General features: G+C 42.4%; 4 protein-coding genes across 8 annotated transcripts; 1 reads left to right on the plus strand and 3 right to left on the minus strand.

Moving 5' to 3' along the window:
• The first annotated feature begins 6,018 nt into the window (after nucleotides 1-6,018).
• On the plus strand, nucleotides 6,019-10,240 carry LOC119317234. Of its 3 annotated transcripts, XM_037591663.1 has the most exons (13): nucleotides 6,019-6,228; nucleotides 6,535-6,633; nucleotides 6,884-7,150; nucleotides 7,248-7,322; nucleotides 7,406-7,464; nucleotides 7,553-7,688; nucleotides 7,804-7,900; nucleotides 7,988-8,054; nucleotides 8,253-8,351; nucleotides 8,507-8,596; nucleotides 9,001-9,155; nucleotides 9,601-9,702; nucleotides 9,786-10,240. In XM_037591663.1, the coding sequence occupies exons 3-13, from the start codon at nucleotides 6,898-6,900 to the stop codon at nucleotides 9,916-9,918; spliced, it is 1,266 nt and encodes a 421-aa protein (XP_037447560.1). In that variant the 5' UTR covers nucleotides 6,019-6,228; nucleotides 6,535-6,633; nucleotides 6,884-6,897; the 3' UTR covers nucleotides 9,919-10,240. The 3 variants fall into 3 exon arrangements, with proteins under 3 accessions (XP_037447560.1, XP_037447559.1, XP_037447562.1); XM_037591662.1 differs by lacking the exon at nucleotides 6,019-6,228 and having other exon boundaries at nucleotides 6,316-6,633; XM_037591665.1 differs by lacking the exons at nucleotides 6,019-6,228; nucleotides 6,535-6,633 and adding an exon at nucleotides 6,644-6,795.
• Nucleotides 10,241-10,706: 466 nt separating this feature from the next.
• On the minus strand, nucleotides 10,707-13,872 carry LOC119317235 (alcohol dehydrogenase-like 6). 3 transcript variants are annotated; one of them, XM_037591667.1, is made up of 10 exons: nucleotides 13,601-13,839; nucleotides 13,381-13,517; nucleotides 13,247-13,293; nucleotides 12,840-13,162; nucleotides 12,624-12,706; nucleotides 12,459-12,534; nucleotides 12,313-12,374; nucleotides 11,732-11,827; nucleotides 11,469-11,630; nucleotides 10,707-11,148 (listed from the first exon to the last, which is right to left on the minus strand). In XM_037591667.1, exons 1-10 carry the CDS (start codon nucleotides 13,650-13,652, stop codon nucleotides 11,032-11,034), a joined length of 1,155 nt encoding a protein of 384 aa, XP_037447564.1. In that variant the 5' UTR covers nucleotides 13,653-13,839; the 3' UTR covers nucleotides 10,707-11,031. The 3 variants fall into 3 exon arrangements, with proteins under 3 accessions (XP_037447564.1, XP_037447563.1, XP_037447565.1); XM_037591666.1 differs by having other exon boundaries at nucleotides 12,840-13,293; nucleotides 13,601-13,872; XM_037591668.1 differs by lacking the exon at nucleotides 13,601-13,839 and having other exon boundaries at nucleotides 12,840-13,169; nucleotides 13,381-13,396.
• A 176-nt stretch (nucleotides 13,873-14,048) lies between these two features.
• On the minus strand, nucleotides 14,049-19,622 carry LOC119317233. The gene is made up of 10 exons (XM_037591661.1): nucleotides 19,314-19,622; nucleotides 17,501-17,735; nucleotides 17,235-17,321; nucleotides 16,974-17,143; nucleotides 16,479-16,621; nucleotides 16,215-16,392; nucleotides 15,508-16,105; nucleotides 15,281-15,393; nucleotides 14,954-15,197; nucleotides 14,049-14,644 (listed from the first exon to the last, which is right to left on the minus strand). Exons 1-10 carry the CDS (start codon nucleotides 19,517-19,519, stop codon nucleotides 14,417-14,419), a joined length of 2,202 nt encoding a protein of 733 aa, XP_037447558.1. The 5' UTR covers nucleotides 19,520-19,622; the 3' UTR covers nucleotides 14,049-14,416.
• A 42,796-nt stretch (nucleotides 19,623-62,418) lies between these two features.
• Nucleotides 62,419-65,963, minus strand: LOC119317236. The gene is made up of 7 exons (XM_037591669.1): nucleotides 65,757-65,963; nucleotides 65,484-65,646; nucleotides 64,908-65,211; nucleotides 64,396-64,590; nucleotides 64,108-64,245; nucleotides 63,834-64,012; nucleotides 62,419-62,922 (listed from the first exon to the last, which is right to left on the minus strand). The coding sequence occupies exons 1-7, from the start codon at nucleotides 65,800-65,802 to the stop codon at nucleotides 62,817-62,819; spliced, it is 1,131 nt and encodes a 376-aa protein (XP_037447566.1). The 5' UTR covers nucleotides 65,803-65,963; the 3' UTR covers nucleotides 62,419-62,816.
• Between the last annotated feature and the right edge of the window lie 831 nt (nucleotides 65,964-66,794).

Here is a 66,794-nt window from a genome sequence, read left to right on the forward strand (position 1 = left end):
TACATGAGCTTTAGTGGAAGAGAGAGGAGGCGGCCAAGAGGTGCCTCCCCCCCTCCCAAGCCCAATCCGAATTGGGAGGGGGCCGCCCCCCTTTCCTTCTTCTCCTCTTCCCTTCCTTCCCCCTCCTATTAGGACTAGGAAAGGGGGGAAACCTACTCCTAGTACGAGTAGGAATCCTCCATTGGGGGTGCCCCATGAGGCCGGCCGGCCCCCTCCTCCCCTCCTTTATATACGAGGGAAGGGGCACCCCATAGACATACAAGTTGACAATTGTTTTAGCCGTGTGCGGTGCCTCCCTTCACGGAAATACCCCTCGATCATATTGTCGTAGTGCTTAGGCGAAGCCCTGCGTCGGTAACTTCATCATCACCGTCAACACACCGTCGTGCTGATGAAACTCTCCCTCGGCCTCAGTTGGATCTAGAGTTCGAGGGACGTCACCGAGCTGAACGTGTGCAGATCGTGGAGGTGTCGTGCGTTCGGTACTTGATCGGTTGGATCGCGAAGACGTTCGACTACATCAACTGCGTTGCTCAACGCTTCCGCTTTCGGTCTACGAGGGTATGCAGATCTTGCGTGATCGTAGGAAATTTTTGAAATATTGCGTTCCCCAACAGTCCACCCACATATCAAATTATCAAAGTAGCGAACGCGAGTCAAACAAACATGATGAAAGCGACTAGATAAAATTCCCGTGTGTCCTTAAGAATGATTTGCTTATTATAAGAGATCGTTCCGGCCTATCCTTTGCTACAAAAAGGATTGTGCTACCTTGCTGAACCTTTGTTACAATTATTACTTGTTGCTTGCTACAAATTACCTTGCTAGCAAACTATCTGGTACCGATAATTTTAGTGCTTGCAGACATTACCTTGCTGAAAACCGCTTGTCATTTTCTTCCGCTTCTCATTGGGTTCGACAATCTTACTTATTGAAAGGACTACGATTAATCCCCTATACTTGTGGGTTATTAGTCACGTGCCGCAACCTTCCCGTACCACATCGTCCGCCGTCGCAGGCCCAACACCTCCTCCACCCCCTTTGATGGCATGGAGCAACGACCACTCGTCGCACTCAACTGAGGTTTTTTCCGTCATCCACGGTACACCGTCGATGCAACAGGTGTAAAACAAGGAGACGAGGGTTCGTCCGGTTTTAAGTTGTTTTCGTTTTCAAATTATATTTTGGTTTGTATTTTGTTTTTTTCTTATGAATGTTTTATCTTGGTCTAGATGGTTCATTCTTCTTTTCAGTTTTTGTTGATTGAGTTGTTTTATATTTTTATTCTTTTCTTCTTTTGGGGTTGCCTATTGCTCATATGATTTTTTTTCCGGTTTTTGCATTTTTTATTTTTTATTTGTAATTTTTTTGTTGAATAAACATTTTTTAAAATACATTTACATCTTTTAAATTGATATTGAAAAAAATATTACATATGTTGAACATGTGTTAATATACGCTGAACATTCTTTTAATGCATGGTGAATATTTCTGTGATATTTATTGAACATTTTAAATACACACTGAACATTTTATTATTATATGCTAAATATTTTTTAATGCATGGTGAACCTTTTTGTAATCAGTAGTCAACATTTTAAATACACACTGACGATTTCCCGTATCATACGGAGAATTTTTAGTATAAGGTGAACTTTTTTGTGATATACAGTGAACATTTTTTAATACACTAAACATTTTTTAAACATGTGATAATTGTTTTAACACATGTATTTTTAGTAAGTTCTTAAATGTTTTAGATCCTAAGGAAAAGCTAACAACCATTTTTCCAGAAGTAAACCAGGAGAAAAAAACGAAAAAAGAATCAAATAAAGGAAAACTGCTGAACGAGCGCTCCAGGCAGCTAGCCACACATCGTTAGAGCTGGCCCATTTCCTCTTGAACCTATGCCACCTCAACTATTTGACGCCTGCACACGTCCAATAGGAAGGGGTGAACAGTGGCAGAAGGCACCACCATTGAGATTCGCTAAAATTCATGTGGACGCTGGTTATCGGTGCCATCCAGAGACAGCACAGTAGCGGCCGTCTGCCGAGACGATCAAGGAAATTATATAGGGAGTTCAGTCATGGTTATCCATGGTGTACACGACCCAACAACATTAGACACAATTGCGTGCAGGAAGGCACCGTCGCTGGTGGAAGACCTACTTTTACATAATTTTATGGTGGCTTCAGACCCCAAGTAACTCGCTGGAGACATCCACAATGGCTATCAAGGGCAACATAGCACTCATATGTGAGATTCATCAGAGATGTTCAGTTGTGTTTTTTCATTCGAAGGTTGAGTCTGATAGAGAAGCTCATTTTTTAGCCAAGCTAGCTTTCGTATTCTTTAGGTTAGAGACGTCATGTGTGGCTAGGCCAACCCCATGATTCAAGATGTATTTTAATATCTATGGCTTTTGATCAATAAAACTTGGTTTACCCCTACAAACACGTCCAATAGGAGGCGCTAGAGCTACATATCAGTTGTACCAATTACGCGAAACAACCAGACTTCGGTTTCCTTATTTTTTCCAAATATATGTTTTAATGTCTTTTTTCCTTTGTCCAAAAAATAAACATTTTTCTTATCCATGTTTAATGTTTTTCAAATACATGACTAACATTATTTTCCAAATATATATTTTAATTTCTATAATTTTTATATGTATTATACATTTTCACGTACACGTGAAACATTTTCTAAATTCTAATACATGGTTAACATTTTCTCATGTGTGTTAATATACTTTTTTCATACACATTTTAAGTGTTTCGTATACATCTGAAACATTTGTTTATGCAGTTAATACATTTTCGAAATACATGATTAACATTTTTTCAGACACATGTTTTTGTATATGCGTTCAAAAAACTACAAATAAAAGTTGAAATATTGGTTTTGAATGGTATGCTCATTTTTTAGACTACGCTAATGATTTTTTACAGTATGTTTAGATTTTCTGAATAAATGATTAACATTTTTTCAATGTTTTGATGTCTTCTTTTTTCATACACACTGTATATTTTTTGTGTACATCAAAACCTTTTTTCATACAAGTTTAGCAAATTTTAAATACATGATTAACATTTTTTTCAAATAGAATGATTAACTTTATATCCAATGCATGTTTTGATGTCTACTTTTTCATAGAGTGGTTTTTGGAACCCAGGTGTGTTGGAGGACTCTATTTTAAATACTTTAAAAATCACATTCAAAGTTCCAAAGAAAATGAAAAGAATTCTACGTGATCATATGGGTGTATATTACATACATGTAAAGTTTGGTGATGATATAAGTAAACATATAAGCTATACAAAAATGACAAAATGCTGATTTCCAAATAGTGAGTAATACATGCACTATTCATCTTTCCAAAATCACAATTTTTTCATTTTTGTGTAACTCACATGGTTACTTATTTTAACATCAAAATTTGCACATGTGTAATATACATCCATGTAAATATGTTGATTTATTTTCAGAATTTTTTAAAACTTCAAAATAGCATTTTGGCACTATTTTAAATATAGGGCTCCAAGGCACCCGTCCTCTGAAGTGACTTTTTGCTAGTAACATGTGCTAGTTAAATTCAAGTTTGAAGTATTATAATTTGAATACTTTGTTGAAATATAATACTTAAATTAGAACTACAGCTGCATTTGAACATTTGATAGGTAAATTGGAACTAGATATGCGGTTATTTTGAGTGTGTGGATTGAACAAAAAATTAAGAGCAGATGTACGTTGTTAGCTTTGATTGGTCGGCTTCCGCATCAATGTTCACAGACTGGTCCCGGTTCGTGGACGGATACGGTGTCCGATTTACAGGCAGACGATAGGAGATGCCCTTACTCTCTTCATTGTTTTTTTTTTCAAGAAACGGAAAAGAACTCAAAGAAGCTCCCTTAACACGTACATTTCGATCTGTTTTTGTCCTCGGACGCAAGAAACATAAAAGATTTGCCATGACCGCACGAGTTGCCATCAGCCCGCGGGTGCCCGTGCCCGGTCGACGACGCACGCTCATTGGCTCATCGCTGGGTGCCACCGGGCACCGGCCGGGAGCTTCCCTGCGGCCGAGGACAAAGGCAGCCAGCACGAGCGCTGCGAGGTGACGTCCCGGAGCCGACAGCCTTTTCCCGGTTGCCTCCAACGACGGGGCGGGCGGCGGCTCGGTCCGACGGGAAGCCGGATTTGGACAGGCGTGAAGGACGACGGGGCCGCCACGTGGGCCGACGGGGCCGCTCCGGCGGTGCCTCTATATTGCGCGCGTCGACCTCCCCACCCCACCCTTCGCGTGCACGTAACTGGAATTTTCTGAACATTTCCGTCGTCGTGCCACGCCCGCTGTCACGAGACGAGACACACGAGCCTATCGAAGCCGTAGCCCGTAGGCATTGGTACGAATGCGATCTTCTAGATCACGGGAAGCAGCCGTGTGCGCGGACCTCTTCTTCAGTAGGTAGATAAACTGGGTGCTACGTGGTATTGCCATGCCGTGCCATGCCAATGGCTGCGAGATGTGGGTTAGGCGGGGACACATGATCGACCGTCTGCGTTTCTCTCCTTGGGTCCTCTTAAAAAAAAGGCGCACCCGGGTTTCTTTTACCGCGACACTGAGCACCTCACACAAGCAGACGTCACGGAAGAAATAAACAGAGAAGAGAATTTGCTGCCTACGGAAGTGCGGTAGAAAAACAGAGGGGGTAAGGAGCCAGGGTCAACGCAGAAGTCACCAGAGGTTCCTGACGCTAAAGTATCCAAATTCCAACGACTAACCATATTAGCCAACGGAGCCCATCAAAATCTACAATGCTGTTACCAGAGAACTGAAAAATAGAAAACGCAGGGAGAATTGAGCAACTCCGGCAGCCATCGGCCCATCACCTATCACCGCCCAAATCGCTTCAGTTCACAAGGGCAACAAGGGTACAGGTACTGGAAGTCTACAGGTCAGATCCTCATGACATGATTTCATCAATCGCCGCCAGAACCCAGCAACAATAAACCAGCTAATATATACCTCAGCAAGACAAAACAAAACCTAGGTGTAACCCACCGTCTGAAGCTTGACTCAGAAGCAGCACCGTAGAAGAAACGAGGAGACACCAGCCACATATCTTCGCGCCATGATTCAGTTACCTCCCACACCCTCCAGCCGTGCACTGCTATGAAAACATCATTTGCTATCAGTTCCAACATTATTATGCCCCACCTTAGCGTTTCTTGACTTTCAAGATTTGTCTGCAAATAGTTCTAGACATTAAGCCACCTAATAATGATCATATTAACTGGTTAAAGAAACTTGTTTTTCTCTCTTTTTTTTTTTTCATCTAATAACAATCCAACCGGTAGATTTTCTTGAGAGTGCAGATACGATGAAAGCGAGAGAAAGAAAGAGAAAATCCAACCGGATCACCTGCTTCCATCGTGCATGATGGTTTACGACCCCCGGGAAGCTCGGCTTCCTTTCTTTCTTGTTCCTCCGAGTCAAATAAAGATCGCTTTGGCGAGAGAACGTGATCTGTGCCTGCTCCGCCCTCACCCTTGTACTATTATCTGTTGGTTACCATGGCACTAATGCTTAATCTAGCTAGCCCACTCAGCCCGCAATAATACTCCTCAACAGAAAATAGCTAGCCACTAGGAGAAGAAGCAGATAGACAGAGACACGCCAACAAATATGATGTAAACATGGAAAATAAATGGGAGAAATCATAAAGTAACCACTGCTTCACCTTTTTTTTGTTCTCTTTTCAAAAAGAGGTCTCTTTCAGAAAAACTGCCAACATTTCCTTAACATCGACAAAAAAAACTGAATATTAGTGGGCTGCCACTTCCTAAACACTGGACGACATGTATCAGCGACTCCTGCCTAGTAGGCAAGAGGTGGCGGCCAACTCATTCTGGCGTGCCAGTGCCTAGCCAGTTGCCCCCACACATCACCAAGCGCGTAGCACGTTGCCTTTAAGTATACACGTCACCATTCTAGATTTTACAACTCGTTTCCCTCCTCCCCTCCCCAGACTTTAGACTTGTTCCTTCAGCCCATCACCTCCAACTCCAAGACCAGGAGGACCTCCGTTCGTTCTCCTCCAGTTCTACTTCCCCAAATCAAATCAAATCAAATCCCAATACACGAGAGCTAGCTCTTTCTAGAAGCGTAGCTCTACGTATCTTTGCTGCAAGACAAGAAGCAGCACATGCGACAAGATTAAGGTACTCAATTTTCAGCTCCATGGCTTTTTATTTCCATCCCAAGTTCAGTAAACCCTTCCATTGCTTCAAGACGAAACTAGCGGGGCACAAACATCAAGTGGTCAGCTCCGTGCACCATGAGACCTACTAGCACTGCTTTTCGAGTACTAGGCACATGCCACTTCTTAATTTCCAGCTCAGCTAACCCCAACTTGACACCATTTCTGTCATATGCTTTGTCTCTCTTTCCCACAAAGGAACTGCCAACTCCCCTCCTTCCATTCGCTCAAGTTGCACTCTCATTTCTGATTCAAATTATTAGTGCAGGAACAAGCGAGGCTAATTAAAGGTGCACGTTCTGGTTCAGATTATCAGTGCGGCCGCTGAGCGAAGCCCAAAAGGCTCACCGTAAAGCAAGGAGCAAAGGTGAGGATCTTTCCGTCGCTTTTGCACTTCTTGTGCTATCAATCAGAATCAGGGTGCGTGTTTCCCTTCGATCTCCATGCTTGCTTCCTGGCCACTTCGTGTCCTGGTCGTCAGTGTCTTACAACAGTTGATTGATTGCTGAGCTTTGGTTTCACTCCACAGGTTCCTTGGGATAAACTTCTTTCCTTGATCTTTAGTCTCCAGTCTCCACAACCAGCTGACCGGCTCTCCTCCAAATTCGTTATCGCAGATAGGGTAGCGTCCATGGGCTGTGGGGCGTCGAAATGGAAGGACCCCGGTGTTGTGCGCCGGGGGAGGCCAAGAAGCGTCGGTGAGGTGGTCGTCTTCCTCCCAGGGCTGAGGGTACCAAGAACCGTAGACTTCTCGCAGTCTCTCGCGGATCACCTGGACAAGAGCACGGTGGAGAGGCTGTCGGCTCTAAGAGCAACGGTCGTGGCAATGGCAATGCAGGAATCGGCCATGGCCCTCAAGCCGAGGCGAAGGACGACGCGGCACGGTGTGTAGAGGGGATCCTGCTTTGCTGCTAGCCTGCTACATATGTGAAATATATATGAGGGGTTTTGTTTTGATTTGTAGCCTTTGTTTGGTTTCAGGAGGGTCTGGCACTGCTAATCTTCTCCGGGCTTTGGAAGAGTACCTACCAGTTCTGCTAGGACTGGTGAAAGAAAGTGAGTGTATCCTGTCATACAGTATTTTTGCTTTGTTTTTATGATGGTGTTTTCTGACTGATTCATCATGAGTGATGTTGCAGGCAGTGGTCTGAGAAACAAAGTGCAGTTTGTTTGGGCTAACCAAGAGGACGATGCTGAGGTAAATAAAATAAGGATGGGGTCCATCCATGTTCAGAGATGATCCCTTGGTAAAAGATGCTCAAAGTTACTTCATGGTTTGGTTGCAGGAGACATCCATGGCGGATGCTTGGTATGAGGTGCTGTCTGTGCTGCACCTTATGGCCATGGTGTGCTTCCTGCAGGCCAACTCTCTGCTTCTTCCGAGGTCATACGGCGACGGCCATGGGCCGAGGGTGTCTGAAGGTTAGTCATTCGGTACTAACATCTTGGATTCTTATTGGATTAAGAACATTGTTAGTTTTCATGATTTAGTACACTGCTAAGTGCTAACAACACAAAAAAAACACGTGTCCGGCAGAGAGCAGGCGAGCCACTGTTGATGTTTTCTTGAAAGCCGGTGGGTACTTGGATTGTGCAATTAATCAAGTACTTCCGCAGATACCGCCCGAAAAAAGGTTTAATTCTTGGTTATATCAGTTTATGAAGCTCAAAGAGCCCAAGTTTAGGATGACGTCTACTGAATTCTTTGGTCCTAATTTCAGAAGGGCACTCCCGGTAGATCTAGTTGAAGGAAATCTAAAAGCTCTTAGCTTGCAAGGACTTGGCCAGGTACTCTTCAGTAATTTGATGATTTTTGTTTTGCAAAGTGTAAGGACAAATCAAAAAGTAAATGATTCTTAATCTCATCCAAAACTGAACTACTCAACTCTGTCACATTGGTTGCAAGTAGATCTGATATATAGGGGTTTATTATTGTACTCTTGTTCTTGGGATGTTTGAGTGACTTACCATCTTCAAATGCTACAGGGAGTTGATATGCAACTTGGATTGGCAATTGATAATCCAAAGGCCACTTTAGCAGTCAAACGACGTTTAGCTTGCGAGATGGTCAAATATTGGCAGCAGGTGTTTCTTCTTTCTCTCAGACCTATTTTAAAGGGCTTATGAAGTTATGAGCATATGGGTCTGTTCTTTCCCATCATACTTCATCATTTTGTTTTTGCATTCAACAGCTATTGTGTAATCCTTTTGTACTTGAATCTATAATTATTGTTCTACAGATTAAGGATAGCATACCGGAGCTTCCTTTGTCAGATGGATGGGCAAAAAAGCACACACTATTTGTAAAGTGGAAGTATGCTGAAGCAAAGGTGTGCATACCAGCTTACCACTATTTTCTCATAATTCCAGAACATGTTAATTATTTTGATTTCCAAATTGCAAATGTGTTCCATGTCTTGAACTGAAAAAAAAATATTGCTTGTGACCAATGGTGGAGCTACGTGAGGGCAAAACTCGGCCGTGGACCGCCCAGCTCATGTGCAGAACTGGGGCGTGAGGGAACAATTTTGTGCTCACCTTAGCCTGGCCCACCCAGCTATTTCTTTGTGCCTCTGCCACTAGACGCAACCTTACATATCCCATTTAAATTGAAGTCTTCACCAGATCACACACAGACTCTTCGACATGGCGAAGATATATAATATGTAGGTCTCTTTACCTTGCTAACTAGAGACATTTAAATCGGTACTGTTGCTCTTTATATTTTTGTCAGGCTGCTGCATACTACTTCCATGGGTTGATTCTTGATGAGGGAAACACCGAGAAATCACAGGAGATGGCAACATCATCCCTACAAGCGTCAGAGGAGTTTCTGAAAGAGAGCAAAAGAGCCTCTGAGGTCTTCCATTCGACTCCTCCGACATCAAGGTCAGTTGACAATTTTTAGTCTTCTTTAGGATTTGATTAACCTGTCCCAAATCTACTACTGTGCCATTTGGCGATTTCTAGGCCTAGTATGAACAAGTTGGCGCAAGGAGGAAATAATTCCGAGGAGCCTGCTATTTGAAAGCTATTGTTGCATAGTAGCCTCTGTGTCACAAGATGCACACAGCCATTATTGCTGCATTGTATAATACTCCCTCCGTTCCTAAATATAAGCCTTTTTATAGATTCCAATACGGACTACATACGGAGCAAAATGAGTGAATCTACACTCTAAAATACATCTATAGACATCTGTATGTAGTCCGTATTGAAATCTCTAAAAAGGCTTATATTTAGAAACGGAGGGAGTAGTTGAATATTTGAACTTGCAGAGTTTTGCTTGAAGCAATCAAAATGGAGACTGAATTTTGAACATGTAATGTTGCAGGATCTCAACTCCTTTCGGAACAACCAAACATCTCTTGGACATGATCCCACAAGAGACATTAAGCAAGCTCCAGAATAACCAGGACCTTAACACCCAAGAAAGGTAATACTAATATTTTCTAGAAGGGGTGACAATTATTTACCTTTAATGAACAGATGTTAATCATAAATATTTTCTAAATTCAGAACATCAAATACCGGAGTCAGCCGGATCATCACACCGCCGCCTCCATTGCCAGATTTCCCTTTGGCCCTAAATCCTGAGGAATATGAGCTTCCCCAATTAGACCCACTGTTGAAGAAGGAAGCTAACCACTAATGAAGTTTCGTTACCAAGCTCAGGCAAGAAAGAAGGCCTTCTTCTAAAAGGGATCACTCCTCCGCAGCTGAAAAAGAACATAAATTCTGCAACACTTTAGAGGACAATAGTGAGAAACGAAGTCTATTACGCCGAATGTTAGAAAGAAAAACAATTTTATTAATGTCGACCAGTTAAAATGAATTACCCAACAAGGTCCAAGGATCTGAAGAGCATTGTACAGACGGATCTTTTCTTGTGAATTAATGCTTTTGTTGACAGATTTCTAGCCACCAACTTTGCTAGAAAAGTATAAAGTAAGCATCCAGTATATCCTCTCATCCGGTGCTGCTCACTAAAATCACAGGACGGATTTCAGTCCATTCTGTGAACTTTTGTGATCCTTTTTTTTGTGCCAAAAAGTGCCAAAAGGGGACCCACAACTTGTTTAACTTCAAGAGATTTTTTTTGCAGAGAACTTCAAGAGAAACATTATGTAGTACATAATGTACATATTACATGACGCATAGTTGGATAAAAACAACATTATGGGAATACATATTTTGAAACATGGTGCTTCCACAATTGAACTTTAACAGATACCAAGAGTGGTTACTAGCCGAGGATACACCTTGAAGCGCACGCAAATAACATGTTTCGTTATTTCCAAAATAGAATTCTTCACGAAGGACATACAATGGGTCCTCAATCTATATGATGTATAACCCATCCATTAAGAAGAAATAATTTTGTTTACATTTTTAGAACATTCAATTTTACATAATTCATCCCAATCAAGAAGCTCAATATTAGAACAATATTGCACAATGCACCGAACATGCATACACCATTATAATCACTAACAGATCAATTTTTAACAAGTTAGATTACACGAATAATTCTTGAGGTCGGACATATGAGGAATTCCAAGGGAATATCAGTATGATTTGTAATCTCCTCAACAACTATAACACCATAACTCTAAGGTGAGACACCAATAGAGAATCACACTGGAGCTTCAATATGTTGGTGTCATGAAAACTCGAGCCAGGAGCAGATCAAGTGAAAAATTACTGATGAGAAAACCACTAAAATTGTACAGGTATGATGGCACTGATGTATAAATCAATCCTGTCACTTTGGCATGTGAATCACGCATCGCAAACACCTGTTTTGTAGCATCAGTTCAAGCGCTTTGTTGATGTCACTGAATGGCATATCATGTGTGACAAGGCCATCAACTTGGATTTCCTGAGAAGTTACATGACAGAATGGTCAATGCATATTTGAGGTCTACGCGTTCCAAATAATTTGTCTCGGCTGAAAACTATATTACACATGCCACATTTATTGAATCTATTGTTGTGTGGCAATCGTTGATTCTGCAATGTCTGGTCCATTATACTAGTGTCATTTCTACTTGCCTCCACAATCTCACACCACACTAAAGAGGGACAAACTAATTACACCAAGACGAATAATAAAGTTCAGTTGCTTAATTTAGCATTGTTAACTGAAAGTTGGGAAAAGCATTACAAAACATTTGGTTCTGCAACAATTTTCCAAATTACCTTGTTTGCGTACTTCTCCACTAACAAAGGTATATCAGTTTTGGGTCTCCATCCTCCAAACAAAGACCCCTTCAGTGTTCTTCCAGAGAGAAGCAATCCATAATGAGCAGAAACTTCTGGTTTTGCTTTTGGTACACCAAGAGTTACAGTCAGTCCCCATCCCTGACAAGACCAAACATGAGAGGAGAAAATGCATCTGAACATAATAGTAAACTTTTGTGGCACACGGTTACTAGAAATGAAAAAGACGAACAGAAAATTACATCAGAACATGATTGCAATGCAGTCGAGACTACTCCGGTATCACCCACACATTCAAAAGAGTAATCAGCCCCTCCATCAGTAAGCCGTTTTACTACCTGAAAGGATGAACAAAATGTCATTCCTATGTTGTTTATCAGGTTGGGATCAATCGGTTAAAACATATGAAGTGAAAACCAGCACCACATCAGTTTTTGACATCTCTCTCTTATGAATGGAGTTGTTATAAGAGCACATTGGCAAAGCGTGTAACCCAAAGCTTGCTTACTGTGCATAATCTTGTTGGACAAGTACTGCCTAGGCAAATAACTTTTGTGTTCTTGCTTTATCTTATGATTTTGTCAAAATTTAATGGTTAGTCCAGTCCATGATTGAGCGCATCAGTTTCTTTGTGTAAACAGAATGCCATTTGTACACCAAAGATGCAGTTAAGATAATCATATAAACTGTAATAGATCAGTGGTTCAAGTTTATCAGCCAATTTGATCTAATTTAATTTTTTCCATATTCCTCCCCTAACCGAGGGAGCCGGGTTCCACAATCATCAGATAACGAAGCAAACCAAAAGCTTCAGGAAAAGTACCTGCTGAACAGGTTCATTCAATTCGGCAGGATTAATAAAATCTGTAACACCAAAAGCCTTCCCTGTGACACAGACACACCAAGTAAGTTTGCAGAAAAAATATTGCCATAGAAGTATACAGTTATTATTTTGCACTGCAAAAATACCCTTTTCTTGCTTAGCAGGATTGGTATCTACTCCAATAATCTTGGAAGCTCCCCGTAGCTTAGCACCTTGAGCTACCTAAATCAGCAGATATGGGCCTCAGAACTGCATTTCTTGATATGTGTTTTCTTAACTTACATACAATAGCAGCTTATGTAGATACTCACCGAAAGTCCTACAGTTCCCAGACCAAATATAACTACACTTGACCCCTTGGATACATCAGCAACATTCCAAGCCGCACCAAGGCCTAAAGAAGAGATTAACAGGGCAATGAACAGTGGATGATCAGACACCTTCAAAACAAGATGAATGAATAATTTGGACACCAAAACAATTCTTTGCAAGCTTCAGAGGAGCATGGGGCAAAGTGAAGGGTGTACCTGCGGACGCGCCGCAGCTGAGCAGGCATATCCTGTCCATGGGCATGGTGGGGCTGACCTTGACCGCGCAGCCCGAGTGGACAACCGCGTACTCGCTGAAGCTCGACACGGCGCAGTAATGGTACACGGGCTTCCCGCCGATGGAGAAGCGGGTGGTCTGGTCGCTGTGCATGACGCCCTTCCTCTCCAGACCGAGCGTCTGGCACATGTTGCTTTTCCCCGACACGCAGTGCTTGCAGCTCATGCACTCCCCGATGAAGACGGTGAGCGCGTGGTCTCCCACTTGGAACTCGGTCACTCCTTCCCCGACGCTCTCGACCACCCTGCGGACTTCAGGTGTTAGGCTGTCAGCATTGTGAATTGTGTGAGCGGTGAAAGCAAAAGGAGAGAGAGATTGTGATACGGACCCGGATGCTTCGTGCCCGAAAATTCTGGGGAACAGATCGGGCTGCGCCTGCGATTCGGATCAAAGTTGAGAGTAGACTCGGAATGGGATGCAAATGCTCGGGGGGAAGAAGCTGTTGGTGGTGCCGGTGCGTACCGTGGACTGCCACTGGGTGACGTCGCTGCGGCAGATGGAGGTGGAGACGACCTTGACGCGGATCTCCAGTGGCCCCGGCGGGGCGACCTCCACGTCCTCCATCACCAGCGCCTGCCCCGGCCCCCATGCCACCGCCGCTGCACGCAATCAAACACTCACCGGGTCAGGAGCACGCATTCACGCGACGAAACCAGAAGCTCGGGCGGGACGGAGTGGTCACCTCGGCAGGTGATGACCGCCGGAGGGGAGGGCGACGATGCAGCGGCAGCCATTGCTGGAGAGTTGCCTACTGGTTTGCTGCCTGTGCAGATTCTGGTGGGGAGAAGTCAAACAATCGTCGCTCCTTGGTTCCGCTTTAGAAGGGGGGAGGGTTAGGTAGGAGTGCCGCTGCCGCCTACCTACCACCGTTGCTCAATGCTGCTACCGCAACACTGTAACAAGAAACTTGAACATCATATTGCTGTCAGGAAAGAGCGCGCACCAGCAACGGCTCAGAACTTGTCCAGTCCACTTGAACAGTGCCTGCACCTGAAGATTGCCAATTCGATGGCAGCAATTCTCCCTTTCTATGTGACCAATCTTGCATAGCCGCAAAAGAACATGATCTATGCAGCCTTCATAGACACGTCAGGAACAACAAAAGAGGGAAGAAACAAACAACGCGACTGTCCAATAATTCAACGCAACTGTTGTATAGACATATTTGTAGCTTTTTATGCATCCATAACAATGACAGATGTACAATGATTACATTGTTAATCAGGAGACATCATTAGCATTTAGCACTACAAATGTACTCCCTCCGTTTCAAAATAAGTGTCTCAACTTTATACTAACTTTAGTATAAAATTATACTAAGCTTGAGACATTTATTTTGGGACGGAGGGAGTATAATGTAAGATGTTTTTTGACACTAGGACGGAGGGAGTAGAAACGATTCTCAGGGTAATCAAGGGTGATAATCTGTACATGTTAGCTGGCTAGGAGATTGGGGAAAATTGTGAGCTCCTAGTTGCAATGGACACAGAGCTCATAGTCACATCTTCTTCTTGTCTTCGTTAGGTCTGATCATCTGTACAGGAGCAGCTGGAATACGGGCCCACCACTCTTTAATTCGTCTTCGGAACTTCTCTGTGTGTTGCTTCCTTAGTGGCATCTCCCTCGTGTAAACCTCCAGGACTGCCATCAGGAGCAGATGCTTAGGAGGCATCAACACAACAACCGCAGCTGCAACAAGAAGTGCCACTGCGACTATTTCAGTTGCCTGCATAGGGAAAATATGGAGATTAGCATTTTGGCAGATCGACCTCTTTGTATAGGTACAAAGATAACTTATTTTGGAATGACGTGCAATGCTGGATGTAAACTATCACACATGTATAGACAAATATTGGGCTAGAAATGGCTCATATCTGATGAGTCAAATAAATGTTATCACTAAGTTGTGTCAAATTGTAAAACAAAATACATCAAAGCGGTAAGCACATCAAGAGATTATCGATGCACTGCGAGTTTTCTAGACATATCCCTCAATAAACAAGACTTATATTCAAAAGCAACAGCAAGGACAAACCTTTGGAACAGCTGCAAACAAGAGAGCTCTGAACTTGAGAAGAAGAATATTTACAGCCTGTAGGGTATCTTCCAACTTGGATATAGCTTCCTGCAAGATCAAGATTTGCTCGACAGGATTTTTAGTTGGAGGAGGTCTTACTTCAAGCACTTCCAACAGTTTTCCTTCTTCACTGTACTTATGCCAAAGCATAACGACAGCAAAGACTATGAAAACAGAGGGCACAGTGTAACTGACAAGCCCGCTACATAACAAAGAAAAGACATATTAAGCAAAGCGATATACGTAAGCATACTTGATAAGATCCAGCAACCACAACGAAATTACCTTTGGATAACATAGAGGATAAAAGCTAAGAACAAAAATGATTTTAGAGGATCTTCCCACTTGGTTAAAGAGTAAATAAGTTTGCCTGCATGAATGAACGAAAAAAGTATCTCCTGCAAAATAAGGGCCAACCATCAGAAATCAAATGGCAATAATGTACTTGTACAATACACCACTTGGGTGTGACCATTGGAAAAGAACAATTTAAGTTGATCTTATCAGCACACCTGCATGAGGGCTACATTTGCATCAAGACCTTCCACCTTCACTTGATCAACCGTAGCACGTGCTGCCTCTATTCTTTCAGAATAAAGAAATGACTCTTGCAAAGCAGCCTCCAGAGATTTTGTCACACCAACACAAACAGCACAAAAGCTTATCTCCTTTTCAGTTTCATTTTTTCTCTTCAGCAAGTTAAATCCCATTCTAGAGAGAGCATATAATGAAAATGGTACAGAATGAGTCTGCGGTGCTTTGTCAACTGATGGCTCAGTTGCCAAATGGCTCAACGAAGTGTCCAACAGTTGGAAGTAGTTGTTGTATAGGGCCTCTAATACCATATCTCCTTTTGGGAGCTTTTCAGCTAAGCTAAAAGTGAGTGTTGTCTTAAAGTGAGATGGAGCAATATGAAAAGCTTCTTTCACAGCAGAGTATCTCAAGATGCCCAGGATAGCCTTTGAGAGTGCTTCTGCTCTCTGAATATCTTCAAGGTTGAATTTTCTGATAAATCTATTCACCTGCATTACTTCATGAGTGATTGCTAACCAATAGTTTCTTCGTGAGGGGCTCCCTAACTCAGGAAAGTCGAAATAAATTGGTTCTGTTCTGCAAATATGGTGCTGTTAGTTTTGAAGGAAACCTATGAAAGTACACCTACAGGCTACAGTGCTCAGTAACATAAGTACTAGAGAACTCTTCCCATTTCAATACTTACAAAGTGCTTGATTTGTACATCACAGCTTTATCAAACAGACGAACACCCAATGGTCCAGTAAAATCTCGCTTGATCACTTGATTTGAATCTGTTGCTAAATCATATTTAACAATCTTATCACCATAACCAACTCTGATACTTTGAAAATAAAGAGCATGTGTTGTAAGGATCAATGTTCCTGCCAAAAATAAAGAGATGATTAGTGGATTCCCTAAATGAAGCATGCCTGCAAAATGAAAATCAAATGCCAGTCAGTCAGTTCACCTGGCCAAGCTGATATCCCAATATGCTGCAATACAGGATGAATAGGCTTGTCACCATCAATAGCTAAGATACATTCCCCAGCATCAAGATTAAAACTTGAAGCAAGTGATGACTGCATAACTCCTTTGATAGATCTGAATACCCTACACAATAACATGGATATTTCTCTTAATGTTCTTTACTGAATCAACCATAGATTCATAGCATAACCTTTTCCTGGTCAAAAGGTTTGTTTGGGAAAGTTTCTAAATCTAGGGTTCAATATCCCTGAAAAAAGACCTGGGGCAATAGAAAGCACTACCAATACAGTATCAATTCCACAATAAAAACACCTAATGATGCAACTACAGTTGTAGAGAATACGAACTTGGTCTATTTTAATTTGAAGCACTAACAGTGATCAAAGGATATTCATACATTGATTCCTTAGACATTAACAAAGGGTGGGGAAAATAAATAATGAGAGCTTGATCATCCATCAACTGTATTTCTTACCGGTCTAAACTTTTGAGATACTTGTCATATACGAAATAATGTAAACGGCCACCAGATGAACACGTAAGTGCATCAAATAGATTGTGGACAGTAACCAAGTCAGCTATTATTGGGCATGAAGGCGCTATTCGTGTAAAAGCACTTAAGCCAACTGTCTTCATGTCGTTAACCTACAAATGAACAGCACAAAATCATCATGTGCAGACACATGAAGAAATGTGGTCGTAACAAAAAAATCGATGTTTTGTAAACAGAACTAACTTGAACAGCTAAACTTGTGGAATTCGTATAGAAAATTGATCCCTCATCTTCATCTTCAATCTCCACGGGATTACACAAGGTAGAATTCTGACAATCACAATAAATAGAAAGAATGATGGATATCATAAAGTTAGAATTGTAAATTTCTCTTCAGAAAATACAGGTGTCATTTATTTATTTATGCTTCAAACACGACTATTTGATAAAGGAAAAAAGGGAAGACGAATGGTATATGGTGACCAACTGCAGCAATGAAGATTTCTCACATTTTTTAGCAATCCTTCCTCAGAACCTGGGTTTTCCCAAGCAAGCATCATATCAAACATTAAACGACGAAGATTCATATCAGCCAAATAGTCTGGACGTGTAGTTACTTCATGGAGAGCTTTGTGGCAGCAGTACTCTAATAGTTCTCTGGCATATGTATTGGGTTCCTTACAATTATCTGGGAAATCAGCCTCATAACTTTGCTGCAAGTTCTCAGTTGCAACAGCAAGAATCCTGAAATTGTAAAACTGAGGAAACTAAGCACTTGACTTTAGAACTAATCATTTTGAGAGGAACTTTAGTAGAAGCTTGTCAGACATCACAGCACCGATATGAATGGAAGGGTATGATAGTGGAAATTTTAGGAGCGAATAGGGTGATATCATGTTTTTAAGGCTAATTACGAAGTTCTTCAAAGTATAGAACTTGACTTGATCAAAATGGTGTGTCGGATTTAGCTGATTCGACTGTGGCTAACTTATACTGCTTTACTTTCTCTCTCACAACAAGACCAGATACAGTAAGAACCACTGGATATCTAGCAATTACTAGCAAGAAACCTGGTGCGTTGCTATGGGCCACAACTTTTTACTACATGTTAGACTAATTACTTTATGGGATTGAGGTGTTGCTAGGCATATCCACAAATTCGTGATAGATCAGGGTGTCTTTGCAAAACATATTTAAGTTGGGTGATGAGCAATCTGGCAATCCCATCTGTCTCAAACATTGGTAGCAAAGCGTATGGCACAATCAATTATTACCTTTAATGTAAGAATTCATTCAGAGAAAACCAGCAGCCCCATAATTCAATTTTCATGGTTAGTACAGGTAGAAGCAAACGGGCCATTACCACCAATTGCTCTTTTTTTATATGAGTAATGACATGTGGGCATTAGCGAAATATTGAAGTGTGTCATACAAATGTCCAAAAATAACTAGCTATTACCAACGTTCAGGAAAACGTTAACTAGTAATTGCTCGGCCAGCTGGCGAGTAGGGCATTAATTGGCCAGTTAACTGATTTATTGGACGATATTTTGAACACAGGCTATTACTATAGTCTCTACTTCCAGAATGTAACAGTTTATGCAGAGAAAATTAGCAGTCGCATTTCCTCTCTATATGAGCTAATTTCAGATGGAAGTTAAATTACGATTAACCTGGTGGTGGTGTAACTATGCTGATTGGTCCGTTCTTTTTAGTCAGTGAATCTTGCAGATGCAGAATATATCAATTGAATGTGCAGTCTAGCAAAATGCTGAAGTCGACATTACAGATATTATGCCCTATGCATGAAGAAAGTCAATGTCAACAGTCATACACGAAAACCATGTGAATCCCTGAAACTCACAGGGAGATCCATTGAAGCACTATAAATTCATGCCCAACTAAAAGAGAGTATTCTATATACATCAACTCCTGTACTCTATCCACCCTGAGGACAATAACTACTGTCTACTGCCGACGGTGAGAATGAAAGGGCGCTGCTGTTTTTTGTTTAACAAAAGTGGAGAAAATAAGTAATACAGAAAAGCACGCATGCGCTTCCTATCGAATTAAGCAAATTAAATTAACAGTCAGCGAGCAATCATATCATAGGTACTGAACAGTCTAAGATGATTTCAGATGAGCATTTAAGCACACGCCTCAGATGAACCGATCGAACGAATTTGGGGCAAGCAATCAGCATCAGTTGGGTGAGTGAGAAGAGGAGCAAAGAGTACACGGCTTGAATCGAACTTCAACCCTCGACCCCTACTACTAGTCTACTACCAAAGCGAGCTTGAGGTTGGGAAGGCCCCTGCGTACCGTGAGCAGCGGGAGACAACCGAGTTGGCGACGGACGAGAGCTGCGGGATGCCTCCGTCGGCGCCGCCGCCCTCGCCCTCGCCATCGGCCGCCGCGGGGGAGCGGGAGGTGGTGGAGGCGACGAAGGCGGCGGCCGACTGGCGGGAGAGGCGGGCGAGGAAGGTGCGGATGGGCTTCTCGCGCACCCACGTCTCCACGATCCCCATGTCGACCTCGCTCTCCTCCGAGGCCTCGACTCCTTGTATCCTTGACCCTTCGGGGGCTTGATTGGACTGGAAGCCTTCTTCCCCTTGCTTTGGGGCTCTGCTGCCGGTTGCTGTTCCTTCCGTCTTCGTTTCCTCGCCTCCGTGTCGTCACGTCTCGTGCGTTTCCACCGCGGTGTATCTTACCGGCCAACTGTGGCGCCAGCTGTGTGAGCGCGCGCGGAATGCGGCCAGGTAGGATGACGGCGCTGACGGGGCCGGCTGAGTTGGCAAGGTAGTCCACGGTCGCGCCAGCCGCCAGCACAGTGGAAGGCTGTGTTTTCTTTTTTCTTTTTTTACATGAGTGGAAGACCTTGCTGACTGGGTGATAAATGGCTAGACACTTCATTTTTATTCTCTGGGACACATACATTGTTTCTACTATGTACATATATATTCTTTTTAGTTACCGAATTTCATATGACAGCCCAATGGTTTGTCTACTACTTCCTCCATCCTATAATGTAAGACGATAACGAGATAAAACCTTCAAGGCTAAGAAATATTGAACAAAAGCTGAAAGCTTTATTGCATTGTACATTCAACGTTATCTCAGTAGAAAATTATGTGAACTTATTATATAGCTTGAAAAACTTGATAAAATTTAATACTATATGCATCACTTTTTTCCATTAGTCAATACGTGCATTTACAGTTTTACACGTACACGATTACTAGTCAACAGTAGAAGGAGCAAATGTATCTCAATCTAGACATTCTTATATGTTGTTGTCATTCATTCCTAAATTGATTAGTTGAAATTTCGTTTTCTTACATGAATTGAAATTTCGTTGGCAGGGAGAACCGTTTTGTTAACTTGGGACGTCGTTCATTCCAAGCCTGAACTTTTTTTTTAATCTTGCCAGTGTTGTTTGGTGGATCTGGAACGAAGGATAGTACGGTAGAGATGGGTAGGTTGCAATACTGAATCGTGCTCCCATCCATAGCCACGACCCCACCGCCAGCCTTTGCCTCCCTCCGCTCGCTGTCCGATCTCGTCTACACCCTATTACCCTCTTCCTCCCTCGCCAAGCCCCACCCCTACCTCCCGCCCCTAGCCTCCTTCTCCCTTGGCCCAGGACCGGCCCAACCATTATGAAGGCCCTAGTGCGAATGAGGTACACCGGACCTAACAAATATAATAGAGTGGAAAAATACTTTCACAGTTATATGTCGCGGATCATGAAAATTATTATATTATAGAGTCATAAACATCAAAATTGTAATTAAATTAGAAAATTAAGTCTTAATACATCATTTATATGTGATTATATGATGCAAAAAATAATTATAAAATACATCTACTCAACCATAAATAACTATTGAATAAATGCAACATGGTGAAGTGCACCGAGGGGAGGCAAATGCTTAAATTCTTTATAATGTATTTAGGTATGTAGATTATTGGGCCCTGTTTGACATGGGCCCTAGGCTGCCGCACCTTTTGCCACGCCATGAGGTCGTTTCTTGCACCGCTATTTGAAGAGGGTCGTTCTAAGATGTTATCAAACTCCTTAAAGCGACCAGATGCATATGCAAACTTTATGAAGGATTTGCAGAGTGGAAACTATACAATCTCCATGCTTGTAAAGAAAGATGAGAAGTATGAAGCACAACAGCGAGTGTTGGGTAACGTAGTAATTTCAAAAAAAATTCTACACACACGCAAGATCATGGTGATGCATAGCAACGAGAGGGGAGAGTGTTGTCTACGTACCCTCGTAGACCAAAAGCGAAAGCGTTAGCACAACGCGGTTGATGTAGTCGTACGTCTTCACGATCCGACCGATCAAGTACCGAACGTACGGCACCTCCGAGTTCAGCACACGTTCAGCCTGATGACGTCCCTCGAACTCCGATCCAGCCGAGTGTTGAGGGAGAGTTTCGTCAGCACGACGGCGTGGTGACGATAATGATGTTTTACCAACGCAGGGCTTCGCCTAAGCACCGCTACAGTATTATCGAGGTGGACTATGGTGGAGGGGGGCACCGCACACGGCTAAAAGATCAAATCAATTGTTGTGTCTCTAGGGTGCCCCCTGCCCCCGTATATAAAGGAGCAAGGGGGGAGGTGCTGCCGGCAAGGAGGAGGCGCGCCAGGAGGAGTCCTACTCCCACCGGGAGTAGGACTCCCTCCCTTCCTTGTTGGATTAGGAGAAGGAGGGAAAGAGGAGGGAGAGAGGAAGGAAAGGGGGGCGCCGCCCCCCTCTCCTTGTCCTATTCGGACTAGAGGGGGAGGGGCGTGCGGCCCTTCCCTAGCTGCCTCTCCTCTTCTCCAATAAGGCCCACTATGGCCCAATAAGCCCCCGGGGGTTCCGGTAACCCCTCGGTACTTCGGTAAAATCCCGATTTCACCTTGAACACTTCCGACATCCAAATATAGGCTTCCAATATATCAATCTTCATGTCTCAGCCATTTCGAGACTCCTCGTCATGTCTGTGATCACATCCAGGATTCCGAACAACCTTCGGTACATCAAAACTCATAAACTCATAATATAACCGTCATCGAAACTTTAAGCGTGCGGACCCTACGGGTTCGAGAACTATGTAGACATGACCGAGACACGTCTCCGGTCAATAACCAATAGCGGAACATGGATGCTCATATTGGCTCCCACATATTCTACAAAGATCTTTATCGGTCAGACCGCATAACAACATACGTTGTTCCCTTTGTCATCGGTATGTTACTTGCCCGAGATCTGATCGTCGGTATCTCAATACCTAGTTCAATCTCGTTATCGGCAAGTCTCTTTACTCGTTCTGTAATACATCATCCCGCAACTAACTCATTAGTTGCAATGCTTGCAAGGCTTAAGTGATGTGCATTACCGAGTGGGCCCAGAGATACCTCTCTGACGATCGGAGTGACAAATCCTAATCTTGAAATACGCCAACCCAACAAGTACCTTCGGAGACACCTGTAGAGCACCTTTATAATCACCCAGTTACGTTGTGACGTTTGGTAGCACACAAAGTGTTCCTCTGGTAAACGGGAGTTGCATAATCTCATAGTCATAGGAACATGTATAAGTCATGAAGAAAGCAATGGCAATATACTAAACGATCGAGTGCTAAGCTAACGGAATGGGTCAAGTCAATCACATCATTCTCCTAATGATGTGATCCCGTTAATAAAATGACAACTCATGTCAATGGCTAGGAAACATAACCATCTTTGATCAACGAGCTAGTCAAGTAGAGGCATACTAGTGACACTCTGTTTGTCTATGTATTCACACAAGTATTATGTTTCCGGTTAATACAATTCTAGCATGAATAATAAACATTTATCATGATATAAGGAAATAAATAATAACTTTATTATTGCCTCTAGGGCATATTTCCTCCAGTCTCCCACTTGCACTAGAGTCAATAATCTAGATTACACAGTAATGATTCTAACACCCATGGAGTCTTGGTGCTGATCATGTTTTGCTCGTGGAAGAGGCTTAGTCAACGGGTCTGCAACATTCAGATCCGTATGTATCTTGAAAATTTCTATGTCTCCCACATGGACTAGATCCCGGATGGAATTGAAGCGTCTCTTGATGTGCTTGGTTCTCTTGTGAAATCTGGATTCCTTCGCCAAGGCAATTGCACCAATATTGTCACAAAAGATTTTCATTAGACCCGATGCACTAGGTATGACACCTAGATCGGATATGAACTCCTTCATCCAGACTCCTTCATTTGCTGCTTCCGAAGCAGCTATGTACTCCGCTTCACACGTAGATCCCGCCATGACGCTTTGTTTAGAACTTCACCAACTGACAGCTCCACCGTTCAATGTAAACACGTATCCGGTTTGCGATTTAGAATCATCCGGATCAGTGTCAAAGCTTGCATCAACGTAACCTTTTACAATGAGCTCTTTGTCACCTCCATAAACGAGAAACATATCCTTAGTCCTTTTTAGGTATTTCAGGATGTTCTTGACCGCTGTCCAGTGATCCACTCCTGGATTACTTTGGTACCTCCCTGCTAGACTTATAGCAAGGCACACATCAGGTCTGGTACACAGCATTGCATACATGATAGAGCCTATGGCTGAAGCATAGGGAACATCTTTCATTTTATCTATCTTCTGCAGTGGTCGAGCATTGAGTCTTACTCAACTTCACACCTTGTAACATAGGCAAGAACCCTTTCTTTGCCTGATCCATTTTGAACTTCTTCAAAACTTTGTCAAGGTATGTGCTTTGTGAAAGTCCAATTAAGCGTCTTGATCTATCTCTATAGATCTTGATGCCCAATATGTAAGCAGCTTCACCGAGGTCTTTCATTGAAAAACTCTTATTCAAATATCATTTTATGCTATACAAAAATTCTATATCATTTCCAATCAACAATATGTCATCCACATATAATATTAGAAATGCTACAAAGCTCCCACTCACTTTCTTGTAAATACAGGCTTCTCCAAAAGTCTGTATAAAACCATATGCTTTGATCACACTTTCAAAACGTTTATTCCAACTCTGGGAGGCTTGCACCAGTCCATAAATGGATCGCTGGAGCTTGCAAACTTTGTTAGCACCCTTTGGATCGATAAAACCTTCAGGTTGCATCATATACAACTCTTCTTACAGAAATACATTCAGGAATGCAGTCTTTACATCCATTTGCCAAATTTCATAATCATAAAATGCGGCAATAGCTAACATGATTCAGACGGACTTAAGCATCGCTACGGGTGAGAAGGTCTCATTGTAGTCAACTCCTTGAACTTGTCAAAAACCTTTCGCAACAAGTCGAGCTTTGTAGACAGTAACATTACCATCAGCGTATGTCTTCTTCTTGAAGATCCATTTATTCTCGATGGCTTGTCGATCATCGAGCAAGTCAACCAAAGTCCACACTTTGTTCTCATACATGGATCCCATCTCAGATTTCATGGCCTCAAGCCATTTTGCGGAATCTGGGCTCATCATCGCTTCCTCATAGTTCGTAGGTTCCTCATGGTCTAGTAACATGACCTCCAGAACAGGATTACCGTACCACTCTGGTGCGGATCTTACTCTGGTTAACCTACGAGGTTCAGTAACAACTTGATCTGAAGTTTCATGATCATCATCATTAACTTCCTCACTAATTGGTATAGACGTCACAGGAATCGGTTTCTGTGATGAACTACTTTCCAATAAGGGAGCAGGTACAGTTACCTCATCAAGTTCTACTTTCCTCCCACTCACTTCTTTCGAGAGAAACTCCTTCTCTAGAAATGATCCATTCTTAGCAACGAATGTCTTGCCTTCGGATCTATGATAGAAGGTGTACCCAACAGTCTCCTTTGGGTATCCTATGAAGACACATTTCTCCGATTTGGGTTCGAGCTTATCAGGTTGAAGCTTTTTCACATAAGTATCGCAACCCCAAACTTTAAGAAATGACAACTTTGGTTTCTTGCCAAACCACAGTTCATAAGGGGTCGTCTCAACGGATTTTGATGGTGTCCTATTTAATGTGAATGCGGCCGTCTCTAAAGTATAACCCCAAAACGATAGCGGTAAATCGGTAAGAGACATCATAGATCGCACCATATCTAGTAAAGTATGATTGTGACGTTCGGACACACCATTATGCTGTGGTGTTCCGGGTGGCGTGAGTTGCGAAACTATTCCGCATTGTTTCAAATGTAGACCAAACTCGTAACTCAAATATTCTCCTCCACGATCAGATTGTAGAAACTTTATTTTCTTGTTACGATGATTTTCAACTTCACTCTGAAATTCTTTGAACTTTTCAAATGTTTCAGACTTATGTTTCATTAAGTAGATATACCCATATCTGCTTAAATCATCTGTGAAGGTGAGAAAATAACGATATCCGCCGCTAGCCTCAACATTCATCGGACCACATACATCTGTATGTATGATTTCCAACAAATCTGTTGCTCGCTCCATAGTTCCGGAGAATGACGTTTTAGTCATCTTGCCCATGAGGCATGGTTCGCAAGTACCAAGTGATTCATAATCAAGTGATTCCAAAAGTCCATCAGTATGGAGTTTCTTCATGCAATTTACACCAATATGACCCAAACGGCGGTGCCACAAATAAGTTGCACTATCATTATCAACTCTGCATTTTTTGGCTTCAAAATTATGAATATGTGTATTACTACTATCGAGATTCATCAAAAAAAGACCACTCTTTAAGGGTGCATGACCATAAAATATATTACTCATATAAATAGAACAACCATTATTCTCTGATTTAAATGAATAACCATCTCGCATCAAACAAGATCCAGATATAATGTTCATGCTCAACGCTGGCACCAAATAACAATTATTTAGGTCTAATACTAATCCCGAAGGTAGATGTAGAGGTAGCGTGCCGACGACGATCACATCGACTTTGGAACCATTTCCCACACGCATCGTCACCTCGTCCTTGGCCAGTGTTCGCTTAATCCGTAGTCCCTATTTTGAGTTGCAAATATTAGCAACAGAACCAGTATCAAATACCCACGTGTTACTACGAGCTCTGGTAAGGTACACATCAATAACATGTATATCACATAGACCTTTGTTCACCTTGCCATCCTTCTTATCTGCCAAATACTTGGGGCAGTTCCGCTTCCAGTGACTAGTCTTCTTGCAGTAGAAGCACTCAGTCCCAGGCTTAGATACAGACTTGGGTTTCTTCTCTTGAGCAGCAACTTGCTTGTTGTTCTTCTTGAATTTCCCCTTCTTCTTACCTTTGCCCTTTTTCTTGAAACTGGTGGTCTTATTAACCATCAACACTTGATGCTCCTTCTTGATTTCTACCTCCGTAGCTTTTAGCATTGCGAAGAGCTCGGGAATTGTCTTATCCATCCCTTTCATGTTATAGTTCATCACAAAGCTCTTGTAGCTTGGTGGTAGTGATTGAAGAATTCTGTCAATGACGCTATCATCCGGAAGATTAACTCCCAGTTGAATCAAGTGATTATTATACCCAGACATTTTGAGTATATGCTCACTGACAGAACTATTCTCCTCCATCTTACAACTGTAAAACTTATTGGAGACTTCATATCTCTCAATCCGGGAATTTGCTTGAAATATTAACTTCAACTCCTGGAACATCTCATATGCTCCATGACGTTCAAAACATCGTTGAAGTCCCGGTTCTAAGCCGTAAAGCATGGCACACTGAACTATCGAGTAGTCATCAGCTTTGCTCTGCCAGACGTTCATAACATCTGGTGTTGCTCCTGTAGCAGGTTTCGCACCTAGCGGTGCTTCCAGGACGTAATTCTTCTGTGCAGCAATGAGGATAATCCTCAAGCTACGGACCCAGTCCGTGTAATTGCTACCATCATCTTTCAACTTTGCTTCCTCAAGGAACGCATTAAAATTCAACGGAACAACAGCACGGGCCATCTATCGAATCAATATAGACAAGCAAGATACTATCAGGTACTAAGTTCATGATAAATTTAAGTTCAATTAATCATATTACTTAAGAACTCCCACTTAGATAGACATCCTTCTAATCCTCTAAGTGATAACGTGATCCATATCAACTAAACCATAACCGATCATCACATGAAATGGAGTAGCTTTCAATGGTGAACATCATTATGTTGATCATATCTACTATATGATTCATGCTCGACCTTACGGTCTCAGTGTTCCGAGGCCATATCTGCATATGCTAGGCTCGTCAAGTTTAACCTGAGTATTCTGCGTGTGCAAAACTGGCTTGCACCCGTTGTAGATGGGCGTAGAGCTTATCACACCTGATCATCACGTGGTGTCTGGGCACGACAAACTTTGGCAACGGTGCATACTGATACGTCCATTTTGCATCATGCTTTTATATTGATATTTATTGCATTATGGGCTGTTACTACACATTGTGTCACAATACTTATGGCTATTCTCTCTTATTTTACAAGGTTTTACATAAGGAGGGAGAATGCCGGCAGCTGGAATTCTGGGCTGGAAAAGGAGCAAATAGTAGAGACCTATTCTGCGCAACTCCAAAAGTCCTGAAACTCCACGGAAGTGATATTCAGAATATATAAAAAATATTGAGCGGAAGAAGTTCACCAGAGGGGGCCCCACCTGGCCACGAGGGTGGGGGGCGTGCCCTAACCCCCTGGGCGAGCCCCCTGCCTCGTGGGCCCCCTGTTGGCCCTCCGATGCCCATCTTCTGCTATATGAGGTATTTCGTCGAGGAAAAATTGATAAGCAACCTTTCGGGACGAGACTCCACCGCCACGAGGCGGAACCTTGGCGGAACCAATCTAGGGCTCCGGCGGAGCTGTTCTACCGGGGACACTTCCCTCCGGGAGGGGGAAATCATCGCCATCATCATCACCAACGCTCCTCTCATCGGGAGAGGGCAATCTCCATCAACATCTTCACCAGCACCATCTCCTCTCAAAACCCTAGTTCATCTCTTGTATCCAATTCGTGTCTCCAAGTCTGGGATTGGTACTAGTAGGTTGCTAGTAGTGTTGATTACTCCTTGTAGTTGATGCTAGTTGGTTTACTTGGTGGAAGATCATATGTTCAGATCCTATATGAATATTAATACCCCTCTGATTATGAACATGAATATGCTTTGTGAGTAGTTACGTTTGTTCCTGAGGACATGGGAGAAGTCTTGCTATTAGTAGTCATGTGAATTTGGTATTCGTTCGATATTTTGATGAGATGTATGTTGTCTAGCCTCTAGTGGTGTTATGTGAACGTCGACTACATAACACTTCACCATTATTTGGGCCTAGAGGAAGGCATTGGGAAGTAATAAGTAGATGATGGGTTGCTAGAGTGACAGAAGCTTAAACCCTAGTTTATGCGTTGCTTCGTAAGGGGCTAATTTGGATCCATATGTTTCATGCTATGGTTAGGTTTACCTTAATACTTTTGTTGTAGTTGCGGATGCTTGCAATAGAGGTTAATCATAAGTGGGATGTTTGTTCAAGTAAGAATAGCACCCAAGCACCGGTCCACCCACATATCAAATTATGAAAGTACCGAACGCGAATCATATGAATGTGATGAAAACTAGCTTGACGATATTCCCATGTGTCCTCGGAAGCGCTTTTCCTTATATAAGAGTTTGTCCAGGCTTGTCCTCTGCTACAAAAAGGATCGGGCCATCTTGCTGCACTTTATTTAATTTTGTTACTTGTTGCTCGTTACAATTTATCTTATCACAAAACTATCTGTTACCACTTATTTCAGTACTTGCAGAGAATACCTTGCTGAAAACCACATATCATTTCCTTCTGCTCCTCGTTGGGTTCGACACTCTTACTTATTGAAAGGACTACGATAGATCCCCTATACTTGTGGGTCATCAAGACTCTTTTCTGGTGCCGTTGCCGGGGAGTAAAGCGCCTTTGGTAGGTGAAATTTAGTAAGGAAAATTTATATAGTGTGCTGAAATTTACTGTCACTTGTTACTATGGAAAGTAATCTTCTGAGGGGCTTGTTCGGGGTATCTTCACCCCGACCAGTAGAGCAAAGAGTTGCTCCTCAACCTACTGAACCTACTGAAAATGAAATTGTTCCCTTTGAAGTTCCTTCCGGTATGTTAGAAAAACTGCTAGATAATCCTTTTACAGGAGATGGAACAAAGCATCCTGATGAACACCTAATATATGTGGATGAAGTTTGTGGATTATTTAAGCTTGCAGGTATACCCGATGATGTTGTTAAGAAGAAGGTCTTACCTTTATCTTTGGAGGGAGATGCATTGACATGGTATAGGCTATGTGATGATACGAGGTCGTGGAACTACAAACGATTGAAATTGGAATTTCATCAGAAGTATTATCCTATGCATCTTGTTCATCATGATCACAATTATATATATAATTTTTGGCCTCGCGAAGGAGAAAGCATCGCTCAATCTTGGGGGAGGCTTAAATCAATGTTATATTCATGCCCCAATCACGAGCTCTCAAGACAAATAATTATTCAAAGTTTTTATGCTCGGCTTTCGGATAACAATCGCACCATGCTCGATACTTCTTGTGCTGGCTCTTATGATGAAGACTATTGAATTCAAATGGAATTTAATGGATAGAATTAAACGCAACTTCGAAGATTGGGATCTCGACGAAGGTAAGGAATCAGGTATGACATCTAAGTTTGATTGTGTTAAATCTTTTATGGATACCGATATTTTCCGTAAGTTTAGCACTAAATATGGACTTGACTCTGAGATAGTAGCTTCTTTCTGTGAATCTTTTGCTACTTATGTTGATCTCCCCAAGGAGAAGTGGTTTAAATATCATCCTCCCATAGAAGTAAAAGTAGCTGCCTATTAAAGTTGAAGAAAAGACTGTCACTTATAATGATCCTATTGTTCCTACTTCTTATGTTGAGAAACCACCTTTCCCTGTTAGAATAAAGGATCATGCTAAATCTTCAATTGTGGTTCGTAAAAGTAATATTAGAACTTATACACCTCCTGAGCAAGTTAAAGTTGAACCTAATATTGCTATTGTTAAAGGTCTCTTGTCTGATAATATTGATGGGCATGTTATTCAATTCTGCGGTGAAACTGCTAGAATTGCTAAACCTTGTGCAAATGATAAACATAGACCTATGGTAGGCATGCCTATTATTTCTGTTAAAATAGGAGATCATTGTTATCATGGCTTATGTGATATGGGTGCTAGTGCTAGTGTTATACCTCATGACTTATACAAAGAAATTATGCATGACATTGCACCCACTGAGTTAGAAGGTATTGATGTTACAATTAAACTTGCCAATAGAGATACTATATCAGCAGTGGGAATTGTTAGAGATGTCGAAGTCTTGTGTGGAAAAACTAAATATCCTGCTGATTTTCTTGTTCTTAGTTCCCCACAAGATAGCTTTGGTCCCATTATATTTGGTAGACCCTTCTAGAACACCGTTAATGCTAGGATAGACTGCGAAAAGAATGTTGTTACTATTGGCTTGGGTGATATGTCTCATCAGTTTAATTTCTCTAAATTTAGTAGACAACACCGTGAAGAAGAATTACCTAGTAAGGATGAAATTATTGGTCTTGCTTCTATTGTCGTACCTCCTAGTGAGCCTTTAGAACAATATTTGCTAGACCATGAAAATGATATGTTTATGAATGAAAGAAGGGAAATAGATGAAGTATTCTTTAAGCAGGAACCTATTCTGAAACACAATTTGCCTGTTGAAATCCTAGGGGATCCTCCTCCACCCAAGGGTGATCCCGTGTTTGAACTTAAACCATTGCCTGATAATCTTAAATATGCTTATCTTGATGAAAAGAAGATATATCATGTTATTATTAGTGCTAACCTTTCAGAGCATGAAGAATAAAGATTATTGAAAACTCTGAAGAAGCATCGTGCTCCTATTGGATATACTCTTGACGATCTTAAGGGCATTAGTCCCACTCTATGTCAACATAAAATAAATTTGGAAGAAGATGCCAAACCAATCCGTGATCCTCAACGAAGGCTTAATCCTAAGATGAAAGAAGTGATAAGGAAAGAGATACTAAAGCTTTTGGAGGCAGGTATAATTTATCCCGTTGTTGATAGTCAGTGGGTAAGTCCTGTTCATTGTGTCCCTAAGAAGGGAGGAGTTACTGTTGTTCCCAATGATAAAGATGAATTGATTCCACAAAGAATTATTACAGGTTATAGGATGGTAATTGATTTCCGCAAATTAAATAAGGCTACTAAGAAAGATCATTACCCCTTACCTTTTTATTGGTCAAATGCTAGAAAGATTATGCAAACATACACATTATTGCTTTCTAGATGGTTATTCTGGTTTCTCTCAAATACCTGTGTCGGCTAAGGATCAATCAAAGACTACTTTTACATGCCCTTTTCGTACTTTTGCTTATAGACGTATGCCTTTTGGTTTATGTAATGCACCTGCTACCTTTCAAAGATTCATGATGGCTATATTCTCTAACTTTTGTGAAAAGATTTGTGAGGTTTTCATGGACGACTTTTCCGTCTATGGATCCTCTTTTGATGATTGCTTGAGCAATCTTGATCGAGTTTTGCAGAGATGTGAAGAAACTAATCTTGTCTTGAATTGGGAAAAGTGCCACTTTATGGTTAATGAAGGTATTGTCTTGGGGCATAAAGTTTCTGAAAGAGGTATTGAAGTTGATAAAGCCAAGGTTGATGCTATTGAGAAGATGCCATGTCCCAAGGACATCAAAGGTATAAGAAGTTTCCTTGGTCACGCCGGATTTTATAGGAGGTTCATTAAGGACTTCTCAAAAATTTCTCGGCCTCTGACTAATTTATTACAAAAAGATATACCATTTGTCTTTGATGATGATTGTGTAGAAGCATTTGAAATACTTAAGAAAGCATTGATCTCTGCACCTATTGTTCAGCTACCTGATTGGAATTTACCATTTGAAATTATGTGTGATGCTAGTGATTATGCTATAGGTGTTGTTCTAGGGCAAAGAGTTGATAAGAAATTAAATGTTATCCATTATGCTAGTAAAACTTTAGACAATGCTCAAAGAAATTATGCTACTACTGAAAAGGAATTCTTAGCAGTTGTATTTGCTTGTGATAAGTTCAGTCCTTATACTGTTGATTCTAAAGTAACTATTCACACTGATCATGCTGCTATCAAATACCTTATGGAAAAGAAAGATGCTAAACCTAGACTTATTAGATGGGTTCTCTTGCTACAAGAATTTGATTTGCATATTGTTGATAGAAAGGGAGCTGAGAACCCCGTTGCAGACAACTTGTCTAGGTTAGAAAATGTTCTTGATGACCCACTACCTATTGATGATAGCTTTCCTGATGAGCAGTTAAATGTCATAAATACTTCTCGTAGTACTCCATGGTATGCTGATTATGCTAATTATATTGTTGCAAAATTTATACCACCTAGTTTCACATACCAACAAAAGAAAAAGTTCTTCTATGATTTGAGACATTACTTTTGGGATGACCCACATCTTTATAAAGAAGGAGTAGATGGTGTTATTAGACGTTGTGTACCTGAGCATGAACAGGAACAGACCCTATGCAAGTGTCACTCCGAAGCTTATGGAGGACACCACGCTGGGGATAGAACTGCGCATAAGGTATTGCAATCTGGTTTTTATTGGCCCACTCTCTTCAAGGATGCCCGTAAGTTTGTCTTATCTTGTGATGAATGTTAAAGAATTGGTAATATTAGTAGACGTCAAGAAATGCCTATGAACTATTCACTTGTTATTGAACCATTTGATGTTTGGGGCTTTGATTATATGGGACCTTTTCCTGCCTCTAATGGATATACACATATTCTAGTTGTTGTTGATTACGTTACTAAGTGGGTAGAAGCTATTCCAACTAGTAGTGTTGATCATAACACTTCTATTAAAATGCTTAAAGAAGTTATTTTCCCAAGGTTTGGAGTCCCTAGATATTTACGACTGATGGTGGTTCACATTTTATTCATGGTGCTTTCCGTAAAATGCTTGCTAAGTATGATGTTAATCATAGAATTGCATCTCCTTATCACCCGCGGTCTAGTGGTCAAGTAGAATTGAGTAATAGAGAGCTCAAATTAATTTTGCAAAAGACTGTTAATATGTCTAGAAAGAATTGGTCCAAGAAACTTGATGATGCATTATGGGCCTATAGAACTGCATATAAAAATCCTATGGGTATGTCTCCGTATAAAATGGTTTATGGAAAAGCATGTCACTTACCCCTCGAACTAGAACATAAGGCATACTGGGCTATTAAAGAGCTCAACTATGATTTCAAACTTGCTGGTGAGAAGAGGTTATTTGATATTAGCTCACTCGATGAATGGAGAACCCAAGCTTATTAAAATGCCAAGTTGTTTAAAGAAAAAGTTAAAAGATGGCATGACAAAAGGATACAAAAGCGTGAGTTTAACGTAGGTGATTATGTATTACTATACAACTCTCGTTTAAGATTTTTTGCAGGAAAACTTCTCTCTAAATGGGAAGGCCCTTACATTATCGAGGAGGTCTATCGTTCCGGTGCCATAAAAATGAACAACTTCGAAGGCACAAATCCGAAGGTGGTGAACGGTCAAAGAATTAAACATTATATCTCAGGTAATCCTATAAATGTTGAAACCAATGTTATTGCAACCGTAACCCCGGAGGAGTACATAAGGGACACTTTCCAGAACGTTTCAGACTCCGAAAAGGAATAGGTATGTGGTACGGTAAGTAAACCGACTCCAAAACAATTTTTAAGGCAATATTTCTCCGTTTTGGAATATTTAGAAAAATAGAAAAATAAGTAGCAGTCCGGGAAGGACACGAGGGCCCCATGAGGGTGGAGGGCGCGCCCCCTACCTCGTGGGTACCTCGTGTGCCTTCCGGACTCTGTTTTCTTGCACGATACGTATTTTGGTCGGTAAAAATTCATTATATATTCTCCCGGAAGTTTTGACTCCTGTATCACGTAATTATCCTCTGTTTTCGTTTCGAGCTGTCTTACTGCAGATTAGATCAACATGTCTTCCCAGGATTCGAAAGGAGAAAGCTATGTGGATGATTACTTAGCAAACCCTAAGGTCTATGGAGATGTGGAACACGATGGCTGGACTACGGAGGAAGAAGAGGACTATGAACCCAGGGGGAAGGAGGAGTCGAGCTCAGATGAAGATGAAGCCCCATTACCTCTACTGGGGGACATGCATGTGGAGTTCAAAAAGTCAAGTCTCCCTGATAGGGTAAAGAAACCAAAGATCGAGTTTATCCCTTTTCGTCTCTTGTAGGAAAACAAGCAGGACCTATGCTAAAAGATATTAACCCTAGAGTGGGAGATTAATGATCTGAGGGACCAAAATTCCGTCCTCAAGCGCAAATTAAGGGAGAAGTTTGTGCCATCAACTAAGTCAACACCACCACCATCCTCTTCACCGACAAAGAAGGAGACATAATCACATGGGTATGGGCACTCCCCATGGCAACTGCCAAGCTTGGGGGAGGTGCCCCGGTATCGTATCACCATCACACTCTTACCTTTACCGTTTTTCTTAGTTCGATCCTATTAGTAGTATCTTGATCTAGTAGAATAAAGTTTATGGTATTATCTAGTTTTGAGTTTTGCTTTATGATCTCTCTATGTAATCGAGTCCGTGAGCTATATATAATAAAGATTAGTGTTGAGTCAAGGGCTTGATTATTTTGCCATGATCTTGAGTGAACAAAAGAAAAGAAGAAAAAGAATAAATAGAAATAAAGAGTTCATATTGATCTTTTTGAGAGTAATGACTTCACATAAAAGAAGTATGATGATTAAAAGTTGTTGGGAGTTGGCAGACATAGCTTTGGTCATCGTTGCAATTAATAGGAAGTAATAAGGAAAGAAAGGTCTAACATATAAATATATTATCATTGACATCTCTTATGATTGGGAGCACTCATTAAAATATGACATGCTAAAGAGTTGATGTTGGACAAGGAATACAACGTAATGGGTTATGTTTTCTTATATCTGAGATAAAGTATGTTGTCATGGATCATCCAACATGTTGAGCTTGCCTTTCCCCCTCATGCTAGCCAAATTCTCAGCACCAAGTAGAGATACTACTTGTGCTTCCAAAACCCTTAAACCAGTTTTGCCATGAGAGTCCACCATATCTACCTATGGATTGAGTAAGATCCTTCAAGTAAGTTGTCATCGGTGCAAAGCAATAAAAATTGCTCTAAATATGTATAATTGATTGGTGTGGAGGAAATAAGCTTTATACGATCTTGTGATGTGGAAGAAATAAAAGTGACGGACTGCATAATAAAGTTTCATATCACAAGTGGCAATATAAAGTGACGTTCTTTCGCATTAAGATTTTGTGCATCCAACCATAAAAGCGCATGGCAACCTCTGCTTCCCTCTGCGAAGGGCATATCTGTTACTATTATCTTCTACCTTATGCAAGAGTCATGGTGATCTTCACCTTTCCTTTTTACATTTTATCCTTTGGCAAGCACAGTATGTTGGAAAGATCCTGATAGATATATTTAATTGGATGTAGGGGAGCATGAGTTATTATTGTTGACATTACCCTTGAGGTAAAAGGTTGGGAGGCGAAACTATAAGCCCCTATCTTTCTCTATGTCTGATTAAAACTCCGTAACCACAAGTATTGCGTGAGTGTTAGCGATTATGAAAGACTAAATGATAGTTGAGTATGTGGACTTGCTATTAAGCTCTGACATAGACTCTTTCTGAAGTTATGATAAATTGCAATTGCTTCAATGACTGAGATTATAGTTTGTTAGTTCTCAATAAAGCTTATGATTCATATTTTTTGCATTGTGAATAGATCATCACTTGAACATAAGAAATCATATGACAATATCTATATATGTTGCTGCTATGAAAATAATTATGATGCCTTCGTGTCCGTATTTTATTTTTATCGACACCTCTACCTCTAAACATGGGGACATATTTATCGTTATCGGCTTCCGCTTGAGGACAAGCGAGGTCTAAGCTTGGGGGAGTTGATACGTCCATTTTGCATCATGCTTTTATATTGATATTTATTGCATTATGGGATGTTACTACACATTATGTCACAATACTTATGGCTATTCTCTCTTATTTTACAAGGTTTTACATAAGGAGGGAGAATGTCGGCAGCTGGAATTCTGAGCTGGAAAAGGAGCAAATATTAGAGACCTATTCTGCGCAACTCCAAAAGTCATGAAACTCCACGGGAGTGATATTCAGAATATATAAAAAAATATTGAGTGGAAGAAGTTCACCAGAGGGGGGCCCACCTGGCCACGAGGGTGGGGGGCGCGCCCTACCCCCCTGGGCGCGCCCCCCTGCCTCGTGGGCCCCCTGTTGGCCCTTCGATGCCCATCTTCTGCTATATGAGGTCTTTCGTCGAGGAAAAATTGATAAGCAACCTTTCGGGACGAGACTCCGCCGCCACGAGGCGGAACCAATCTAGGGCTCCGCAGAGCTGTTCTGCCGGGGACACTTCCCTCCGGGAGGGGGAAATCATCGCCATCGTCATCACCAACACTCCTCTCATCGGGAGAGGGCAATCTCCATCAACATCTTCACCAGCACCATCTCCTCTCAAAACCCTAGTTCATCTCTTGTAACCAATTCTTGTCTCCAAGTCCGGGATTGGTACTAGCAGGTTGCTAGTAGTGTTGATTACTCCTTGTAGTTGATGCTAGTTGGTTTATTTGGTGGAAGATCATATGTTCAGATCCTATATGCATATTAATACCCCTCTGATTATGAACATGAATATGCTTTGTGAGTAGTTACGTTTGTTCCTGAGGACATGGGAGAAGTCTTGCTATTAGTAGTCATGTGAATTTGGTATTCGTTCGATATTTTGATGAGATGTATGTTGTCTAGCCTCTAGTGGTGTTATGTGAACGTCGACTACATAACACTTCACCATTATTTGGGCCTAGAGGAAGGCATTGGGATGTAATAAGTAGATGATGGGTTGCTAGAGTGACAGAAGCTTAAACCCTAGTTTATGCGTTGCTTCGTAAGGGGCTGATTTGGATCCATATGTTTCATGCTATGGTTAGGTTTACCTTAATACTTTTGTCGTAGTTGCGGATGCTTGCAATAGAGGTTAATCATAAGTGGGATGCTTGTTCAAGTAAGAACAGCACCCAAGCACCGGTCCACCCACATATCAAATTATCAAAGTACCGAACGCGAATCATATGAATGTGATGAAAACTAGCTTGACGATATTCCCATGTGTCCTCGGGAGCGCTTTTCCTTATATAAGAGTTTGTCCAGGCTTGTCCTCTGCTACAAAAAGGGTTGGGCCATCTTGCTACAGTTTATTTACTTTTGTTACTTGTTGCTCGTTACAATTTATCTTATCACAAAACTATCTGTTACCACTTATTTTAGTACTAGCAGAGAATACCTTGCTGAAAACCGCTTATCATTTCCTTCTGCTCCTCGTTGGGTTCGACACTCTTACTTATCGAATGGACTATGATAGATCCCCTATACTTGTGGGTCATCACATATATACTTAGGCAGAACACTTTTATCTTGAAATTTAGTGAGAGATCATCTTATAATGCTACCGTCAATCAAAGCAAGATAAGATGCATAAAAGATAAACATCACATGCAATCAATATAAGTGATATGATATGGCCATCATCATCTTGTGCTTGTGATCTCCATCTCCGAAGCACCGTCATGATCACCATCGTCACCGGTGCGACACCTTGATCTCCATCGTAGCATCGTTGTCGTCTTGATAGAGGCAAAGGTGTCCCGTCTTTCGATGAGATGGTGGCTATCATTTTGGAGGAAGTCGACTTTGACGATCCGACTACGAACGTGCGAGGACGTCGCGCCTTAGCAATCGCTAAACCAACTCCGAGAGGTTATTGACCACGCCGGAGCACGATCAACCTGACCACGAAGGTCTGTTTCCTGCAGGCAAACGAAGAACAAGCAAGAAACTAAGATCGCAATCTAGATATTGCGAATATAAGAGGAAAGCTTTATTGATCAAGGTGGGGTTCTGTGATGCCTTGGTCTGGTCATTGAACACAAACGAAGTACGCGAAGTTGCAGCTATGGCGAACTTTTAATCTAAACAAAACCCAAAGTCTAAACGGTGCCCTAAGGGCTGTATATATGGAGGAAGAGGGGGGAATTTCGTGGCCCTTGGGGAAGGGGTCTGAAACCAACCCTATCTCTTGTTTCCCCACACATACGGACTCTAAAAGCAGCCTATACTTATGTATTTAGAAATTACATGGGCCTGGCCCAATAATAAGGTGACGCAGCACCTAGAATAGCCTCTGGACGAAGTTTATGAAGTGGCATCTTGTATATTTCGTCCAAGGCTTCATGCACTCATTATGGTGGCTTCAATGTCCTGAAATCATCACTTGTAACTCCGTTCTTGTTCCCCTTGCGCATGCCATCAACTCCATGCTTGTTCTTGCTCCAATGTTCATCCCTCTTATCCATGCCAGGCCCTTCATTTGTAAGCAAAACAAATGTATCCAATTTAGGCAGCATCATATTCTCATGAACATTAGAATCATTACCAAGAAACGAAAATACCTGATAATTTAATTGGCGTGCGGAAGCTCTAGTAATTGGTCCTGTATATGTAGTATTAGGGGTTGTGGGTGTAACAATGGTATTGATGTCCTCATCATCCTCCCCTTCTTGAAATGAAGTCGTCCTCGACGGAAGCTCATCTTCCTCACCCAAATAAGGCTTCAAATCTGCAATGTTAAAAGTGGGACTAACCCCAAAATCTGCAGGCAGCTCAAGTTTATACGCATTATCATTTATTTTCTCTAACACCTTAAAAGGACCATCAGCACGTGGCATTAGCTTTGATTTGCGCAAATTAGGAAACCTATCCTTACGCAAATGTAACCAAACAAGATATCCAGGTGCAAAGACAACATGTTTTCTACCCTTATCTCCGGCAAGTTTATATTTAGCATTCATACGCTCAATGTTGTCCTTAGTTAACTCATGCATTTTTAAGATCAATTCAGCACGTTGTTTAGCATCAAAATTAACCTTCTCCAAAGATGGAAGAGGCAACAAATCAATGGGTGCACGAGGTAGGAAACCATACACAATTTCAAAAGGGCACATCTTAGTAGTAGAATGCAACGAATGATTATAAGCAAATTCAATATGAGGCAAGCATTCTTCCCACATTTTCTTATTATTCTTCAAAACAGCCCTAAGCATAGTAGACAATGTTCTATTGACTACTTCAGTTTGACCATCAGTTTGGGGGTGACAAGTAGTACTAAAAAGCAGTTTAGTCCCCAACTTAGCCCATAAACATCTCCAAAAGTGGCTAAGAAATTTAGTATCACGATCTGAAACAATAGTATTTGGCACACCATGCAAGCGAATAATTTCACGAAAGAACAAATCAGCAACATTAACAGCATCATCGCTTTTATGACATGGTATAAAGTGTGCCATTTTCGAGAATCTATCCACGACAACAAATATGCTATCCCTCCCCTTCTTTGTTCGAGGTAAACCTAAAACAAAGTCCATAGATATATCCTCCCAAGGAACACTAGGTACAGGCAAAGGCATATATAAACCATGAGGATTGAGTCGTGACTTAGCTTTTTGACATGTAGTGCAGCGAGTAACAAAACGCTCAACATTCCGTCTCATCTTTGGCCAAAAGAAATGTGTAGCAAGTACGTCCTCCGTCTTCTTCACGCCAAAGTGTCCCATTAATCCTCCTCCATGCGCCTCCTGCAACAACAAAAGACGAACAGAGCTAGCAGGAATGCATAGCTTGTTAGCATGGAACACAAAGCCATCATTAATAACGAACTTATTCCATGTTCTTCCTTCTTTACAATTCTGCATTACATCTTTAAAATCAGCATCATGCACATATTGATCTTTGATGGTCTCCAAACCAAATATTTTGAAGTCAAGTTGTGAAAGCATAGTATAGCGACGAGACAAAGCATCAGCAATAACATTTTCTTTACCCTTCTTGTGTTTAATGACATAAGGGAAAGTCTCAATGAATTCAACCCATTTAGCATGTCTACAATTCAGTTTAGCTTGACTTTTAATATGTTTCAAAGATTCATGATCAGAATGTATAGCAAATTCTTTGGGCCATAAATAATGTTGCCATGTCTCTAAAGTCCGAACAAGAGCATATAATTCTTTATCATAAGTAGAATAGTTCAGACTAGGCCCACTCTATTTTTCAGAAAAGTATGCAACAGGTTTGCAATCTTGTAATAACACACCTCCTAATCCAATTCCACTAGCATCACATTCAAGCTCAAAAGTCTTATTAAAGTCAGGAAGTTGAAGTAAAGGAGCATGTGTCAACTTATCTTTCAATACCGTGAAGGCTTCTTCCTGTGCGGTACCCCAAACAAAAGGCACATCCTTCTTTGTAAGCTCATTGAGAGGTGCAGCAATGGTGCTAAAATCTCTCACAAAACGCCTATAGAAACCAGCGAGTCCAAGAAAACTCCTCACTTGTGTGACCGTTTTGGGCTGCGGCCAACTCTCAATAGATTCAATCTTGGCTTTATCAACTTCAATTCCCTGTGGAGTAACAACATAGCCAAGAAAAGATACTCGGTCGGTGCAAAAGGTGCACTTCCCAAGGTTACCAAACAAACGTGCATCACGTAGAGCATTAAAAACAGCACGTAAATGTTCCAAATGTTCTTCCAAAGATTTGTTATAAATTAGTATATCATCAAAATAGACTACCACAAATCGTCCAATGAAAGCACGTAAAACTTCGTTCATTAGTCTCATGAAAGTACTAGGTGCATTAGTTAACCCAAAAGGCATGACTAACCACTCATATAAACCAAACTTAGTTTTAAATGTTGTTTTCCATTCATCTCCCAATTTCATACGAATTTGATGGTATCCACTACGCAAATCAACTTTGGAGAATATTGTAGAGCCACTCAATTCATCAAGCATATCATCTAGCCTAGGAATAGGATGACAATAACGAATAGTAATATTATTAATGCCTCTACAATCAACACACATACGTGATGTACCATCCTTTTTAGGCACTAGTATAATAGGAACAACACAAGGACTAAGAGATTCGCGTATATAACCTTTGTCGAGCAGCTCCTGTACTTGACGCATAATCTCCTTCGTCTCCTCTGGATTGGTACGGTATGGTGCACGGTTGGGTAGCGATGCACTGGGAATTAAGTCAATTTGATGCTTAATCCCTCGAATAGGTGGTAATCCCGGTGGGACATCTTGTGGGAAGACGTCAGCGAACTCCTGCAAAATGTTAGTGATAGCAGGAGGCAAAGAGGAAGGCACGTCCTCGAATGAAAATAATGCCTCTTTGCACACAAAAGCATAGCAAACAGATTTGCTAGAATCTAGCTCATCAATATCAGATTTGGTAGCAAGTAAACATGCACTTTTCAATTTAATTTCTGAGGCAACAGTAGATGGTTTATTATTAGGCTTCATTTTTTGCTCAAATTCTTTTGCCACAATCTGATTTTCACTCTTATTTTTCTCCTATTTTGCTTTATTAGCTCTATTAATATCATCTTTCAAAATGGAATCAGGAGTCATAGGAAGCAAAGTAATATTTTTATCCTTTTGAACAAGAGTATACTGATTGTTTCTACCATGGTGTACAAAATTTTTATCAAATTGCCATGGTCTACCAAGTAATAAGGAACATGCTTGCATAGGTACCACATCACAATCAACATAATCAGCATATGTAGAGATACTAAAATGCACACGAACAGTACGTGTTACCTTAACCTTGCCGCTGTTGTTGAACCATTGGATGTAGTAAGGATGTGGATGTGGTCTTGTGGTGAGAGATAGCTTCTCCACCATCTCCATGCTAGCCAAGTTGTTGCAGCTCCCTCCATCTATGATGACGCGAATAGAATGTTCCTTCACAACTCCCTTTGTATGGAACAAATTATGTCTCTGATTTTGCTCAGCTTGTGTAACCTGCACACTCAAAACACGTTGAGCAACTAAACATTCATACCTGTCAGCATCTTCAGCAGCCATGTATTGCGTCTCATGATAAGAATCATCTCCACCGTGTTCTTCATGTGTAATAAGAGCCAAAGTCTCCTCATCATAGTCACTAGCGGACTCATACCCACCATCCTCAATAACAATCATCACATGCTTAGATGGGCATTCTCTCGCATAATGACCTCCACCCTTGCAACGTCGACAAATAATATCATGTGTTTGCCCTATTGATGCCATGGATGAAGAAGAGCTCTTTGCAGGCCCAGAAGGTGTGCTCTTGGCAGATAGTGGCGATTGTGCCTGCTTTATTGTATCACGGTTGGAGGTGGCAGCCGGCGGAGGTGCCGGTGTAGCAGAACGTGTGGAACTAGATGATGCATGTGGTGTCCATGATGAAGGTCGACCTGCAGAAAAGTTAGTCCGCGCCAATGCCTGTCGGTCCTGCACTTCACGTTCAGCTTTACAAGCAAGATGGAATAAACGAGTGATATTATTATAATCCTTATAGTCTAGAATGGTCTGAATCTCTCTATTTAATCCACCCAGAAAACGTGCAAGCATAGCTTCATTCTCCTCAACAATACCACATCTAATCAAGCCAGTTTGTAATTCCTGATAATATTCTTCTACGAATTTTTTCCTTGTCTTAAGCGCTGCAATTTTTGAAGTAATTCACGTTGATAATATGGTGGAACCCAACAAGTACGCATAGCAGTTTTCAAAGCAGCCCAAGTAGTTGGAACAGGATATAATCGACAATGTTCAGACCACCAAACACATGCAAAGCTAGTGAAAGCACAAACAACAGCAGGAACACGTCTCTCCTCAGGATATTGTAAACATGTAAATCGTTGTTCAGTTTCTAACTCCCAAGTAAGATATATATCAGGAACATATCTACCCTCAAATGGTGGAATATTCAATTTCAGTTTAGGGAGATGGTCATGATCTCGTACCTGAGGGGGAGCCCTAACATTGCCATTATTTGCATGTGGACGACCTGGTGGTTGTGGTGCTGGTGGTTGCACGTAGTTCTGATGTTGATCAACCTCATCCTCGTAATCTCCCACATAATCATCCTCCTCCACATCAGCGGCAGGAGCCACAGAAGTATCAACAGCAGCACCAGCAGCTTGGCCAGGCTGAAGAGGGACACGGCTCGCTCGGCGGAGGGCTGTTTCGCGATGTGGAGGTAGTCTTCGTTGTTGTTGTAGAGGTGCGTTAGGTGCAGCTGGTGGTGGTGGTGGAAGACGCGCGAGCAATTCATTAAACTTGTTATCGAGCTTTGTTTCGAATGCCTTCTCAATGCCATCTATCTTCTCCATGGCCTCTTCAAATCTATTTAGCACATCTTCCACCTGTCCACTCATCATTTGCTGAAACTTATCATGTAACTCTTTGTTTGTCATGTTCTCCCAGTCTTTCTCGTCGGCTTGTGATCCTGCCATGGTTAGCAGCAATAGAAACACACAAGAATATGATCCTACAAACTACTAGGAAGTGGTGGTGGTGGTGTGGTGGACAGTCACAAATCCGTCAAGCAAATCTCAAATTCTTACCAGTTCTTACCCAGCAGCAGGCGTTGATCGGCAACCGTTGTAGTCAAAACTCTCAAAGCTTGGATAGAGCGATTGCCAGGGAGAGTCAAACGCACGACGTAGATGTATGTGGAGCTAGGAAGGCTTATAATATGGTAGCAAAAAGGGCCAGCAATAATCAATTCAGAGATGCAAAGTTGAATAAACGCTCAACAACGGTACTGTGCTGGTCCTAGGCTAGACCGTACTAGAGACGCGAGCCTAGAACACTAACAAAATCACGGCGCTGCACGTAAACAAGGGAGGAGCACACTCTGAATTTTTTTTTCTTTTTTTTCACTTTTTTTCACTTTTTTCCTCTTTTTTTTGCTCCGCAACAATTTTTTTTCGAAAAAGTCTACAAATGTCCTAAAAACTGCCTAGCCAGAATTTTCCAGACTTAGTTTTTTTTTTGAAACTGGAACTATTTTTCTTCTGCGGGTAGCACGGAAGTTGGGGAGTCCTTCTCTGTCACGACTCGGAGTATGGCGTGATCTGGAAATCCAAAACAGAGTAACAAAATACTGGACTCGGAATAGGACTGGTGGCGGAGATGAATCTGGTAGAACTCGGACTGGTGGCGGTGATGAATCTGGTGGAACTCGGACTGGTGGCGGATATATGTTGCAGGTGGTCGGACTGGCGTGATGGCGGCGGATATGTGGTGGCGTATATGGCAGCGGTGATGAAGTTGGTGCGGTGGTGGTATATGGCAGGAGCGATGATGATGATCCGGTGGTGATATATGGCAGCGGCGACGTGACAACCTGTGAACAGAACTCGAAACTCTAAAGGACTAGACACTAAGACCAGCAACTTGACACGACGATGCAACCGCAAATTCAACAAAGCAAATACAGAAAAGATTATGCAAAGGCTCAGATTGGTTCGGATGGGATGAACTAACCCTAATTTTTTTTGGCTTTTTCGTGGACTATAGGTATGAAGAACAGACTCGATCTAAACTACGAAAAACTGTAAAATCTCACCGAGCAACCTGGAAATCTGATACCACTTGATAGAGGCAAAGGTGTCCCGTATTTCGATGAGATGGTGGCTATCGTTTTGGAGGAAGTCAACTTTGACGATCCGACTAAGAACGTGCGAGGACGTCGCGCCTTAGCAATCGCTAAACCAACTCCGAGAGGTTATTGACCACGCCGGAGCACGATCAACCTGACCACGAAGGTCTGTTTCCTGCAGGAAAATGAAGAACAAGCAAGAAACTAAGATTGCAATCTGGATATTGCGAATATAAGAGGAAAGCTTTATTAATCAAGGTGGGGTTCTGTGACGCCTTGGTCTGGTCGTTGAACACAAACGAAGTACGCGAAGTTGCAGCTATGGCGAACTTTTAATCTAAACAAAACCCAAAGTCTAAACGGTGCCCTAAGGGCTGTATATATGGAGGAAGAGGGGGGAATTTCGTGGCCCTTGGGGAAGGGGTCCGAAACCAACCCTATCTCTTGTTTCCCCACACATACGGACTCTAAAAACAGCCTATACTTATGTATTTCGAAATTACATGGGCCTGGCCCAATAATAAGGTGACGCAACACCTAGAATAGCCTATGGACGAAGTTTATGAAGTGGCATCTTGTATATTTCGTCCAAGGCTTCATGCACTCATTATGGTGGCTTCAATGTCCTGAAATCATCACTTGTAACTCCGTTCTTGTTCCCCTTGCGCATGCCATCAACTCCATGCTTGTTCTTGCTCCAATGTTCATCCCTCTTATCCATGCCAGGCCCTTCATTTGTAAGCAAAACAAATGTATCCAATTTAGGCAGCATCATATTCTCATGAACATTAGAACCATTACCAAGAAACGAAAATACCTGATAATTTAATTGGCGTGCGCGGGCTTTAGTAATTGGTCCAGTATATGTAGTATTAGGGGCTGTGGGTGTAACAATGGTATTGATGTCCTCATCACGTCTCACCAATCTTATGCTTCTACGACTATCGCTACCGCTTAGTGATAAAGTAAAGCATTACAGGGCGATTGCATTTGCATACAATAAAGCGACAACCATATGGCTCCTGCCAGTTGCCGATAACTCGGTTACAAAAACATGATCATCTCATACAATAAAATTTAGCATCATGCCTTGACCATATCACATCACAACATGCCCTGCAAAAACAAGTTAGACGTCCTCTACTTTGTTGTTGCAAGTTTTACGTGGCTGCTACGGGCTGAGCAAGAACCGTTCTTACCTACGCATAAAAACCACAACGATAGTTTGTCAAGTTGGTGCTGTTTTTTAACCTTTGGAAGGACCGGGCGTAGCCACACTCGATTCAACTAAAGTTGGAGAAACTGACACTCGCCAGCCACCTGTGTGCAAATCACGTCGGTAGAACCAGTCTCGCGTAAGCATACGCGTAATGTCGGTCCAGGCCGCTTCATCCAACAATACCGCCGAACCAAAGTATGACATGCTAGTAAGCAGTATGACTTATATCACCCACAACTCACTTGTGTTCTACTCGTGCATATGCCATCTACGCATAAAACCAGGCTCGGATGCCACTGTTGTGTAACGTAGTAATTTTAAAAAAAATCCTACGCACACGCAAGATCATGGTGATGCATAGCAACGAGAGGGGATCGTGTTGTCTACGTACCCTCGTAGACTGAAAGCGGAACCGTTAGCACAATGCGGTTGATGTGGTCGTACGTCTTCACGATCCGACCGATCAAGTACTGAACGTACGACACCTCCGTGTTCAGCACACGTTTAGCCCGATGACGTCCCTCAAACTCCGATCCAGCCGAGTGTTGAGGGAGAGTTTCGTCAGCACGACGGCGTGGTGACGATGATGATGTTTTACCGGCGCAGGGCTTCGCCTAAGCACCGCTACAGTATTATCGAGGTGGACTATGGTGGAGGGGGCACCGCACACGGCTAAAAGATCAAATCAATTATTGTGTCTCTAGGGTGCCCCCTGCCCCCGTATATAAAGGAGCAAGGGGGGGAGGTGTGGCCGGCCAGGAGGAGGCGTGCCAGGAGGAGTCCTACCTCCCACCGGGAGTAGGACTCCCTCCCTTCCTTGTTGGATTAGGAGAAGGGGAAAAGAGGAGGGAGAGAGGAAGGAAAGGGGGGGCGCCGCCCCCCTCTCCTTGTCCTATTCGGACTAGAGGGGGAGGGGCGTGCGGCCCTGCCCTAGCCGCCTCTCCTCTTCTCCACTAAGGCCCATTATGGCCCATTAAGCCCCCGGGGGGTTCCGGTAACCGCTCGGTACTCCGGTAAAATCCCAATTTCACACGGAACACTTCCCACATCCAAATATAGGCTTCCAATATATTAATCTTCAAGTCTCGACCATTTCGAGACTCCTCGTCATGTCCGTGATCACATCCAGGACTCCGAACAACCTTCGGTACATCAAAACTCATAAACTCATAATATAACCGTCATCGAAACTTTAAGCGTGCGGACCCTACGGGTTCGAGAACTATCTAGACATGACCGAGACACGTCTCCGGTCAATAACCAATAGCGGAACCTGGATGCTCATATTGGCTCCCACATATTCTATGAAGATCTTTATCGGTCAGACCGCGTAACAACATACGTTGTTCCCTTCGTCATCGATATGTGAAAGGATTGAGAAGAGGTGTCTAGAGGGGGGGGTGATTAGACACTAAGTGCCAAAAGTTGCAGTTTTTAATATTCTTAAGTTTAAGTGGAGTTTAGGCACAAGTTTAACAAACACACTACATATCAAGCAAGCATGCAATGAGTATAGGAGCAGCGGAAAGTAAAGCATGCAACTTGCAAGAATGTAAAGGGAAGGGTTTGGAGTATTCAAACGCAATTGGAGACACAGATGTTTTTGTCATGGTTCCGATAGGTGGTGCTATCGTACATCCACGTTGATGGAGACTTCAACCCACGGAGGGTAATGGTTGCGCGAGTCCACGGAGGGCTCCACCCACGAAAGGTCCACGAAGAAGCAACCTTGTCTATTCCATCACGGCCGTCGTCCACGAAGGACTTGCCTCACTAGCGGTAGATCTTCACGAAGTAGGCGATCTCCTTGCCCTTACAAACTCCTTGGTTCAACTCCACAATCTTGTCGGAGGCTCCCAAGTGACACCTAGCCAATCTAGGAGACACCACTCTCCAAGAAGTAACAAATGGTGTGTTGATGATGAACTCCTTGCTCTTGTGCTTCAAATGATAGTCTCCCCAACACTCAACTCTCTCTCACAGGATTTGGATTTGGTGGAAAGAAGATTTGAGTGGAAAGCAACTTGGGGAAGTCTAGAGATCAAGATTCATATGGTTGGAATGGAATATCTTGAGCTCAACACAAGTGTAGGTGGTTCTCTCTCAGAAAATGTGTATTGGAAGTGTAGATGTGTTCTGATGGCTTTCTCCACGAATGAAGAGTGGGTGGAGGGGTATATATAGCCTCGACACAAAATCTAACCGTTACACACAATTTGCCAAACTTGGTGGGACCGAATGGTTAAACTCGGTCGGACCGATTCAGCAAACCTAGTGACCGTTAGGATTTTCGGTGGGACTGAGATGCAACTCGGTAGGACCGATATGATTAGGGTTAGGGCATAACATAATCTCGGTGTGACCGATTACACAAACTCGGTGGGACTGATTTTGGTAATAAGCTAACCAGAGAGTTGGTCAGGCAAACTCGGTGAGACCGATTACACAAACTCGGTGGGACCGATTTTGGTAATAAGCTAACCAGAGGGTTTGCATTGTAATCTCGGTAGTACCGATTGCTCAAACTCGGTGAGAACGATTTTGGTAATGGACATACACAGAGAGATTACAATCCCATCTCAGTGAGACCGAGATCCCTATCGGTGAAACCGATTTGCTAGGGTTTGTGACAGTGGCTATGGCATCTGAAACTCGCTGGCGCCGGATAGATAGAATCGGTGGGCCCGAGTTTGACTTTTGGTTTAGGTCATATGTGGATGTGGGAAAGTAGTTGAGGGTTTTGGAGCATATCACTAAGCACTTTGAGCAAGCAAGCCATTAAGCAACACCTCATCCCTTCTTGATAGTATTGGCTTTTCCTATAGACTCAATGTGATCTTGGATCACTAAAATAGAAAAAGTAGAGTCTTGAGCTTGAAGCTTGAGCCAATCCTTTGTTCTTAGCATCTTGAAGGGGTTCCACATCCTCTAGTCCATGCCACTCCATTGTTGAACTTATCTGAAACATACTAGGTAAAAGTGTTAGTCCAACAAGAGATATGTTGACATTAATTACCAAAACCACCCAGGGAGCACTTGTGCTTTCAATCTCTCCCTTTTTGGTAATTGATGACAACATACATCAAAGCTTTAGATAAAGATATAGAGAATTGCAAGTAAAGCTTTGGAAAGACATGTAACAAGCATAGGCTCCCCCTACATGTATGCAAACATGTGAATATGGAATATAGGAGCATGTGAATGCATAAGCATGACAGAGTAAGCAATGTGTTACATGTATCTTGGCTATATGTATCAGAGCAAATGATGTGAATATGAGAAAAGTACCTTCATGCTCATGAGTCCTTCTTGCAAACAGTATGTGCATCAGCAAGAATTTCTCATTCACATGACTGAGATGCATATACTTACCTTGTGGTCTTGAGTTGGCTTAGGATGGGATGAACCTACGCAAACAAGGTTAGATAACACAGATACACCTACTGACCAGAGCAAACAAGAGAAACCACAAGAGAACCAAGACTAGGATGACATGTAGAGTGAGTACTAAGTACCACATTGGATATAGACATGTCCCCAAGGATAAAGATATGCAATAAAATCAGAGATTTCCTTCCCTTAGATGTCTTGCTCCCCCTAAATCTGCATGGGATATTGGGAGAAGATAGGGAACAGAAAGTCAGAGCAACAGAAAAGAAACAACAGAGCTTGAGCTAAAGCAAGCAAACAAACATGTTTTTCCCCTCTTAAAGACATGTGACATCTCTCCTCTTGAACACCAAGCATCTGGGGTCTTTGATGATATTACTTTCTCCTTATTGAGAAACTCTCTCCCCCTGAGTATTCTCTCTTTCTCCCCCTATAGGAAAGATTAAGCTTTGATGTAATCTCTCTCCCCCCCTTTGACATCAATTTCCAAGAAGGGCTCTTCTGGACATGTGATACAAATGGGTTGGTCCTTGAGTCACAGAGCAAAGCAGCATGTCTAATATGATGCTAGTAGAGGACAAGAATCATTGAGTGGAGCTGGAGCAAACAGAAATCAGGAATAAGTGGCAAGTTGGTTTTCCTGTGGTGAAATCGGTGACTCCGAGTTGTGTGCTTCGGTTGCACCGAAAGATTTCGGTTGGGCCAAAGAGAACAAACCGGTGTGACCGAGTTCATTAGAGTGAAACCACTTGTCACCTCAGCTCACTAGTTAAGTAAGATCTCACAAGGATATGCAAGGAATTACCTGAAAGATTTGCAATGAATTGGATGCAGAAAATGCAGAACAAAAAGGAAAGAAAAGAAACTAAAAGTTCTAGATGAAGTTTTTTTTGAAAGGGGAAACAAATATGCAAGAGACAAATGCAATAACACAGAAAAGAACATAAGAGAACTTCATCTAGAGTTGGGCGGCGACAAAGTCACCTATGTTAGAGTATATTGACTTAGGAGTCAAGTGAGATCACTTGATCATAGGTCATACTCATCGTTTAAGCTCAAAATGGGGTTACCATTTTTCGTTTAAGCATCTTGATGTATTCACATCTTGTCGAGTTGCTTTGACTCATGACTTGGAGTAAAGCTTCTCTAGGATGGAATAACATACCTTGGGTGGTGGTGTTGATCTTGCTCATGTAGTTGAACTTGTGTGGGTTGCTCAAGGTTGATGTAGTTCATCAAGAGTTGGGAGCACCACTTGGAGTTTGAGTTCATCTACCTACATGGGTTAGTCTTGCAAGGAAGAGAACTTGTGTATCCAAAATGACAATTATAGGATTTAATCATAGGATTTGTCAAAGGATATGTTTGAATGGTTTCGTGCTTCCTTGTCTTCAACCACCATTGTGTAGAGACTTGGTGATGTAGAGATTGCTCAAGATGTGAGTGAGTTGCAATCTCATAGATTTAGATTCAACCAAATACCTACACAGGTTAGATAACATGCAAGGTACAAATATATCCAAGACATATGAATGGCATCATAAGAGAAATATCGAGGATTAGTCATAGGCTCATGCCCCGCATGTATCAAATGGAGTTCCTACTCCAAGTTTTAAGCATCAATGATGTTCAATTCACCTCTCAACCTGCAAAACACTTTCTCATCAAGTGGTTTAGTGAATATATCCGCCAATTGCTTATCGGTGCAAACATGCTTAAGGTCAATGTCCCCTTTGGCAACATGATCTCGAATGAAATGATGACGAACTTCAATATGCTTAGTTTGAGAATGTTGCACGGGATTGTGAGCAATCTTAATAGCACTTTCATTATCACATAGCAATGGAACATGTTTCACATATATCCCATAATCTTTAAGAGTTTGGGTCATCCAAAGTAATTGAGCACAACATGAACCAGCGGCAATGTATTCCGCTTCGGCGGTGGATAAGGATACCGAGTTTTGTTTCTTGGAAGACCAAGACACAAGAGATCTACCAAGGAATTGACAAGTACCCGAAGTGGATTTTCTATCAACCTTGTCTCCGGCATAGTCCAAATCGGAGTAGCCAACAAGATCAAAAGAGGACCTCTTAGGATACCAAATGCCAAAATTTGGTGTATGGATTAAGTATCTCACTATCCTTTTCACAGCCTTAAGATGACATTCTTTAGGAGCAGCTTGATATCGTGCACACATGCACACACTTAGCATAATATCGGGACGAGAGGCACATAGATATAACAATGAACCAATCATAGAGCGATAAACCTTTTGATCAACCGGTTCACCATCTTTGGTCAAGTCAAGATGTCCACTAGTAGGCATGGGTGTAGTCATACCTTTGCATTCTTGCATATTGAACTTCTTGAATAAGTCCTTGGTGTACTTCGTTTGAGAGACAAAGGTACCTTCCTTAGTTTGCTTGATTTGCAAACCGAGAAAGAATTTGAGTTCACTCATCATAGACATCTCAAACTTCTCCGACATTAGCTTTCCAAACTTCTCACTAAAATGAGGGTTAGTTGAACCAAATATGATATCATCAACATAAATTTGGCACACAAATAGTTCTCCATTAACCCTTTTAGTAAAAAGAGTAGAATCAATTTTACCAATTTCAAAGCCTTTTTCAGTAAGGAACTTGGTCAAGCATTTATATCATGCTCTAGGAGCTTGTTTAAGACCATAAAGGGCTTTGTGAAGTTTGTAAACATGATTAGGTTTCTTAGGATTGACGAAGCCGGGAGGTTGCTTAACATAAACTTCCTCCTCAATTTTGCCATTTAGAAAAGCACTTTTAATGTCCATTTGGTACAAGGTGATATCATGGTGATTAGCATAGGCAAGTAAGATGCGAATGGACTCAAGTCTAGCAACGGGAGCATATGTCTCACCATAGTCTATATCTTCAACTTATGTGTAGCCTTGGGCGACGAGACGTGCTTTGTTGCGAATCACTTGTCCATCTTCATCTTGCTTGTTGCGAAACACCCATTTGGTACCAATGATGTTGTGGTTGTTGTCGGGCTTCTCGACCAATGTCCAAACTTGATTTCTCTCAAAGTTGTGTAGCTCTTCATGCATAGCGTTTATCCAATCCGGATCCTTCAATGCTTCTTCAACCTTCATAGGTTCAATGCTAGAGATGAATGAGTAATGTTCACAAAAGTTAGCTAAACGAGTTTTAGAGCGAGTGATTCTCCCGGTTTGAATATCATTGTAGATTTGCTCGACGGGATGATCTTTGGCAATTCTTGCTCGAACTCGTGAAAGCTTTTGCTTGGGTCGGGGTGGAACATCCTCTTCATCTTGTGCTTATTCTTGTCCTTCTTCATTGTTGACGTTGTCGTTCTCTTGTCGTGGTGGAGAAGGAGGTTGTTGATGTTCATCTTGGTGTGCTTCCCCGTTTTCTTCATCTTGGCGTGTCCCACTTGTGGATGCTTCCATATCAACTCTTGGTTCACCTTGTTGTGAGGTAGAAGCTTCCACTTGGACGGACGAGGTACTCTCCTTTACTTCCGTTGGATGAATCTTGCCAATGGACAAGTCTTGAATTGCTTCCGAAGGGTCTTTGTCTCCTACATCAATTGGCAATTGCTCTACTTGCGAGCCGTTAGATTCATCAAACTTCACATCTACCGTCTCTTCAACCTTTCGGGTGAAATTGTTGTAGACACGGTAAGTGCGAGAGTTTGAGCCATAACCAAGTAGGAAACCTTCATGAGATTTAGGAGCAAATTTAGAACGACGATGCTTATCAAAAATGTAGCACTTTGAGCCGAATACTCGAAAGTATCCAACTTGGGGTTTGTTACCGGTGAGGAGCTCGTATGCCGTCTTGCCGAGTAGCTTGTGAAGATACAAGCGATTTGTTGCATGACAAGCTGTCTCAACCGCTTCCGCCCAAAAGTGCTTTGGCGTTTTGTACTCATCAAGCATTGTTCTTGCCATCTCGATAAGAGTCCGGTTCTTCCTCTCAACAACTCCATTTTGTTGAGGTGTGTACGTAGCCGAGAACTCGTGTGAAATCCCTTCTTCGTCAAGAAAGGTGTCCACATTTGCGTTCTTGAACTCCGTTCCGTTGTCGCTCCGAACCTTCTTGATCTTCACGTCAAACTGATTTTGGGCCTTCCTAGTGAAACTTTTGAAGATCTTTTGGACCTGCGACTTGTCATCAAGAAAGAACACCCACGTAAATCTTGAAAAATCATCAACTATGACTAGACCAAATGAGTTACCACCGAGACTCTTGTAGGCATTTGGACCAAAGAGATCCATGTGAAGTAGCTCGAGTGGTCTTCTTGTGTTCATGATGTTCTTCGCGCGGTGACTTCCTCCAACTTGTTTTCCTGCTTGACAAGCACTACAAAGTCTATCCTTGTCAAATATGACATCTTTTATTCCAAGGATATGATCACCTTTAATAAGCTTATCAAGATTTCGCATTCCAACATGACCTAGTCTTCTATGCCATAACCAGCCTTTAGAAGATTTAGCAATTAAGCAAGTTCTAGGTTGAGTCTTTTTAGTGAAATCAACAATGTAAAGATCTCCTCTACGTATACCAGTAAAGACCATTTTATGATTGTCTCTACGAAACACTTGGCAATCTACTTCAGTGAATAAGACATTGAAACCGAAATCCGCAAGTCTAGAAACTGAAAGTAAATTGTATCCAAGGGATTCAACGAGCATGACATTTTGTATGGAGCTATCATGTGAGATGGCCACCTTACCAAGGCCAACCACCTTACCCTTTGAATTATCACCAAAAGTGACATATTTTCGAGGGCCGTCGTTTTCAGCAAGCTCACGGAACATCTCTTCATCTCCGGTCATATGATCAGTACATCCACTATCAAGGACCCATTCCTTTCCTCCAGCCATGTAGCCACGAAGATTTGCCATAAGACCAAAATGCCTCATTGCATCATCAAGATCATAGTCACTATCATCATCTTCATCATAGTATCCATGTTCAACATCATCTTGTGATTGATCAATTCCTAGAGAGGGTAATTCATTAGATAAATGATCATCACAATGGTTACCTTTATGAAATCTAATAGCTTCGGATATGATATCGCTAATGATTCCAACATTTCCTTTAGCACGCATGAGATTGGTAAGCTCAAAAAGACAATCACCAAAGCTAGGATCACTAGAGTTCATCTTACTCAAGGCAATAGATTTATGGAGACTTTCGTCTAAATTTTTGAAGGAATAATCGGGAAATCGTTCCTCAAGAAATTTCCATATAGTATAGGCACAATCAAGAGTAGGCAAACTAGCAATCAAATTTTTGGGCAATCCTCTTATGATAAGATTGATGGTTCTAAGATTGCGAATCATGTCAAGATCTTCTTCGAGTGTGGGATGCAAGGGATCAATATGAGGTGCACAAGGGCAAGTAATGTACTTGTTCAAATGATATTCATTGAAAATCTCAAGCATTTCATTTTTCCACTCATGAAAATATTCTCCATCAAGAATAGGCACTCTATGTCTAAGACTTCCCAAAGTAGACACATCCATCTTCCTCCAAAGGTGTTTAAACCAAGGCAATGGAGACCAAAGCTCTGATACCAATTGAAAGGATCGAGAAGAGGTGTCTAGAGGGGGGGTGATTAGACACTAAGTGCCAAAAGTTGCAGTTTTTAATATTCTTAAGTTTAAGTGGAGTTTAGGCACAAGTTTAACAAAAACACTACATATCAAGCAAGCATGCAATGAGTATATGAGCAGCGGAAAGTAAAGCATGCAACTTGCAAGAATGTAAAGGGAAGGGTTTAGAGTATTCAAACGCAATTGGAGACACGGATGTTTTTGTCGTGGTTCCGATAGGTGGTGCTATCGTACATCCACGTTGATGGAGACTTCAACCCACGGAGGGTAACGGTTGTGCGAGTCCACGGAGGGTTCCACCCATGAAGGGTCCACGAAGAAGCAACCTTGTCTATTCCATCACGGCCGTCGTCCACGAAGGACTTGCCTCACTAGCGGTAGATCTTCACGAAGTAGGCGATCTCCTTGCCCTTACAAACTCCTTGGTTCAACTCCACAATCTTGTCGGAGGCTCCCAAGTGACACCTAGCCAATCTAGGAGACACCACTCTCCAAGAAGTAACAAATGGTGTGTTGATGATGAACTCCTTGCTCTTGTGCTTCAAATGATAGTCTCCCCAACACTCAACTCTCTCTCACAGGATTTGGATTTGGTGGAAAGAAGATTTGAGTGGAAAGCAACTTGGGGAAGGCTAGAGATCAAGATTCATATGGTTGGAATGGAATATCTTGAGCTCAACACAAGTGTAGGTGGTTCTCTCTCAGAAAATGTGTATTGGAAGTGTAGATGTGTTCTGATGGCTTTCTCCACGAATGAAGAGTGGGCGGAGGGGTATATATAGCCTCGACACAAAATCTAACCGTTACACACAATTTGCCAAACTCGGTGGGACCGAATGGTTAAACTCGGTCGGACCGATTCAGCAAACCTAGTGACCGTTAGGATTTTCGGTGGGACTGAGATGCAACTCGGTAGGACCGATATGATTAGGGTTAGGGCATAACATAATCTCGGTGTGACCGATTACACAAACTCGGTGGGACTGATTTTGGTAATAAGCTAACCAGAGAGTTGGTCAGGCAAACTCGGTGAGACCGATTACACAAACTCGGTGGGACCGATTTTGGTAATAAGCTAACCAGAGGGTTTGCATTGTAATCTCGGTAGTACCGATTGCTCAAACTCGGTGAGAACGATTTTGGTAATGGACATACACAGAGAGATTACAATCCCATCTCGGTGAGACCGAGATCCCTATTGGTGAAACCGATTTGCTAGGGTTTGTGGCAGTGGCTATGACATCTGAAACTCGGTGGCGCCGGATAGATAGAATCAGTGGGGCCGAGTTTGACTTTTGGTTTAGGTCATATATGGATGTGGGAAAGTAGTTGAGGGTTTTGGAGCATATCACTAAGCACTTTGAGCAAGCAAGCCATTAAGCAACACCTCATCCCTTCTTGATAGTATTGGCTTTTCCTATAGACTCAATGTGATCTTGGATCACTAAAATAGAAAAAGTAGAGTCTTGAGCTTGAAGCTTGAGCCAATCCTTTGTCCTTAGCATCTTGAAGGGGTTCCACATCCTCTAGTCCATGCCACTCCATTGTTGAACTTATCTGAAACATACTAGGTAAAAGTGTTAGTCCAATAAGAGATATGTTGACATTAATTACCAAAACCACCCAGGGAGCACTTGTGCTTTCAGTATGTTACTTGCCCGAGATTCGATCGTCGGTATCTCAATACCTAGTTCAATCTCGTTACCGGCAAGTCTCTTTACTCATTCCGTAATACATCATCCCGCAACTAACTCATTAGTTGCAATACTTGCAAGGCTTAAGTGATGTGCATTACCGAGTGGGCCCAGAGATACCTCTCCGACGATCGGAGTGACAAATCCTAATATTGAAATACGCCAACCCAACAAGTACCTTCGGAGACACCTGTAGAGCACCTTTATAATCACCCAGTTACGTTGTAACGTTTGGTAGCACACAAAGTGTTCCTCTGGTAAACGGGAGTTGCATAATCTCATAGTCATAGGAACATGTATAAGTCATGAAGAAAGCAATGGCAATATACTAAACGATCGAGTGTTAAGCTAACGGAATGGGTCAAGTCAATCACATCATTCCGTTAATCAAATGACAACTCATGTCAATGGCTAGGAAACATAACTATCTTTGATCAACGAGCTAGTCAAGTAGAGGCTTACTAGTGACACTCTGTTTATCTATGTATTCACACAAGTATTATGTTTCCGGTTAATACAATTCTAGCATGAATAATAAACATTTATCATGATATAAGGAAATAAACAATAACTTTATTATTGCCTTTAGGGCATATTTCCCTCAGCGAGATATCATGTTGGCTTCATCACAAAAAAAAACCCAGGTAAATCAGAAACTATCAATGAGCTAGTGTGGGTCATGAAGCCTCGTTCTAGAGATGGTGATGATATGAGGGTGCTATAAGTCGAAGTCATCCGGTCACCAGATATGATAAATATTTTTCTATGAAATGAGATAAGATATGTGCACATTAGACGAATAGCTACTGGTGCAAGTCCCTTTTGAAATCAGATTTCTCACTAAAATGGTATCATAGAATCGTATCTCGGAAGCGCTCAAGACAGTCCTTCATTTATATTGGGCAAAAACATTCATGTAAGCAGTAAGCTACTTTCAATGTTTTTTTTCTAACTAGTTTTCTATTTAATGTGATTTTTTTTAATTTGATGTATGCTTTGTTCATATATTTCCACTTTTTCTATTGCTATTCTATTCTAACTTTTTGTATATATTGGATTTATGCAACTGTAACGTCTTTTTTCATTCTTTGTGTACTTAAATCCTTAAATTGATGTCGTAGGCAACTACCATGTGTAAGCAATGCGATACTGAAGATTGGTATGCTAGAATTCAAAATGACCTTGATGGTTTTGATCTGAACGAGTCACAAAACGTAGCAGCTATAATTTGCATCTTAGCGGCCAATTGTTGTCACAAAGAGTCTGTGAGGCTAATCTAGGTTCGCCTGGCACAGGTAAAACTAGAAGTTGTCGTGATTCTAGGCGCAATTTTAAAGAACAAACATGATGTCATTGCTTGTGCCCCCAGTAACACTGCTGTGAAAAATGGCTTCTCATCGTGTTGTCTTATCTCAAAAGAATGACTATTCTCTTGGTGATATTGTATTGTTTGGTAGGCGAAATATGGCAGCCATTGAAGGAAATTTGTTGCAAATAATAAATACAACGTGGTGAAGTGCACAGGGGTGGGGGAGGCAAATGCCCCCCCCCCCCCCATAATAGTGTTAACATTATGTTGTGCAAATTATTATTTTTATAATTTATTTAGGTATGTAGATGTATTGGGCCTTTGTTTGACATGAGCCCCAGCCTACCACACATTTTGCCATGTCCCGAGGTTGTTTCTCGCACCATTATTTGAAGAGACCCATTCTGAGATGTTATCAAACTCTTCAAAGTGGCCAGAGGCATGTGCGAACTATATGAAGGTTTTGCGGGGTGGAAACTATACAATCTCCATGCATGTAAAGAAGGATTTGAAGTATGAACCAAAGGGACAATATCTTGGTCATTGATAAGGCAGTCCGATAGACGACCGGCGACTATCATCATTAGTGAGGCATGTCTTTGTATAAGATCATATGAATATCATCTTATCTGATACTGAATATTGTTAAACACAAATAGTTTCTCATATATCTTAATATAATTGCTAGGCTGCTAAAATTGTTGGACCTGGAGGAAGTCTATATGAGAGATTGTGCGACATGGATTATATCAAACGCATGCTAAGGACGCAATACATGATGCACATGTCTATTAGTGAATTTCCAAACTTCGAATTCTACGACGGTTCAATTACCAATGGAGAATATGTTATTCATAAAGAATATACCAAGGATTATCTCCATGGCAAATATTATGGTCCATATTCATTTATTGATATTGAGGGCCATGAAGAGCGTAGAGATGCTAATTTTGTTAATACAGGTTGAAGCTACTATAGCAATCAATAGGTATATCTAAAGATTAAGTTGTCAAGTAGCATGTTAAAAAAAGTAGTTTCTGTTCTTCAGCAATTGATCAAACTAATCATGTGTTTCTTTGGTCCAAAATTATCACAGCATGCGTCAAGGAGGAAAAACAAATGCCGGTGTCTTATATCCATATAAGGCCCAAGTGAATGTTCTAGGAGAAAGACTAAGGAAATTTAAGCAGGACAAGTTTTTCCATGTTGTAGTAAATACTTTTGATGCATCTCAAGGTGATGAGAGAGATATAGTATTAATTTCAATGGTTAGGTGCAATCTTAATGGGGATATAAGCTTTCTAGATGGTGGAAAAGGAGCTAATGTGGCATTGACAAGAGCAAGGTATGTTGTTCTTTGGTGACATTCAAGTTCGGCATATCGTATCTACCAAACTTTTTATTTCAAATAACTCTATGCTGTAGACATTGCCTATGGATCCTTGGAAATGGGAAGACTTTTGAAAATGATCATTCGATATGGACATCCGCCACTGGCGGATCTAGGATTTGACAATGTGGGGCCAACAATGAACAACATTACAATGGCTAGAAAAATATATATACTACACTACACCAAAATTAGTATGATGGACAAACATTGCACTAGTAAAATCGAATTTGTAATTTTTGTATGGGGGCTGTGGCCCCCATGATGACCCCACCCCTAGATCCGCCAATGTCATCCGTAGTCAATTATTCAAAACGACGTGAATCTTTCTTTAAGGCTAGTTGGGATGACATAGATCAGGTAATGTTGTGCAGTAGATTTAGGGGTTTAAATACCATAGTTTTATAGTTCATGGGTTTAAGTGGACCTGTTCCTATTTTAAGGACTCCTCCCGTGTTGCCCCTACGCGGCGATCGGGGGGAACCCTAGCGCCGCCGCATCCTCGTCCCTTCCCCGACCTCTCCTCCTCGCCGCCGCTGGGCAAAGCCCGGTCGGCGTCGGCAGCGGCGGGATCTCTTCTCCCACGACTCGCTGAATCTGGCGGGGCGGATCGCAGCGGTTGTTGGCGGCGCGCTGGAGGTGGGGCGCGCCGGCGCGGGCTTGGGGGTGACGACAGGGCTCACGCTCGCGGTTTTCCCCCGGTGTGTGTGGGAGTCTGCTCGGGCGCTCGGCGGCGGCCCTCGGCAAGCGGTGGCGGGCGCTAGGCTCTCGGCGGCGCTCCGGCGTATGCAGGCGGCGGTGGTCCTTGTGCGCGGTCGGCGGCTCCGTCTCTAACCCGGACGACGCGGGGGATGGTGGCGGCCCGGCGTGGCCGGCGATCTGGATGCGGTGGTGCCGGCGGCTCGCTGATCTGCCGGTGCTCCAGGGTTCTGCCTGATGGTGCTGGTGGTGACGGCGGCCCGTGCACAAGAGTTGGATCCCTTCGAACTGATCTGGGTGAAAACTTGCCTTCGGCGTCTGCTAAGGCCGGCGGTGGCGGTGCTATTGCGCCGTTCCCTTCTTGAAGGCATCGCCGTGGAGAAGTTCAAGGCCACTCTCTGCTACCTCCGGGGGAAACCCTATATCGGATGATCGAATGACGGTGGTGCTCTGGTGTCGTTCCTCCCTTGGGGGCGTCATTCTTGGAGGTACACACGTGATCGAGGGACCAGAGGACGGATTCTTTGGTGGAGCGGTGTTTCATCCTACACACTGATGGCGACGGATCTTGACGGCGTGGCGCGATGCAGATTCGGAGTTCGCTGTGGGAGGATGGACTCACGCAGAAGGACGACGATGTCGGGCGTCATGGTGGTGTCGATGGTAGAAAGACCTGGCACGGTACATGCAACAGTACATCTCTGAAGATGGATTGGTGGCAGGTGGCTGCGACGGCCTCATACCCGGCAGGCGTCCTGGTTGAGGAGTGCGCCGGACTGGTAGGTGTCCCATACCCGGTAGGCGTTCTGGTTGGGACCTCAGGTCTTAGATGTTTACGTTTGGCTGCGATGTCTGTTTGGTATTAGGCTCAGACTATCTGCGCCCCTTCATTAATTGGATAGGTATAGCGACAATTGTTGCTTAGACGGTGGCTTTAGTCTTGCTGTTGTATGGCTTTGTAAGGTCTTGTGAGAATAATTAATAAAATGACCGTACGCATCGCCCAGATGCAGAGGCTGGGGGTCATCCTCCTTTTCTAAAAAAAAATCCTATTTCAGATTTTATGGTCTCCAATCAGATTTTTGTGTTGTATTTTACTTCGATGTACACCTTCAGCTTTACTATGTATGGCAGTTTGAGTTATTTGTGGGATGAAGAAGGAGAAGGTTTCAATTAGGGTCCTAGTTCAACCAGATCTGCCTTTTTCAGCTAAGCCGATTCCAATGATCGGACGGACAATACTTGCTTAAATCTAGCACCTTGTTGCCTTACCTTTTCTTCCAACCGTTCCCAGATCGTCTCACACCTTTTGTCACGGGCACACACGCTCTAGTTCTCTTTCCAGTTTTTTCTTAAGTGCTAATGGCGCCTTCCACCAGTTCCTTCTTAATCCCTTCCTTTCCTTTTTTATCTGCATTGTCAATTGCACATTCATGCAAATACTGATGCAAAGGAACCAGGAGCCTCTCAAAATGTATTCAGAATAAGCATATTTGTTCATGGTTATCAGATTCGGCCTTTTTCTTCTTTTTACGTAACAAAGATTGTAAGAAATATTTTATTCCACTGCAGGAACATGGTAATGAAGAATCTCAATCAAATTTTCCAAAAAGAGCAAGATGCCTAAATGATGACACCAGATATGAGACTGCTCGGTGTGCTTTAGATGCACAAAGGATTCAGTTTTCGCTGAATGATGACATTTTATTAGCTGTTCAGTCCGCTCAAGTCCAACCAGGTGATCAGTCCGAGTCTTGGTCAGAGCACAATGAGGGCATGGAACTCACAGTGCCAACTTCACTGTTTCCAGAGGCCGCGGCAACTACACCAACAGTTTCAGATGGAGTGCCGGTTATTCAGAAATCGGTGCAAATTCCAATTGATATTTGAGCCATGGTACAAGTCCATTCACCAAGAGGGCATGGAACCCGCAGTACCAGCTTCAGTGTTTCCAGAGGCCGCATCAACTGCACCAACAGTTTCAGATCGAGGGCAATACATAACTCATCGCAAATACCAACTGATGTTCAAACCCCATTACCTATGAACAAGGCTCTCCATGCCCTGAGAGAAAATAACGTTGTAACGATATGCGCTTTTGGACCATCGAGCAGCAGGACCTGTACCAAAGACTCTACTGCAACAAGGATTTCACTGTGCAACACTGGATCAACTGGAGAAAATTCAACGATGAAGTGGGCAGGACAGTTCGTACGAGTTGTCATTCCATTGGTCTTAAGAGTTTCATGATGGAGAAACAATGTGACTGGGATCCTGAGATGATCTGGCAGTTCTTCGCCAGTCTACATAAGTGAGGATAGGAACTCACGGTTTCCTTCTTGCCTTCAACGGCAATGTTCCTCTGCTAAAATTATGTCCCAAGTTACCGATCATACTATCTTCAACTAGTACATTTTGACAACAAGCAAAGCAAATAGGACCGCCCTGTCGCCAATAAGCATCACATCATTGCACTATGACAGACCGGCCTGTTAACATTAGATGCACCCAAATATGCTCTTATCTACTCCCTCCGTTCCAAATTACTTGTCACAGGTATGGATGTATTTAGATGTATTTTAGTTCTAGATACATTCATTTCTGCAACGAGTAATTTGGAACGGGAGGGAGTAGCTTATAAGTAACGTGACACTGCGGGAGTCAGACCAATGTTCCGTAGTGCAAAAATAAAACTTTACAGCTTTCTTCAGGCTCGCAAAAAACGCTAAACAAGGGGCACTTAGATCATTAACTCTGTAGCCTTCACAAAGCTTCACAAGCTGCTCCAGGCTCATAAAATTGATAGATAAGGGGACTTCATGTGTGTTGGCTCCAAGCCAAAATGAGACAAATTTACAGATTTCTCCAGAAGTTTCTGATCCCAGAAGCAAGCGATTTCAGGCTCCCTAAAAGACTTGTCTTGCTTGATCCCTGCTCCTCGACCTCGGGGTTCTCTTCTCTGCGCAACATAAAGAGAGACAAAATATGATCAGGACGTCCAGCATTAACACTTACAAAAAACAGCTGAAATGCCCAGCATGTTGCTTAAGGCAAATTGTAATCAATAGGGTGTACAAACTCTCTCCAAACCATGTCAAACCGTGAGTTTCCTTACTAGCAAAATAAAAACAGTACAAATGAGGGTGTCATGTTTGGTGTTAATCCACCACTTGCCGGTTTTGTTGGAACAGCACTAAACTGACATGAACATCCCTATAGACAAGCAATTCACAAAAGGAAACGATTTATGGATACATTTATACAAACCTACTGCAAATGGTGGTATGTTATGGGGTCTGAGCTTTTGAATCAAATGACTTCGTCAAACTATAAACTAACCCTGGTCAGCAGGTAGTCAGAACTAGAAATTTGTTAGCTTCAGCAGGAATTCAACGTAAAAGAATTAAGTAATAATTTCCTTGCATTCTGAACCATAACTAGGGATCTAAAACATGTCCAAACCAAGTTCCCAGAGTGCCAGTGGCACTGTTTTGGTTGTTCCCTCGCAGTATTATGATGACACGTACCCTGGGACCAACGAACCACCCACTTGAATGGCAAGCCAGAAATCAATTGAGGCTTCTAAGTAAGATTATCAGGAATGAATTCTCAGTGCTTGATAGCATGAAGCATTTTCTCAATGACAGGATTGAACAAAGGAATTGGTACAAATTGATGGAAATCCGACGATTTGCTGGGAACTGGCTGTCACCAAGGCTAAATGACGCAATCAGTCCTCACGGTTCATCACACCGATGAAAGCATATTTAGTTATATCATAATAATGTAAGACATGACTTGCCCATGCATTTAATTTACTAAGTATTATCACTATAAGCACTTAGCCATTTAGCATGTAACAAATAATACCTGTGAAGTACATTCCCTTTAATCACTGTGTCATGTTCAGTTTGATCAGATACAGTTGGTTCAGTTGGATCCTGGAATTTTTTCACATTGTTCGAATGCAACTTGTTAACTTCAGTTTCCCCTTGACGATTCCCGTTGTCTGACTTAGTCTCCAGTTCCAAAGATATGGGTGCTTCAGTCTGCATAGGCATGATAATTTTGAGCAAATGGCAGGTCTTGCCAACATACAAAATAACAATTTTGGCAGAATATTTTAAGTGCATAGCATTAGAACCTTCATGCTATCAATTTCTGCTTGTTTCGATACAGTCAGGTCATTAGCATCTGCAGCTGCAGTACATGAATCTTGCTTGGCAACCTCACCACTGTAATGAGAGGAGTCTTGTGACTCTAGAGATCCCAATGGTTGATTCTGCAGGGACAACATAGTATTACGCATATGACATACAGAAACCCAAGATACTGTTGGAATCATGTTTCCAGCTTGCCCCATTGAAATGTTAAACTGAAGTAAAAACACCAGAATAGTAGTTTAAAAATAAAGGTGAAACTAGGAGTGTACGTTTTCTATGATTGTAGTGCCCATAGCAGAGTCTTTCTGGGAGAGGAGTGTGTCATCTGGGTTCAATGCACTGCTCCCGCTTTCCTCGAGCCTTGATTGCTCAGCACATTCACCTGTCTCATGGAGCTGGGCTGCCTCGGAGTTATATAGCGGTAACTTCACCTCCTTTGCGTCCAAAGATATGGAAGCTTCAGTCTGCATATGCATAATAGTTTTGAGGAAAATGGTTACAAAATCTTATCTGCATACAAAAACACAATATTGGGAGAATATTTGCAGTCATCTGCAGTGCGCAAATTTTGCATGGTAACTCCAGTTCTCCATTGATATGAAAAGACTATTGTGATTCTAGAGATCTCCACTGTTCAGTCTGCAGGACATATGTGCATATGAAATAAAGACACAAGACACGGTGTTGGAATCATGTTTCCAGTTACGCCATTTAAACATTAAAATGAAGTAGAGCACTCAAGGAATAGCTTGAAAATAAAGGTGAAAGAAGGAGAGTGTACGTTTTCCATGATTGTATTGCCAGCAGGAGAATCTTTCTGGGATAGGAGTGTGTCATCTTCATCCTGATTTCCGTTGAAGCTCTGAGAGTTAAATGAACTGTTTCCACTCTCCTCCTCTGGCCTTGACTGCTCAGCACCTTCAGCTGTCTCCTGAAGCTGGGCTGCCTTAGACTTATCAAACGGAAACTTTATCTGGTTATACTTTACTTCCGAGAGTACATCCCTAATTGTGTAGTGACCCCCTCCAACACTTTGACGAATCATTTGCATAGTCGGAAATCTACCGTCATTTGATGCCTGATAACTGCAGTTAAACAGACGCACGCAATGCAAGACTCATCAGAGCAAAGCAGAAGCCATTCAGTATCAGTGCACGTGCAATTGCCGCCTTTGATCAGACTTTTCATACAGATTACACATGAGTTCCACTATGTTTATCCTATTGGTTTCTAGTTCTCACAATCTAATCTGGGGAACAGCACAAAAATGGCAATCCTTTGACGCAAAATCACTAAAATCACCGAACTGAAACCAATGAATCGTAATCACAAATGCTACAAAGCTAAGGCCACCTACCCCTCAATAAACTCCTTCATCCTAGCCTTCCTTTCATTCTTGGATATGTATTCCCTCTTCTTGCCCTTGGGTGGGTCCGCAGCCGACAGCGGCGCCGCATGCGCCTTCCACCGCCATGTCCGGTAGCACGGCCTTGCGACCGCGCCAGAGACGCCCGAAATCACTGAAGAGAGAAGAAATAATCGGAACAAAACATCAGCCCGACCACAGTTACGCGCCGCCAAACGGGGTGCATTCACCAAGTATACATCCCATTTGGGCACGATTGCTTACCCTTTCTGGAGGCGGCGGGCGAGGAGAGGCGCGCGAATGCCTGCATCGGGGAGGGCAATGGAGGATTCGGGAGGACGGTGGTCTTAGGGTTTCATGGTGGCTGGATTCGACGAAAAGAGGGAGGTTTTAGCTTGATGGGGAAGGCGAGGACGAGGAGGACGGCGAGCGACGGCTGGGGTTAGAGGCAGGGGCCCGACAGTTGGTGTGCTCCGGGCCGGATGAGAATCCTTGGTGTCCTCGCCACAAGCGCTCAAGCCCGGCCCATATAAATCAGTCAGACACTGCGGGCTGGTTGTGTGCATGCTGCATTTCCTAAAGAAAATGTGCATGCTGCAAAATATGTCAACTTTTTTTTGCGGGACCAAATAGGCGAATCCTATTTGGCGCTTATGCGCCCGTTTGCAGGGCGAGGCTAGTTGGGCCCGGCCCATCTCCCCCTTTCTTAATAGATTCGAACCTGAGACCAAATGCTTCGCAGAGCACGTGACAATTAAGGAAAACGTTAATAATCATCCCACTTATCTTTCTCTCTTGTAAGCCTCCCTCTCTACGTGCCACGTGCCGCGTCAGGCTGCGGCTGCCCACCGCTTCGCTCCAACCTTATCTTATATCTAACGCAGCTCCTCCACTCATTTCTTCTTCTTTCTTCCTCATACACCCATCGCCAAGAGATTAGCCATGCCGAGCAGCCGAGCAGCCGAGCACCACCACAACAGCTAGGAAGATGGAAGAGCTTTGACGCCGGCCGTCGGCACCAACAGCCGGAGCTCCTCCGTTGCATAGCTGGAGGCGGCATAGCTGCAAAGCAGCGCCCATGGAGGGGAGCCATGGTGAGCACCACCACAACAGGGGGGGAACCGGGAGGTGCTGCCGGCGATACGAAACGGCGCTCGTCAACGAACGCCGGTGCTGCAACACACCAACGCGTCGACGGCCGCCAGTATGCAACACAACAACTTGTCCACGGCCATCACGGTGCGTTGCAACCTCGTCCGTGATGCAATGTAACCTCGTGTGCCGTTGCAGTACTCGAGCGAC

Source organism: Triticum dicoccoides, chromosome 6A (genome assembly GCF_002162155.2).
Source record: "Triticum dicoccoides isolate Atlit2015 ecotype Zavitan chromosome 6A, WEW_v2.0, whole genome shotgun sequence".
NCBI lineage: Eukaryota > Viridiplantae > Streptophyta > Magnoliopsida > Poales > Poaceae > Triticum > Triticum dicoccoides.

Coding starts and splice junctions, on each gene's coding strand:
- LOC119317236 (XM_037591669.1), bottom strand. CDS start 65,802: ATGCAGGCATTCGCGCGCCTCTCCTCGCCCGCCGCCTCCAGAAAGG. Junction 65,212..65,483: donor ATGAAGGAGTTTATTGAGGG/GTAGGTGGCCTT, acceptor GTTTAACTGCAG/TTATCAGGCATCAAATGACG. Junction 64,591..64,907: donor GCAATACAATCATGGAAAAC/GTACACTCTCCT, acceptor ATGCATATGCAG/ACTGAAGCTTCCATATCTTT.
- LOC119317234 (XM_037591663.1), top strand. CDS start 6,898: ATGGGCTGTGGGGCGTCGAAATGGAAGGACCCCGGTGTTGTGCGCCGG. Junction 7,323..7,405: donor GCTAGGACTGGTGAAAGAAA/GTGAGTGTATCC, acceptor GTGATGTTGCAG/GCAGTGGTCTGAGAAACAAA. Junction 7,901..7,987: donor CAGATACCGCCCGAAAAAAG/GTTTAATTCTTG, acceptor TCCTAATTTCAG/AAGGGCACTCCCGGTAGATC.
- LOC119317233 (XM_037591661.1), bottom strand. CDS start 19,519: ATGGGGATCGTGGAGACGTGGGTGCGCGAGAAGCCCATCCGCACCTTC. Junction 15,198..15,280: donor ATCCTCTATGTTATCCAAAG/GTAATTTCGTTG, acceptor TTTGTTATGTAG/CGGGCTTGTCAGTTACACTG. Junction 14,645..14,953: donor TGTTTGCAGCTGTTCCAAAG/GTTTGTCCTTGC, acceptor TTCCCTATGCAG/GCAACTGAAATAGTCGCAGT.
- LOC119317235 (XM_037591666.1), bottom strand. CDS start 13,652: ATGGCTGCCGCTGCATCGTCGCCCTCCCCTCCGGCGGTCATCACCTGC. Junction 12,535..12,623: donor TGGGAACTGTAGGACTTTCG/GTGAGTATCTAC, acceptor CTGCTGATTTAG/GTAGCTCAAGGTGCTAAGCT. Junction 12,375..12,458: donor TCCTGCTAAGCAAGAAAAGG/GTATTTTTGCAG, acceptor TCTGTGTCACAG/GGAAGGCTTTTGGTGTTACA.